Below are 72089 nucleotides of genomic sequence, written 5' to 3'. Positions count from 1 at the left end.
CTCTGCTGGGAACTGTCTGAGGCCGGCCCTGGGTTGTACGCGCTTCCCAGGTCTAAGCCGCTCAGGTTCAGGTACTTGGGTACTCCACAAAGTCGCAGACTCAGTTGGGCCTGCATTTTGTGCCCTTCCCAGGTCTGAGTGGCTCTGGTGACCAGGTGTTTGGTGAGTGCAGTAGCTGCTACTTATTTCCTCCCCCATCTCTGCCACTCAGTTTTCTGGGTGTACAACCGGCGCACCTTCTCAGGCAAATGTCGACTATCCAGAATCCTAAGAAGTCTTGGTTAGCAACAAAGTCTGCTTGCAGCTTGGTATGGGATGCTTCTCTGGGGCTGCGTTTGCCCCCTTCTGGCTCTGGCTGCCCTGGCCTTCCTGTCTCTGGCGGGGAATGGGCTGGTCTGCAGCCAGCTAGCTCTAGTCAGTCCTTTGTTCTGTGAGCAGGCCTGGCAGTGTCTTAGGTTAGGGCTTTTCACGGGGTAGCTACCCCACAGTCTGGTTTGCTATCTCAAGTTAGTTCCCTCAGATTGCCCTTGGGGATTCAGGCCTGGTCCTTACTCTAAGCAATGCAGCCCGCGCCTCCCTGCCCAGCCCCTGCTTGCTAGTGGTGGATGTGGGCGTCTGCACTGTTTCTCTGCTGGGAGTTACCGTTGGGCAAGTAATCTGTGGGTTTTAATTATTTATTTATTTTTCCTCCCAGTTATGTTGCCCTGTGAGGTTCCAAGGCTCGCCACAGACTTGGCAGTGAGAGTGTTTCCTGGTGTTTGGAAACTTCTCTCTTTTTTAAGACTCCCTTCCCAAGATAGATCTGTCCCTACCTCTTTTGTCTCTCTTTTTATCTTTTATATTTTTTCCTACTTCCTTTTGAAGACAATGGGCTGCTTTTCTGGATGCCTGATGTTCTCTGCTGGCATTCAGAAGTTGTTTTCTGGAATTTACTCAGCGTTCAAATGTTCTTTTGATGAATTTGTGGGGGAGAAAGTGGTCTCCCCGTTCTGTGAGAAAGTGGTCTCCCCGTTCTGTTCCTCCACCATCTTCAAGAATATATTCTCGAAGTCTGTCTTCTGATAATTTCACAATACCTGCACCAGACTTTTCATCTTGTATAGGAGAAATTTTTCAACCTTAGACTTCAAATCTGGATTGCAAAACATGACGATTCATGTGAAATCTTATTAGTTCCATTATGGCCTCATCCTCATAAGTCACAGGTTAACTCTGAACCAAAAGAGGATCCCTTATGAATCCCTTGTTCTACCTTCATTTAACATCTGGGACCAAAGTAGGTTAGAAAAGAAACACTTGTTAGCTACAGTGGAGTTGGCTGAGAGCTGGTGCAGGAATAAGCAGATCCAGGGTTGAGTCCTGGATATTTCACCCCCTGTACGTGGAGTGTATGCAAATCTCTGCACCTCTCTTTCTTCCTGGAAGAAAAAAACAGTCTAACTTGCACCTCTAGATGTTAAGAGAAGTTGGGAACTTCCCAAACCATTTGTTGTGAAGGATTTCAATCATTTTGAAGTAGAGCTCTTGGTAATGAAGCACAGTCCCCCAAATTTAAAGACATTTTGCCAGAGTCCAGCTCCAGCAGCCAGGGAATCAGCCTGAAGGGGTGAGTGGTGTCGGTGGACGATAATGTAACCTCTGACTTGAGGTACGGGACTACATGTTTATTTCAAGCTTCAGGTTTTCTTTTATACTTTGACAAAAGCATTAGGTCAGAGGTTTGATATTTTTAGTTTTCCCCACCTAGATTTATTGTCTCCAGAAATCATTGTTGTCCTACAAACAGAGTTCCTGCTTCAGCAATTCTCTCAGAATTGGCTTTACTATCTATTTGTGTGTCTTATACTTAACTTGTGATTACATTGTAACTCATGCCACATTCCTCAGTTTATTTCTTATCTTTCTAAATCCTGTTTGCCCCTAGCATCTTAAGATCACTATCTCCTAAAAAGGCTTCTAGCTATTATTAATTATTCCTAAACCCTAAACTCAGCAAACTACTTTTGCCATAAATATTTCCCTCACAAACAGGCCTCAGAAAACAATCCTTCCCATGGCCTCAAGCTGCGGCCTATGTGCTCATCCTGGAACATTCTTTGTAAAGATCCTTGAACAAATGTCAATGGTTATTTTATAGGTTATTTTCTGGGCACAACTGCAGAAGGCTTTGTGCTTTCTCATGATTCCCTCAAGCACCTTAACACTCTTTCCAGCCAACTCAACCGAAGAAAGGAAAGAACAAGTCAGAATCACAAGGCCTAACTCCTTCATTCCAGGACTGTGCCTGCAAGATGAGGAGAGGGGGTTGGGGCCATGCCTCCATTTTGTCAGTAATGCCTAACGCGGCTCCCAACATTTCTTGGGTTATATGGCAGAGAGAGCAAAGGCTTTCCTGTGTCATGACTCTGCAGCATAGAGTGACATGAACTCCCAAAATGTGTCTCAGTCCATAGAATAAAGTTATCTTCCCCTTCTTTTCTGACTCTCTTTCCCTCATATTTTTGAAAATCCCTGCAGAGATGTTTCAATCATTGAATGCTGCAAGTGCTATTCAGTAAAAAGTAATAGGCCCCAGAGAAACTTCATGACATACACACGAATAATCACATTGTTTCTTGTCTCTGGTCCTATGGGACAATCTGAAAAATGAACAGACTGGCAGGCACCATCCACTATTTGGAAGCCATAAGCTCACACTTTGTTTCTGTTTAAAATGGAAAGATTTATTTAGTATTGAACTGTTTTTTTTTTTTTTTTAATTCTTGGTGCTTCCTATGTGACGTCAAGGTATAGGCTCTGAAGAAGCAGAAATGAATGAGCCTCAGTCATTTCTTTACATCTATGAAAAAGATACATGCATAAACAAGAATGAAATATCCTGCCAAGAATCTAAGAAAAATATAACATCAGATCACCAGATATTTAAGTCGAATGAAATGAAAAGTAGACCTATCATTAAGAATATCTAAAATTTATCTTGCCCTTTCATTGTGTATCCATCACACACTACATAGAGGGCATCTATTATTCATTTGGTCCTTATTCACAGAGAGGTTGTATCAACAAGTAATAAATTCAGTGGACAATCCTAAGTTCATGTATACTAAGAACTTGTCCCCACATAAATGGAACAAACAGGATTCAAAATGAAGTTGTCAGTCAGAGTCCTTCACATAAAATCTCACTGTATCCAGACATTTTGAGGGCTTCCTAGGTGGCGCTAGTGGTAAAGAACCCATCTGCCAAAGCAGGAGACATAAGGGACGCTGGTTTGATCCTTGGGTCAGGAAGATCCTCTGGAGGAGGGCGTGGCAACCCTCTCCAGTATTCTTGCCTGAAGAATCCCATGGACAGAGGAACCTGGCAGGTTATCATATGGACCTGGCAGGTCCATAGAATTTCAAAGAGTCAGACACGACTGAGGTGACTTAGCATGCACACAAGCAGACATTCTGATATTTTAAAGCAAAAGTGCAGAATCTAATCACAGATACATATGAAGTACATTTAAAAAACTGTTTAAAATTTCCTGAGTAAGAATGAACTCTAAGACTGAATTTATATTATGTTTTGTGATTGAGTAGGCTGAAGGCAATGGCACCCCACTCCAGTACTCTTGCCTGGAAAATCCCATGGACAGCGGAGCCTGGTAGGCTGCAATCCATGGGGTCTCTAAGAGTCGGACATGACTGAGTGACTTCCCTTTCACTTTTCATTTTCATGCATTGGAGAAGGAAATGGCAACCCACTCCAGTGTTCTTGCCTGGAGAATCCCAGGGACAGGGGAGCCTGGTGGGCTTCCGTCTATGCAGTCACACAGAGTTGGACACGACTGAAGCCACTTAGCAGCAGCAGCAGCAGCAGCAGCAGGCTGATTATATGTGAACCGTGAACTTCCTGATGTTCAAGCTGGTTTTAGAAAAGGCAGGGGAACCAGAGATCAAATTGCCAACATCCACTGGATCATCAAAAAAGCAAGAGAGTTCCAGAAAAACATCTATTTCTGTTTTATTGACTATGCCAAAGCCTTTGACTGTGTGGATCACAATAAACTGTGGAAAATTCTGAAAGAGATGGGAATACTAGATCACCTGACCTGCCTCTTGAGAAATCTGTATGCAGGTCAGGAAGCAACAGTTAGAATTGGACATGGAACAACAGACTGGTTCCAAATAGGAAAAGGAGTACGTCAAGGCTGTATGTTGTCACCCTGCTTATTTAACTTCTATGCAGAGTACATTATGAGAAATGCTGGGCTGGAAGAAACACAAGGTGGAATCAAGATTGCCAGGAGAAATATCAATAACCTCAGATATGCAGATGACACCACCCTTATGGCAGAAAGTGAAGAGGAACTCAAAAGCCTCTTGATGAAAGTGAAAGTGGAGAGTGAAAAAGTTGGCTTAAAGCTCAACATTCAGGAAACGAAGATCATGGCATCCAGTCCCATCATTTCATGGGAAATAGATGGGGAAACAGTGGAAATAGTGTCAGACTTCATTTTTCTGGGCTCCAAAATCACTGCAGATGGTGACTGCAGCCATGAAATTAAAAGACGCTTACTCCTTGGAAGGAAAGTTATGACCAACCTAGATAGCATATTGAAAAGCAGAGACATTAGTTTGCCGACAAAGGTTCGTCTAGTCAAGGCTATGGTTTTTCCTGTGGTCATGTATGGATGTGAGAGTTGGACTGTGAAGAAGGCTGAGCGCCGAAGAATTTATGCTTTTGAACTGTGGTGTTGGAGAAGACTCTTGAGAGTCCCTTGGACTGCAAGGAGATCCAACCAGTCCATTCTGAAGGAGATCAGCCCTGGGATTTCTTTGGAAGGAATGATGCTAAAGCTGAAACTCCAGTACTTTTGCACCTCATGAGAAGAGTTGACTCATTGGAAAAGATTCTGATGCTGGGAGGGATTGAGGGCAGGAGGAGAAGGGGACGACAGAGGATGAGATGGCTGGATGGCATCACTGACTCGATGGACGTGAGTCTAGGTGAACTCCAGGAGTTGGTGATGGACAGGGAGGCCTGGCGTGTTGTGATTCATGGGGTTGCAAAGAGTCGGACACGACTGAGCAACTGAACTGAACTGAACTGAGGCTGATTATAAGCATGAAGAAGAAAGTGGACAGTGGACATTACATCTGGGAGCAGGGTTAACAGAGAATCTCCCTGAATTTCCTGTGTCTCTTTTCTTTAAGACATTGCTTGTGATCTTGGCAACCCATTTTATAATAGATGCAGTGAGTGCTGCCTACTGTCTTCCTCTGTGTCCTTCAGAAAACTCTAAAGGAAAGGGCACAGTGACCAGTGAGTCTGCCAGGACTGACAGGGAGGTGACAGGACTCTGGGTTTGTAGAAGGAGGACTGCCCATGTGTCCTGGAGTCAGTCTGCCCAGACTGATGGGCTTCAGAGTTTTCTAAATTCTACTCATGATCAGGTATAAATTACATAAAATTCTGTATGCATTTACTCTTATTAAAATAATATCTGTGCACTTATTATCAGGAGACTATGGAGAAACATGAAATCAAGCAAAAAACAAAACACATACTTTTGAGCCTGGCACGTACCCTCAATTACAAGACATTATGGTTAATGTCGGGCTTTCCAGGGAGTGCTAGTGGTAAAGGACTTGCCTGCCAATGCAAGAGGCATAAGAGACGTGGGTTCAATCCCTGGGTAGGGAAGATCCGCTGGAGGAGGGCGTGACAACCCATTCCAGTATTCTCGCCTGGAGAACCCCATGGGCAGAGGAGCCTGGTGGGCTACAGTCCATAGGGTTGCACAGAGTCAGACATGACTGAAGTGACTTAGCAGGTGGTTAATGTCATCCACCTCATCATCACTGTTTTCAGAATTCTTAAAGTTCTGAGGGGGAAGTGTACAGAGACCCATTCACTGCTGTGGTCAGGAAGATGCCAGTCACAGCCAGAACCAGCGATGGTGGAAGCAGAACTCTGAGTGAGAGTTCTCATACCCCAATCAGTAATAAGAATATAAGCTATAAGTCTCTGGCCCAAAATTTGTACATTGATACTTTCCCATCTGACTATTCCAATTGTCATGTTTGTTTTGTTGAGGAAAAAAACATCATGCTCCCAAACTCCCTTCATCCATCCCAGTCTCCCTCAGCACTTACAGGGCTGGGATGGATCTCTGCTAGTCCATGACCAAGGAGCACAGACTCCCTCTTTCTCTCCTTCTTGGTGTGTGATGAAGTCTTAGGGACCTTCCTCAGAACGGGCTAGGAAGACTGACTCAGGCTGAACCTTTGCAGGTTCCTACAAAGGATGGAGACATAGGTGTTCTAATATTCTCACAATATTAGAACAGGCAAACTAAAGAGCTGGAAGCACCGTGTATTTATAGTGATATTAACTTAGGGTTCAGTGCTGAAAGCTCATTATTAGCCAGTTGGTCCCTGTTGCCCCAATCACTGGAGACTTGTTAATATTAACAGAACAGGGAAAGGAGAAAAGTGAATATTCTGGAAAGAGTCTGTGTCCCTCTTCTCCTCAGGAGGAAATTCTCCTGTTCTCTTGCTTATTAGTTCTAACTATCTGGATATTAATATAAAATTTAGACTTCTGTCCTCAACTTGACCACTCAATGTGTGGTTTGATAGCTGCAAATCCATTGTATTAATCATGACATCTATACCGGATCAGTTCTATACAAAGGATGTGATACACTTTCCATTTTTACAGTTAATATTTGTAAGGATAGCTTTTCTCCTAATGTGAATGAATCTTTAGTTCTAAATTTTTTCTCTAAATTAATTGCATTGGAATATTAGAAAATATTGATTTTTACTTATTATTTAGTAATTTATACTTTAATTAAATGCTTCAATGGGCCTCAAAGAAGGTTTCAATCAAGGTGTCATCCAGGGCTGCAGGTATCTCAAGACTGGATCAGCAGGTGTCCACTTTTAAGCACACTCATAAAGCTATTGGAAGGACTCACCTGTTCACACAATATTGTCCAGAGAATTCCTTCAGTTCCTTGACACATGGTCTCCTGGCGGGGCAGCTGGGTTTTATCCATGTGAGCCATCAAGGATGCAAGAAAGAGGAACGAGGAAGAAAGCCAGTTTACTTAACTCTGTTCCCAGAAGTAACTTCCCAACATTTCTTCCACATTCTCATCATTGTAATCTAGTCACTACATACATCTTGAGCAGGGTGAAGGAAATACACAAAACAATGAACACTAAGATCTAGGATCATTGAGAACATTTCAGATCCTGCCCCCTCCCACCCTTCCCCCCTAACCCACGCTACAGTCCTCATCATCTATATATAATGACTTTATGCTTCATGCAATTCAAGACTCAGATCCGGTCCTTTTACTTCCCAGCATATTCCCAAATTCATCCTACCACCTCAATAAAACTTCCCTGGACACAAACTAGCATTTGAGTCGAACCTCCACCACTGGGTACTTTGCAGAGCCCACTCTACTGCTTCAGGTCATGCAGTCTCAAGTAGACTCCTGGTTTCTGATACACTAGGAGAGCCCCTCCATCACATCAGGACAACCTGAAGCCATTCCATGGCAAAATGTAACAAATGTTTCAAGTATTCTGATTTCTTATAATTAGAGAACAGCAACTAACTTCAGAATATATTCTCTTTATGTTCCTTTGTGGTCTCAGCTCTTGAAGACTTAAATAAATAAAATGTAGTTGGGCTTACCTTGTTTTTTTCCTACTGCATAAAGTGGGATGTAGGTGGAAATTGGAATGATGTAAACTTCTGTATCCCACCCATGCAGCCTTCCTGACTTAGAGACCTTTTTGCTGAGCAATATGGAGATTGGTTTATCATTGAGTGATATGAACAAAACTTTAGTTTATACCCAAGTCAAATTGGATGTGGAGGGAAGAATGTCATTTACCTCTGTGTGGCTAAGTGTCAGAGGGTATTTTTAGGAGAGAGCCCATGGCAGATATTTACAGGCACATATGAAAGGGAGAGACTGTGTGTTGAAGCACTTAAAGGAATTAGTCCAGGGCAAAAATGCATTACTAAACTGGAATTATTTCAGAGTGACTAGAAGGAGTAAGGTACTAGGGTCAATGAAAAACACGATTTCCAGGACATGGAATATGAAAACCAGTGGTAGTTGTTTGCACAGTAAAATATTTTGGTAAATGTGTCATAATATATACATGTATCAAAACATCCTATTGTACATCTTGAAAATGAAAGTGTTAGTTGCTCAGTCATGTCTGAATATTTGCAACCCATAGACTGTATCACACCAGGCTCCTCTGCCCATGGAATTTTCCAGGCAAGAATACTGGAGTGAGTTGCCATTCCCTTCTCCAGGGGATCTTCCTGACCCAGGAATTGAACCCCAGGTCTCCTGCATTGTAGTCAGATTCTTTACAGTCTGAACCCTTATACAATATTATGTCATTGATATCTCAATATAGCTAGAAAAAAACTTATTCTCTATTTTTGTTGGAAAACACGTGCATCTGCCTCCAGAAGAATGTCTATTGTTGTCTTCACACTGTTCCAGAAGATTTAATGGAATGGGATAATCGCCAGAATGAGGACAATGAAATGGATCAGTCACAAAAAGCTGTCCTATATGACAAGATGAAGTCTAAGTTATCGCATTTTCTAGTCATTTGGGAATATCTTTCAATGAAATGGGCTTCCCTGGTGGCTCAGCGGTTAAAGCGTCTGCCTAGAATGCAGGAGACCTGGGTTTGATCCCTGGGTTGGGAAGATCCCCTGGAGAAGGAAATGGCAACCCACTCTAGTATTCTTGCCTGGAGAATCCCATGGAGCGAGGAGCCTGGTAGGCTACAGTCCATGGGGTCCCAAAGAGTCGGACATGACTGAGCGATTTCACTTTCACTTTAAATGAAATAATTTTCACATTGTTTTTTAATCATTTTATTTAACCCGATTTTTTTTTTTTTTTTGGACTTTCAATTTTGTGCTGTGGTATAGCCAATGTGACAGTTTTGAGAGAGTCAATTCCTAGGCAGGTTGATAAGAAGTCTGGGGGTCCCCAAAGAGAGAGGGATCTTGAATTCTCAAGGAGGAGGAAAGATTACTGATAAAGGATGGTTACAGTCCACAAATGGACGATTACTAATTTCTGAAAATGCTCAATGGAAAAGTTTTCCAAAGCCTTCAGTTCAGTTCAGTTCAGTCGCTCAGTCATGTCCGACTCTTTGTGACCCCATGAATCGCAGCATGCCAGGCCTCCCTGTCCATCATCAACTCCCGGAGTTCACTCAGACTCACGTCCATCGAGTCAGTGATGCCATCCAGCCACCTCATCCTCTGTCGTCCCATTCTCCTCCTGCCTCCAATCCCTCCCAGCATCAGAATCTTTTCCAATGAGTCAACTCTTCGCATGAGGTGGCCATAGTACTGGTGTTTCAGCTTCAGCATCATTCCCTCCAAAGAAATCCCAGGGCTGATCTCCTTCAGAATGGACTGGTTGGATCTCCTTGCAGTCCAAGGGACTCTCAAGAGTCTTCTCCAACACCACAGTTCAAAAGCATCAATTCTTCGGCGCTCAGCCTTCTTCACAGTCCAACTCTCACATCCATACATGACCACAGGAAAAACCATAGCCTTGACTAGATGGACCTTTGTTGGCAAAGTAATGTCTCTGCTTTTGAATATGCTAAGTTGGTCATATTTTTTCCTTCCAAGGAGTAGGCGTCTTTTAATTTCATGGCTGCAGTCATCATCTGCAATGATTTTGGAGCCCCCCAAAATAAAGTCTGACACTGTTTCCACTGTTTCCCAATCTATTTCCCATGAGGTGATGGGACCGGATGCCATGATCTTCGTTTTCTGAATGTTGAGCTTTAAACCAACTTTTTCACTCTCCACTTTCACTTTCATCAAGAGGCTTTTGAGTTCCTCTTCACTTTCTGCCATAAGGGTGGTATCATCTGCATATTTGAGGTTATTGATATTTCTGCTGGCAATCTTGATTCCAGCTTGTGTGAATTAGCTAATTATGTAACTCAGCTCTCAGCTTTTCAACAGGCATTAATGGAACTTCAGGAGGTGACTCCTGACCCAGCCTCTGAGTCAAGCAAGCCTCTATTTGAACCAGGAACAGAGGTCCTGATAAAAACATTGGGATCTGGGGGCCAATCTTTTGAGCCCCTCTGGGAAGGCCCTTACCAGGTTATTCTTTCTTCTCCTACAGCTGTCAAAGTGCCAGGAATTGATTCATGGGTGCATCACATTCTTGTTAAGAGGTGGCACTCTGACCAGAACTAAGTGACATCATTTTATGTCTTTACTTTCTATGCTCTGACTTTGTACTTTTCAGGTGGGCCTGATAATCTATGTGTGCTTACTTCTGCTGACTCCAGAGGTCCTGAGTCTGCCATTTGACCCTCAAGACAATGCCTTCCTGTCCTGGGCTCACTCCTACACTGCATTCCACAATTGGTCTAACTGCTGGGTCTGCAGAGCACTCCCCTCCTCATCAAGTGGAAGACTTCCCATGGGGGGTTTCTCCACTTCAAGGAAAGGACTTTCAACTCTGTGATCACATCTAACAATCCTAAGATGGACTGATTTAACTATGGACATAATGTGATTTTTAATTTTGATTTTAACTTGGTTTAATGACTATTTTGCCTTACATCTGTAACTGTATAATGGGATTTGTTTCTAACTGTCTGAAAGCTTTTAAGTTACAAATTGTTGTCCAAACTCCTATAAGTGCCACAGCCTCCTCCAACTATTACTTGGGGCTCCTGGATCAGAGACCTTCAATATGAGGGTTAGGAGAATAGTTTGCCTCAGCAATTTAGGGACCATGCCCCTAAACAGCAGGAAGTAGTTATAGAACCAAAATGACATTCCTTTGCCTTGGCAACGTAATTCTCCTAAAAGAAAAGAGGGGAATGAGAGAGTCAATTTCTAGGCAGGTTGATAAGAAGTCCGGGGGTCCCCAAGGAGAGAGGGATCTGGATTAATTCTCAAGGAGGAGGAAAGGACAAAGTTTTTTTTCCCCCCTCTACATTCCTTAGGATTATATAACAATAATGTATCCTTCTTGAGAACAGTCTCTGGAAAAAAATTTCTGGCTAATCCTGTTATCTAAAATGTAAATTATGGGAGTGGGTTTAGTAAGGTCTTTACAATCTCCAGACATTCTTTTGATTCACTGTAATAACTAATTCTTTCTTCAACTTAAGTCTGAATTTGGCAATAAGGAGTTCATGATCTGAGCCACAGTCAGCTCTTGTTTTTGCTGACTGTATAGAGCTTCTCCATCTTTGGCTGCAAAGAATATAACCAATCTGATTTTGGTTTTGCCCATCTGGTGATGCCCATGTGTAGAGTCTTCTTTTGTGTTGTTGGAAGAGGGTGTGTGCTATGACCAGTGCATTCTCTTGGCAAAACTCTATTAGCCTGTGCCCTGCTTCATTCTGTACTCCAAGGCCAAATTTGCCTGTTACCCCAGGTGTTTCTTGACTTCCTACTTTTGCATTCCAGTCCTCTATAATGAAAAGGACATCTTTTTTGGGTGTTAGTTTTTTTTTTTAATTTTTATTTTTAAACTTTACATAATTGTATTAGTTTTGCCAACTATCAAAATGAATCCACCACAGGTATACATGTGTTCCCCATCCTGAACCCTCCTCCCTCCTCCCTCCCCATACCATCCTTCTGGGTCGTCCCAGTGCACTAGCCCCAAGCATCCAGTATGGTGCATCAAACCTGGACTGGGTGTTAGTTTTAAAAGTTCTTGTAGGTCTTCACAGAACTGTTCAACTTCAGCTCCTTCAGCGTTACTGGTTGGGGTATCGGCTTGGATTACCGTGATATTGAATGGTTTGCCTTGGAAATGAAGAGAGATCATTCTGTCCTTTTTGTGATTGCATCCATATACTGCATTTCGGACTCTTTTGTTGACCATGATGGCTACTCCATTTCTTCTAAGGGATTCCTGCCCACAGTAGTAGATATAATGGTTATCTGAGTTACATTCACCCATTCCAGTCCATTTTAGTTCACTGATTCCTAGAATGTCGACGTTCACTCTTGCCATCTCCTGTTTGACCACTTCCAATTTGCCTTGATTCATGGACCTGACATTCCAGGTTCCTATGCAATACTGCTCTATACAGCATCAGACCTTGCTTCTATCACCATTCACATTCTCAGCTGGGTATTCTTTTTGCTTTGGCTCCATCCCTTCATTCTTTCTGGAGTTATTTCTCCACTGATCTCCAGTAGCATATTGGGCACCTACTGACCTGGGGAGTTTCTCTTTCAGTACCCTATCATTTTGCCTTTTCATACTGTTCATGGGGTATCCAAGGCAAGAAAACTGAAGTGGTTTGCCATTCCTTTCTCCAGTGGACCACATTCTGTCTGACCTCTCCCCCATGACCTTCCTGTCTTGGGTGGCCCCACATGGCATAGCTTACTTTCAATGAGTTAGACAAGGCTGTGGTCCATGTGATCAGATTGGCTAGTTTTCTGTGATTATGGTTTCAGTGTGTCTGCCCTCTGATCCCCTCTCGCAATACCTACTGTCTTACTTGGGTTTCTCTTACCTTGGACGTGGAGTATCTCTTCATGGCTGCTCCAGCAAAGTGCCTCTGCTGCTCCTTACCTTGGACAAGGGTTATCTCCTCATGGCCACCCCTCCTGATCTTGAAGGTGGAGTAGCTCCTCTCGGCCCTCCTTTGCCCGTGCAGCCACTGCTCTTTGGACGTGGGGTTGCTCCTCTCAGCCGCCTCCCCTGACCTCGGATACGGGGTAGCTCCTCTCAGCTGCCGCCCCTGAACTCGGACGTGGGATAGCTCCTCTGAGCCGCTCTTGTGCTGACAGAGCCTGACACTCTCGGTCGCCGCCTCTGACCGTGGGTGAGGGGTAGCTCCTCTCAGCCATGATTCTGCGTGGTCCATCTCAGCCGGTGTGCTTGATTATATCCTTTGCAGCCAAAGATGGAGAAGCTCTATACAGTCAGCAAAAACAAGACCAGGAGCTGACTGTGGCTCAGATCATGAACTCCTTATTGCCAAATTCAGTTGAAGAAAATGGGGAAAACCACTAGACCATTCAGGTATAACTTAAATCAAATTCCTTATGATTAAACAGTGGAAGTGAGAAATAGATTTAAGGGACTAGATCTGATAGACAGAGTGCCTGATGAACTATGGATGAAGGTTTGTGACACTGTACAGGAGACGGGGATCAAGACCATCCCCATGGAAAAGAAATGCAAAAAAGCAACATGGCTCTCTGAGGAGGCTTTACAAATAGCTGTGAAAAGAAGAGAAGTGAAAAGCCAAAGAGAAAAGGAAAGATATACCCATTTGAATGCAGTGTTTCAAAGAATAGCAAGGAGAGATAAGAAAGCCTTCCTCAGTGATCAATGCAAAGAAATAGAGGAAAACAACAGAATGGGAAAGACTAGAGATCTCTTCAAGAAAATTAGAGATATCAAGGGAACATTTCATGCAAATATGGTCTCAATAAAGGACAGAAATGGTATGGGCCTAACAGAAGCAGAAGATATTAAGAAGAGGTGGCAAGAATACACAGAAGAACTGTACAAAAAAGATCTGCATGACCAAGATAATCACGATGGTGTGATCACTCACCTAGATCCAGAGATCTTGGAATGTGAAGTCAAGTGGGCCTTAGAAAGCATCACTATGAACAAAGTTAGTGGAGGTGGTGGAATTCCAGTTGAGCTATTTCAAATCCTGAAAGATGGTGCTGTGAAAGTGCTGCACTCAATATTCCAGTAAATATGGAAAACTCAGCAGTGGCCACAGGACAGGTAAAGGTCAGTTTTCATTCCAATCCCAAAGAAAGGCAATGCCAAAGAATGCTCAAACTACCGCACAACTGCACTTATCTCACACGCTAGTAAAGTAATGCTCAAAATTCTCCAAGCCAGGCTTCAGCAATATGTGAACTGTGAACTTCCAGATGTTCAAGCTGGTTTTAGAAAAGGCAGAGGAACCAGAGATCAAATTGCCAACATCCACTGGATCATCGAAAAAGCAACAGAGTTCCAGAAAAACATCTATTTCTGCTTTATTGACTATGCCAAAGCCTTCGACTGTATGGATCACAATAAACTGTGGAAAATTCTGAAAGAGATGGGACTACCAGACCACCTGACCTGCTTCTTGAGAAACCTATATGCAGGTCAGGAAGCAACAGAATTGGAAATGGAACTACAGAATGGTTTCAAATAGTAAAAGGAGTACGTCAAGGCTGTATATTGTCCCTACTTATTTAACTTATATGCAGAGTACATCTGGTCCCATCACTTCATGGGAAATAGATGGGGAAACAGTGGAAACAGTGTCAGACTTTATTTTTTTGGGCTCCAAAATCACTGCAAATGGTGACTGCAGCCATGAAATTAAAAGATGCTTACTCCTTGGAAGAAAAGTTATGACCAACCTAGATAGCATATTGAAAAGCAGAGATATTACTTTGCCAAAAAAGGTCTGTCTAGTCAAGGCTATGGTTTTTCCAGTGGTCATGTATGGATGTGTGAGTTGGACTGTGAAGAAAGCTGAGCATTGAAGAATTGATGCTTTTGAACTGTGGTGTTGGAGAAGACTCTTGAGAGTCCCTTGGACTGCAAGGAGATCCAACCAGTCCATTCTGAAGGAGATCAGCCCTGGGATTTCTTTGGAAGGAATGATGCTAAAGCTGAAACTCCAACTTTGGCCATCTCACGCGAAGAGTTGACTCATTGAAAAAGACTCTGATGCTGGGAGGGATTGGTGGCAGGAGGAGAAGGGGATGACAGAGGATGAGATGGCTGGATGGCATCACGACTTGGTGGATGTGAGTCTGAGTGAACTCCGTGAGATGGTGATGGACAGGGAGGCCTGGTGTGGTGCGATTCATGGGGTTGCAATGAGTCGGACACGACTGAGCAACTGAACTGAACTGAACTGAACTGAGAGTACATCATGAGAAACGCTGGGCTGGAAGAAGCACAAGCTGGAATCAAGATTGTTGGGAGAAATATCAATAAGCTCAGATATGCAGATGACACCACCCTTACGGCAGAAAGTGAAGAGGAACTAAAAAGCGTGTTGATGAAAGTGAAAGAGGAGAGTGAAAAGTTGGCTTAAATCTCAACGTTCAGAAAACTAAGATCATGGCATCAGGTTCCATCAGTTCATGGCAGATAGATGGGGAAACAGTGGAAACAGTGTCAGACTATTTTTTTGGGCTCCAGAATCACTGCAGATGGTGATTTCAGCCATTAAATTAAAAGACAGTTACTCCTTGGAAGTAAAGTTATGACCAACCTGGATAGCATATTGAAAAGCAGAGATGTTACTTTGCCAACAAAGGTCCGTCTAGTCAAGGCTATGGTTTTTCCAGTGGTCATGTATGGATGTGAGAGTTGGACTGTGAAGAAAGCTGAGCACTGAAGAATTGATGCTTTTGAACTGTGGTGCTGGAGAAGACTTTTGACAGTCCCTTGGGCTGCAAGGAGATCCAACCAGTCCATCCTAAAGGAGATCAGTCATGGGTGTTCATTGGAAGGACTGATGTTGAAGCTGAAACTCCAATACTTTGGCCACCTCATGCGAAGAGTTGGCTCACTGGAAAAGACCCTGATGCAGGGAGGGATTGGAGGCAGGAGGAGAAGGGGACGACAGAGGATGAGATGGCTGGATGGTATCACCGGCTTGATGGACATGAGTTTGAGTGAACTCCAGGAGTTGGTGATGTACAGGGAGGCCTGTCGTGCTACGATTCATGGGGTTGAGAAGAGTCGGACACGACTGAGCAACTGAACTGAAGTGAACTGAATAACTAATTAAAAGTATATAACTCCATTGCTAACACTAGTGAGGGGGTGCCCTTTCTGCCCCCTTTTGATGTCTATATCAGAAGCTTTCTCTATCCCTTTTATACTTTAATAAAACTCTGTTACACAAAAGCTCTGAGCGATCTTTCCTCGTCTCTGGCCCTGGATTGAATTCTTCTTCTGTGGAGGCCAAGAATCCCAAGGTCTTTCATGGTTCAGCAACAACCTTTCAGTTTCAGGTAAATAGTGAAGGGACTCAGCCATGCAAATACATGTACTATTCTCCCCCAAACTCCCCTCTCATCCAGGTTGCAACATTACATTAAGCATAGTTTTATGTAGGTCCTAGTTGGTTATCCTTTTTAAATATAGCAGTAATTTCACCCAATTTTTTCTTGCAAGTGTATTTACTCTCATCTTACCAATGGTGTACATCATGGAAAGGCATTTCATGAATGTTGTAGAAAGTTTAAGAGTAATACTCAAATGTGTATATTCTATTATAATATACTCAAATTGAAAAATTCATATGTTCACTTATCTTTAGAAATTTTAAGATGGTGCAGTCTGAAAGCAACAGCTAGAAAAATTTACAGAACGCACTTGAAATTAAACTGTATACACAGAAAAGCAACTTTTCTTTGTCCTTTTCCAAGGTTCCTTGCCTATCATTTGGCTGGGATGAATGGAGAATAAATATAATATTTTAGGACATATATTTAATATGATATTTTAAAAGTACTAGTAATTTTAATGGGCTATATCTTTTCCCACTGAATAATATGAATTCATCTTCTGTTACATGGATTCCCTTCTTTACTATTCATGTTTCTTATCAATTCAGTCGATAACAGTTTAGCCTTTGTTGGAAAATGCAAAGCAAATTAATCTAGTTATGGAAAGCTTTCAGAACACCAAGATAACTACCGCAAAAATGATGTGTGACATCTCTAAGAAGTATTGGAAACCCATCTTGTAGAAAACAAAAGGAGCCCAAAGACTGAGTTATCCTGACTGAAGACAGGGAAGCATGGTGAGGTCCTAACCAGAATACCACTGCTCAAAGGAAACACTCCCCTTTCTGACAATATGGTCCTTTGCAATCCTACAGTTACATAAAAGAAGATACATTTGTTGTAATGACTTTGGTGATTTAATAACCTTTAGGCATCATTAGAGCCATGTGTAATTGGAAAAATAATATCATCACCTATTTTCCAGGTGGTTACCCATGACTAAGACATATTCTGGATAATCACCCTTTTAATCTGTGCATGTTTTGTAATTATGTAACTGAAAGCACCATGCAATGTATTTTTGTAGACCATGGTACAATATCAGTAAAACTTCAGTCAAAAAAGCAATAGAACCAATTAGTTGTTTACAGAGGAACATTTAATATACAGAGTTGGTTAAAAAGTTATTGAAAGACTGAAAGACAAGGAAGAGAAAAGTGGTGCCATAGTGATCATAACTGAAGGAGGAAGCTACTTCACCAAGGGCTGGAGGGGTATAAAGGGACCCAGTGAACTTTTAGAGCAAAGAGACATTTACAGACCACTGTTCAATGTACATAAGATGAACAAAGATGGACATTGATGGAACATAGACTACAAGATGGAACATGATTTCAAATGCCCCACCCTAAAGCAAAGGTCAGGTGTATAACATAGAGAAGCTATGTGAAGAAATTTGTTGGAAATAATGGGGAAAATGAATTGCTTATTACCACATCAGGGTCCTCATATCTCCCCTCTTTGAACTGTGATCTCTTTTCGATCTTCAGCATTTGTCCATGAACAATGTTAGGACTCAGCGTAAACGTCACCTTTGAAAGAGAGGCTTGACTTGGATCAGTAGTTGTCAACCTTGGGCACACACTAGAACCACCTGAGTGCTTTTTAAAATTCTCATGCTTGGATCACACCCAAATTCAGTTAATCAGAAATTCTGGTGGTGAAACCCAGTGGTCAGTATTTTAAACTTCCTGGAAGATTGCAATAAAAGCCAAGGCTGAGAAGCAGTGACATGCAGCTCACATAACAGCATGTACAGATTTGAATAGTAAAATTTACTATTGAAAGTATATAAGAGCTTGGAAAATTTGTAAATTTTTGATATATTAAAGGGGAATCATTCATCTTTTGAGGATGCTTGGGCTACCAAAGATAAAATATAGAATCTCCATAGATATAATGAGATTCATTCAAGGAGTGATTTTGATACAAAAAGGCTCTTAGAACTCCCCGCTATCATGTTAAACCATGTGTGTGTTTGCACGTGCTCAGTCTTGTTTGACTCTTTGCAACTCCACAGACTGTAAATCACCAGGCTCCTCTGTCCGTGGGATTTCAAAGTCAAGAATACTAGAGTGGGTTGCCATTTCCTCCTCCAGGGATTTTCCAGACTCAGGGATTGGACCTGTGTCTCTTGTGTCTCCTGCACTTGCACAGGGGGATAAACCATAAGGAGAAGTAATATTCAGGTAGAAAGTGAGGAGAGACATGAAGGCCATAAGAGCTATAAAAATGGTGTCATGAGAGAGGTAGAATTTTTAGATCTCCAGATTTAGTTTTGTTACATTTTCTAGTATACACTCAAATGGGTTGCCAAGTCCTAAGTTGAGTTTGTGCTGCCAGGAACCTCCACAAGGCCCTTTTGACGTCTTTGTTCCTCAGGCTGTAGATGAAGGGGTTCAGCATGGGGGTGACCACAGTGTATACTACAGAGGCTGCTGCATCCTTCCTGGGAGACTGTGAGATGGCTGAGCTGAGGTACTCACCAAGGCCTGTTCCATAAAATAAGCAAACAACTGCCAGGTGAGAACCACAGGTGGCAAAGGCTTTGTACATCCCACCTGATGAGGGGACTCTCAGAATGGAGACAAGAATTTTATAGTAAGAGAAAATGATTCCTGAGATAGAGAGAAAACCAGTCAAGGCACCGATAGTATAGCTGACTATGTTATTGGTGAAAGTATCAGAACAAGCAAGGTCGAGCAGTTGAGAAGGGTCACAGAAGAAACTAGAAATTTCTACATCCTTGAAACAGGTAACTTGTAACACAATCACATTGTGCACCTGGGAGTCCAAAAGACTAACACAAAAGGACAGCAAAACTAAGGAGCAACAGAGGCGCGGGTTCATGATGACCGTGTAGTGCAGTGGGTGACAGATGGCCACAAACCTGTCATAGGCCATCACGGTAAGAAGCATACAATCCATACACGCAAAAAGGATAAAAATAGACATCTGAGTCAGGCAGCCTCCATAGGAGATGACTCTGCCGTGAGATTGGATGTCCACAATCATCTTGGGAACTGTGGTGGAGATGAAACCTATGTCAACCGAGGACAGGTTGGAGAGGAAGAAGTACATGGGGGTGTGGAGGTGGGGGTCAGAGGTGACGGTTAATATGATGAGCAGGTTCCCTAGCACGGTGACCAGGTACATGGACAGGAAGAGGACACAGAGCAAAGGCTGCAGTTTTGCATCATCTGAGAGGCCCCGGAGGAAGAATTCTGAGACACTTGTTAGATTTCCAGTTCTGTGTATCTTGGACACCTCTGGAAAAAGAAAAGAGGCCTGGAAACAAAGGAAATAAGTAAATGGGCATTGAGCAGTGTGCCCATATTTTGGATTCAAGTAACTTATTTCTAAGACTATACACTCCTGTTTCTCCAGCAATATTTCTCACTGTGACAAATTCCATTTGCTTAGAAATTTTCCTCCTTGGTTTCTCTTATACACATCTCTCTATAAGCTTTTAGATTATAAAACTTCACAGAAAATTGAAAGGGAACAAGAACATTAGAGATAATATAATAGCCAGGACATGGAAGCAACCTAGATGTCCATCAGTAGATGAATGGATAAGAAAGCTGTGGTACATATACACAATGGAGTATTACTCAGCCATTAAAAAGAATACACTTGAATCAGTTCTAATGAGGTGGATGAAACTGGAGCCTATTATACAGAGTGAAGTAAGCCAGAAGGAAAAACACCAATACAGTATACTAACGCATATATATGGAATTTAGAAAGATGGTAACAATAACCCTGTGTACGAGACAGCAAAAGAGACACTGATGTATGGAACAGTCTTATGGACTCTGTGGGAGAGGGAGAGGGTGGGAAGATTTGGGAGAATGGCATTGAAACATGTAAAATATCATGTATGAAACAAGATGCCAGTCCAGGTTCAATGCACGATACTGGATGCTTGGGGCTAGTGCACTGGGACGACCCAGAGGGATGGTATGGGGAGGGAGGAGGGAGGAGGGTTCAGGATGGGGAGCACATGTATACCTGTGATGGATTCATTTTGATATTTGGCAAAACTAATACAATTATGTAAAGTTTAAAAATAAAATAAAATTAAAAAAAAGAGATAATATATCTATGATCTCAGTTAAATACAGCCTACTTCTTTAGAAGTAATACAGAAAGAGAAATTCCCTTCCCCCTTTAAGAAAAAATATAATTCAAAGAAATTAAACATATTTGTATAAATCTTATTTTATTTAAATTAAATTCTAGTTATTTCCTTTATTTGGAGTATTTTTACATCTCTATGAAATGAAGGAATTGTTCATCTGGATTCTAAACTAAAAATGAGTGTTCACAATCAGAAAACATATTTAGGTGATATTCAGACTTTTATTATTGGTTTTCCTGTCTTCCCTCCTTCATGAAATAAGTGATTACTCAATTATCAGGGTTGCATTTTAAAAATCATTTAGTATATACTTCATTTGACTTTCGTGGACTTAAAAATTCGATCTGTATGGTTTAATTCAGTGCATGTGATCATACAGCATTAGTGACTATAATTATGGCATTAGCATACAGAGCATTGTCAATGATTAAATGATAATGAAATTTTAGAAACGTTCTTGAAATTTTTTTAATCATATACAGTGTTATTTGTTTCCATATCAACTCAGTTAAATGTCTAATGTGTGAGACCACTTTACATTTTTTGGAGTCCATTCTTTGCTGGTGAACTAATACTCCTTTATTGTTTTTCTTTTTTTCTAGCTTATTGAAGTGATTGACAAAATTGCTTATATTTGGGTTTTGTCACATGAAGGTTTTGAAAAAATGTACAAAATGATGATTTACTACAATACAAACTGTGATTACCAAAATCAAATTAATTAATGTATATGTCACCTTACATAGCTTCTATTTGTGCTTGTGTGTATGTGGTATAAATTAAACAAACCTCTCATAGTAGGTTTCAGGAACACAGTACAAAATTATTAGCTATAGTCATCAGACTGCATATTAGGTCCCCAGAATGTATTCATTTTATAGCAAAAGTTTATATCCTTTGACCAACATTTCTCTACCTTCTCCAACACTAGTCTTCACAACTACAGCTCTTTTAAAAAATTTCTTATTTTATATTGGGGTGTAGTCAGTTAACAATGTTGTGATAGTTTCAGGCAGACAGCAAAGGAATTCAGCCATACATATAAATGTACCCATTCTCCCTCAAAATCCCCTTGCCTTCACACTACCACATAACATTGAGCAGAGTTCCCTGTGCTATATAAAAAGTCCTTGTTGGTTGTACATGTGTACCTTTGGCCGATTCATGTCGATGTATGGCAAAAACCATCACAATATTTTAATTATCTTTCATTAAAATAAGTAAATTAATTAAAAACATAAATGTAACACAGAACAAAAAAATATAACAGAGGGTTCATGTTGATTCCTCTCTAACTATACCTCCCCTCATGGCTGAGTAATATCCCATTGTTTATATACACTTCACATTTTCTTTACTTTTCATCTGTCAATAGACATATATCCATATTCTATTTCAAAAAATATTGCAATGACAAGGGAATGTGTTGTGAAAAAGATTTAAATAGAATAATGCAAACACATCTGAGCAGTTTCCTTATCTATGAAATTGTGATGGTAATTGAACCTACAATAGGACCATTGCAAGAAAGTTTTAAAAAATTATTTATATTGATTAGACCAGTGATTTTCAGTTCCATTTCATCAGTTACTTACATGTGCGTATTTGAAAATGCTTAGTTACCCTGACCTCAGCCTAGAACCAATTTCAGGGTCTCTATGGGTGAGTGTCTTGGTCTCCCTTCTATGAACCAGGGCTTGATCAGCACCGCCTTAGAATGAATATTGCCCAACACATAGAAAAATCTCCATGAATATTATGATTAATACTGTCATGAATACCACACTTATTCTTAAAACATAAACATTTAATAATATTTCTTCAGATCCCACATATCATAGAAATTTGATACATTAATGATAAGATTTATGATAAATTTAACTTCTCTTGGAACCTCAGTTCAATCTCACTTCCTTGCATACACATCCCCAAAACAACCAGTGTGATGAACTTGACATATGTGTTTTCTTGTAAATGTTTTCATACTGTCAATATTCGTTTACATATCCATAATCAGCTTTTAGGGTTTCTGTAGTAGCTCAGACAGTAAAGCATCCGCCTGCAATGCAGGAGACCTGGGTTCAATCTCTGGGTCAGAAGATCCCCTGGAGAAGGAGATGGCAACCCACTCCAGTATTCTTGCCTGGAGAATCCCATGGATAGAGGAGCCTTATGGACTACAGTCCATGGGGTCGCAAAGAGTTGGACAAGATGGAGCGACTAACACACATACAACCAGCTTTTAAAAAATCTTCCCTAAATAAAATAATATCCATATTGCCTCTGAATGCACTTTGTTACCACACCAATTTGGTTAAGTCTCTACATACAACTACATCAAACAATTTCCTGACACAATATTACATAAGGAAAGACACCATTTTCTTCAGTTGGTAAATTTATGTTTATATAAATTAATCTCACTTTAACAAATTTAACACATTTAAGTGCAGTAATATATAATTTGATATATTTTATATATTAAATATTTAGTTTACATTACATATATTATTTTTATTTATATCAGTTTCTGCTTACAACAATCCCATGAAAACTCTTGTACCTTTCTCTGTTTCAGACAAATGGAAATTAGTTCATAACATGTGAGTGGTAATTAGTTAAGTTCTCACAGTGGGTGCATAACCAGTTTGGTATGTGCGTGCTCAGTTGTGTCCGACTCTATGTGACCCCATGGACTGGAGCCCACCAGGTTCCTCTGTCCATGGGATTCTCTGGGTAAGAATACTGGAGTGGGTTGCCACTTCCTTCTGCAGGGGATCTTCCCAACCCAGGGATCAAACTTGGGCTTCCTGCATCACAGGTATATTCTTTGTTGTCTGAGCCACCAGGGAAGATAATTCCCTGTACTCATTTTAGTGCAAAAATAATATTCTGTCAACTGCATCCATGCCATTTTCACCTTGTATAGGAAATCTTCTCAACCTTAAATTTCAAAGCTAGACTGCAATTTGCATGACTATTCATTGAAAACTTTATAGTCATCCATGTTAGTGCCATTATGACCTCTGTAAACTGCAACCTCAGTCCCATGATTCACAGATTCTCACTGAACCAAAAGAGGATGAACTAACTACCTACCTTCCTTTCACCTATGGGAGCCAAGTAGGTTTGAAAAGAAACACATTAGCTACAGTGGAGATGACTGAGAGCTGGTGCAGGAAAAAGCAAATCAGTGATTGAGTCCTGGGTCTTTCATTCTTGTAAGTGAAATATGTGCAATTATCTCAAGGTCTCTGTGCTTCTCTTCTTGGACATGAAGATCTAACACCCACTCTAGAATACATGTAGCACCAGAGGGAAATTGGAAACTTAATAAATATTTGGTAATTTGTATAAGGAATTTTAATCATTATTGGGATAATGTGTTTATTAATAGGGCTTCCCAGGAGGCGCTAGTGGTAAAAATCCTGCCTGCCAATGCAAGAGACATAAGAGATGCAGGTTCAGTTCCTGGGTCAGAAAGATTCCCTGGATGAGGGCTTGACAACCCACTCCAGTATACTTGCCTGGAAAACTCCATTGACAGAGGGGCCTGGTGGGCGACAGTCCATGGAGTTGCAAATAGCTGGACACAACTGAAGTGACTTAGTAGACATGCGTGTTTATTATGGCAGAGAGATCAAAGGCTTTCTTATCTCAGAGGTGGAGCACAGATAACATCAAATCCTAAAATATGGCTAGGCACATGAATTAAAATGTGCATGTTCTCTTCTTTTTAAACTCTTTTCTCCCCATATTCATCAAAATTTCTTCAATGACTTCTCAATGATTGAATGCTGCTGCTGCTGCTAAGTTGCTTCAGTCGTGTCTGACTTTGTGCAACCCCACAGATGGCAGCCAATCAGGTTCCCCTGTCCCTGGGGTTCTCCGGGCAAGAACACTGGAGTGGGTTGCCATTTCCTTCTCCAATGCATGAAAGTGAAAAGTGAAAGTGAAGTCGCTCAGTCGTGTCCGACTCTTGGTGACCCCATGGACTGCAGCCTACCAGGCTCCGCTGTCCATGGGATTTTCTAGGCAAGAGTACTGGAGTGGGGTGCTATTGCCTTCTCTGTTGAATGCTGCAGATGCTATTAAATGGAAAATAACAAGTCTCAAAGAAAGTCCATGAAATAGACAGAAATAACCAGTGTTTTAACTTTTCTCTGGTCCTGTGGGACTTTCTGAAAAGGATGAAAACACTGACATAAATGGTCCACCGTGTGGACCATATTGCTCACATGTTGTTTCTATGAAAAAAAGAAGAGTTTATTCAACACTTAACTGAGTATTTTTATCCTTGGTGTCTCCCCTGCGCCAACAAGATATAGGTTTTGGGGAATCAGAAATAAATGAGCCTCACTCACTTCTTTTAGTCTAGGAAGAATGTACTTGTAGAAAAAAAAAAAATGTACTGTCAGGGATGTAAGGAAACCACAACATCAGATCTAGAGATATTTAAACCTGATGATATGACAAATAACCTTATCATTATTAGTAACAAAATCACATATGTATTTTTCCATTTCTTTGTGCATCCATCACATAGTTATTGCATCGAGGGTGAGCCTATTTGCTTAGTCCCAATCCACAGGTTCTGTATTAGTGAGGAATCCGTCAGTGGATAATCCTAAATCTCAAAGATTCTAAGAAATTACCCCACAATACACTTAAGAATGAGTGAAGCAAACAGGATTCAAAACTAAATGTTTTTCTTCTCTGAGTCCCATGCCCTAAATTTCATTGTTTATAGACTTTCTGAAAGTTTTCAGCAGAGGTAGAGAGGTATAACTATGGGTACATCTCGAGTATATTATTTTAAATGTTTTCATTTTCCTTAATAGGACTGGACCCCAAGACTGATTTTGTGTCTCCTTCATGATTGACTTAGCTCATTCTAACTATAGAGGAGAAAGTGGACAGGTGAAGTGAAGTCAAAGAACAGCATAAACAGAGATCTACCCTGAAGTATCAGGTGCCAGTTATTTCTATGGCTTCATCTGTGATCTCAGACATTCTTCCTATAGTATATGTGGCAAGTGATACCTGCCCAACACTGTGCCCTCCAGACAACTCCAAGGGGAAGGGCACAGTAAGCAGGGAGTCTCTGCCAGGAAGTGACAGGACTGTTTGGGTGAAAAGGGGAAGACTGCCCTGATGCTCTGTGTCTGGAGTCAGTCTGCCCAGACTGACAGGATTCAGACTTGGCTTTAACACTTTAACATGAACTGGTAGATATGACGTAAAATGCCCTGCTTCTTTCCTCTTATTAAAATAATAATAATATGTGCACTAATAATTTGGGGGAGATTATGCAGACAGAATCAAGCAAGAGACATAAAACGTACCTCAGAGCCTGATACTTAGGAAGCCTTGAATAACAGTACATGATGTTATGATTAGTTTTATCCTCCTCATTTTCATCATCTATTCATCACCATTTCATTTTCTTTAAATGTGTGAAAGAAAGTTTACAGAGACCCATTTGGTGCTCTGATGGGAAGGATGCCAGCCAGAACCAGAACCAGTAAGGCGTATGCAGAACTCTGAATGAGAGTTCTCATATGCCAACCAGAACCAAATACATAAATTTCAAAAGTCATTATTCCCAAACCACATAGATGGGTGCTTTTCTACCTTTCTATGAAAACTATCATGTTTGTTGCTCTTGAGGAGGAAATAATGCTGAATAGTCCTGGTGTCAACCACTGTCTCCCTCTGCACTTACTGGGCTAGGCTGCATTTCTGCTGGAGCATGACCAGGGAGAAAAGACTTACTGCCCCTCTCCTGCCTGGTGTGTGATGAAGTCTCAGGGTCCTTCCTCAGGATGGGCAGGAAGACACACTCAGACTGAACCTTCTGATGCAGGTTCCTACAAAGGATGGAGACATAGGTGTGGATTCACAATATTAGAACAGGCAAACTAAACAGCTGGAAGCACTAGCCAATTATTTTTAATGGTATGACCTTAGGGCTCAATGCCCAAAGCTCATCATTAGTCAGTTGGTCCATGTTATCCCAATCTCTAGAGACTTGTTAATCCTAACAGAAAGGAAAAGGAGAAAAGTGAATGTCCTGGGAATGTCCCGCCTCTCCTCAGGTGGTTGTTCACCTCTCCTCTTTACGTCTTACCTCCAAGTTGCAGGAGGATAACATAAAATTCAGACTTTTTTCTCAATTTAATCACACAACGTGTGATTTTGATATTTGTAAGTCTCTTTATTTATCATGAAATCTAGGCATATTAGGACTTTTTACCAGGATGTGATATACTTTCCATTTTCTCAGTTAGTTGCCTCTAGGTATAAATTCTTGTTTTCATTGCCTTACTCCTTGCTTAGAATGACATTTTATATCATGAAGATTTACATTTTTATCTCTAATTTGAATGAGTCTTTGTTTCTGAGTTTTTCTCTAATGGAATTACATTGCCATATTAGAAAACCTTATTTAAAAATTTATTGGAATACAGTTGATTTACTGGTATGTTAGTTTCAGATGTACAAGAAAGTGAATCAGTTATACATCATACATATCCACTGTTTTTTAGGTTTTTCCCAAATTAGTCTCACAGAATGAGTTCCCTATGCTATACAGTTCAGTTCAGTCGTGTCCAACTCTTTGCAACCCCATGGACTGCAGCGTGCCAGGCCTCCCTGTCCATCACCAACTCCTGGAGTTTACTCAGACCCATGTCCATTGAGTTGGTGATTCCATCCAACCATCTCATCCTCTGTCGTCTCCTTCTTCTTCCACCTTCAGTCTTTCCTAGCATCAGGGTCTTTTCTAATGAGTCATCTCTTTGCATCACATGGTCAAAGTTTTGGAGTTTCAGCTTCAGCATCAGTTCTTCCAATGAACACTCAGGACTGATCTCCTTTAGGATGGACTGGTTGGATCTCCTTGGAGTCCAGGGGACTCTCAAGAGTCTTCTTCAACACCACAGTTCAAAAGCATCAATTCTTTGGCAATTAGCTTGCTTGATAGTCCAACTCTCACATCCATACATGACTACTGGAAAAACCACAGCCTTGACTAGACGGACCTTTGTTGGCAAAGTAATGTCTCTGCTTTTGAATATGCTGTCTAGGTTGGTCTTAGCTTTTCTTCCAAGGAGCAAGCATCTTTTAATTTCATGGCTGCAGTCACTATCTGCAGTGATTTTGGAGCCCCCCCAAATAAAGTGTGTCACAGTTTCAATTGTTTCCCCATCTATTTGCCATGAAGTCATGGGACTGGATGCCATGATCTTTGTTTTCTGAATGTTGAGTTTTAAGCCCACTTTTTCACTCTCCTCTTTCACTTTCATCAAGAGGCTCTTTAGTTCTTCTTCACTTTCTGCCATAAGGGTGGTGTCATCTGCATATCTGAGCTTATTGATATTTCTCCCAGCAATCTTGATTCCAGTTTGTGCTTCATCCAGCCCAGCGTTTCTCATGATGTACTCTGCATGGAAGTTAAATAAGTAGGGTGATAATATACAGCCTTAACGTACTCCTTTTCCTATTTGGAACCAGTCTATTGTTCCGAGTCCAGTTCTAACTGTTTCTTCCTGGCCTGCATACAGGTTTCTCAAGAGGAAGGTCAGGTGGTCTGGTATTCCCATCTCTTGAAGAATTTCCCACAGTTTGTTGTCATCCACACAGTCAAAGGCTTTGGTGTAGTCAACAAAGCAGAAGTAGATATTTTTCTGGAACTCTCTTGCTTTTTCCATGATCCAGCGGATGTTGGCAATTTGATCTCTGGTTCTTCTGCCTTTTCTAAGTCCAGCTTGAACATCTGGAAGTTCACGGTTCATGTACTGTTGAAGCCTGGTTTGGAGAATTTTGAGCATTATTTTGCCAGCGTGAGATGAGTGCAACTGTGCAGTAGTTTGAGTTTTCTTTGTCATTGCCTTTCTTTGGGATTGGAATGAAAACTGACCTTTTCCAGTCCTGTGGCCACTGCTGAGTTTTCCAAATTTGCTGGCATATTGAGTACAGTGCTTTCACAGCATCATCTTTTAGGATTTGAAATAGCTCAATTGGAATTCCATCACTTCTACTAGCTTTGTAGTGATGCTTCCTAAGGCCCATTTGACTTCACATTTCAGGATGTCTGGCTCTAGATGAGTGATTATATCATCTGGGTCATGAAGATTATCTGGGTCATGATTATTTGGGTGATTATCTGGGTGATTATCTGATTATCTGGGTCATGAAGATCTTTTTTGTATAGTCCTGTGTTTTCTTGCCACCTCATCTTATATTTTCTGCTTCTGTTAGGTCCATACCATTTTTGTCCTTTATTAATTATCTGTCAATGATAATAAAATTTAAGAACTCTCTTGAAATTTTGACTCATGGTGATGTTTGGCAAAAACCATCACAACATTGTAAAGTAATTATCCTCTAATTATAGTAAATGAATTAAAAAAATAGGCATAATATTCTCCAGGTCATTCCATGTTGTCAGAAATCGCAGGATGTCCTTCTTTTTATGGATGAGTAATATCCCATTGTTTATATATACACCCAACATCTTTTACCTATTCATCTTCAATAGACACATTTTCACTATTCAAGTAATACGATGATTACAAGGGAATGCAAATATCTCTTAGAGGTTCTGATTTCATTTCTTTGGCACCTACCCTGAAATGGGTTGCTAGATCCTATGGTAGTTCTATTTCAATTAGTTGCAGCTTTTAACTTTTTAAAGGAACCTCCATTCTGTTTTCTGTAATGGCTGTATCATTATTCATTCCCACCAACCAAGTACAAGTGTTCTTGTAACAGTGAGCAGGGAGCAGAGAGTCTCTGCCAGGACTGACCAGGAAGTGAATGACATGATGGTTTGGGGTGGCATAGGTATTGTCCACATACCTTGCATCTGGAATCAGTCTGTCCAAAATGACTGACTTCAAACATGATTTTATCATTCTTTAACACATGATGTGGTTGCTGTTGTTTAGTCCCTAAGTTGTGTCTGACTCTTTGTGACACCAAGGACTGTAGCCTGCTAGCCTCCTCTGTCCATGTGATTTCCCAGGCATGAACACTGGAGTCAGTTGCCATTTCCTTCTTCAGGGGATCTTCATGACCCAGGACTTGAACCTGAGCCTCCTGCATTGGCAGGCAGATCCTTTTACCACTGAGCCACCAGGAAAGCCCCATGAACTGGTACATGTTACATAAAATATTTCGCTTCTTTCCTCTTATTCAAATAATAGTAATGTGTGTACACATAATTGGAGAGAAATTATGCAGATATACTCAAGAAGGAAATATAAAACTTATACTTCAGAGCCCCACACCTAGGAAGCCTTCAATAACAGGACAGGACGGTATGGTTCATGTCATCCTCATCATGCTCGTCCTCATCCCCATCACTGATCCTGTAATGAACTGAAGTGTTAGTGGGAAGGGGGACAGAGGATGAGTTGGTTGGATGGCATCATCGACTTAATGGACATGAGTTTGAGCAAAGTCTGGGAGATGGTGAAGGACAGGGAAGCCTGGCGTGCTGCAGTCCACAGGGTTGCAAAGAGTCAGACACAACTGAGTGGCTGAACCACAAATGAACAAGGGGAAAGTTTACAGAGGTGCACTTGCTTCTCTAGTGGGAGGGATGCCAGCCAGAACCAGGCCATTGAGGGTTAAAGCAGATCTCTGAATGAGAGTTCTCACATCTCAACCAGAACTAAGAATATGAACTTCAAAGTGCTTTATTCCAAACCTGCATAGATTGCTCCCAACATTCCCTTCACCATCCTTTTCTCCCTAGCACTTACTGGGCTGGGCTGCATCTCTGCTGGAGCATGACCAAGGAGCACAGACTCACTGCCCCTCTCCTGCCTCGTGTATGATGAAGTTTCAGAGTCACTCCTCAGGTTGAGCAGGGAGACAGACTCAGACTGGACCTTCTGATGCATATTTCTATAAAGGATGGACACATAGGTGTGGATTCACGGTATCAAAACTGGCAAACTAAAGAGCTCTAGGCACTGGCCAATTATTTACAATAGTATGACCTTAGAGCTCAATGCCCAAAGCTCATCATTAGCTCATCATTAGGTCCATGTTGTCCTCATCTCTGGGGACTTGTTAATATTAACAGAACAGGAAAAGGAGAAGAGTGAATGTCCTTGGAAAGGTCTGGTTCCCTCTTCTCAGGAGGTAATTCCATGTACTCTTGTTCCTTACTTCAAAGTTGCAGGATCATAACATAAAATTATACACTTTTCCCCTCAATTTTGCCACTCAAAGTGTGGTTTTGATAGCTGCAAATCCATTGTATCAATCATGAAATCTATGTGGCAAGAGATCTAAACCAATGATGTGATACACTTTCCATTTTCAGAGTTAATAATTGTCTCTACAGATAACGTACTTTCATCTCCTTACTATAGCTCACAGTTGATGGGAGGAAATACACAATGGAATGAAAACCAGGAGTTGAGATCAGTGAAAGCATCTCAGGTCCTGCTCACCACACAGACCTCATCCTCTATAAGGACTTTGTGCTCCAAACCCTTCAATAGTCATGTCTTGCCCATCTGCTTTACACCATATTCCTAGATTCACGGCACCAACATGATCTCAGCAAAAATTCCCTGGAAACAAACTAGAAATGGGTTGACCTTCCTCTCCACTGGGTACTTCTGCAGACCCCACTCTACAGTTTCAGGTCATGCAGTTTCAAGTAGACTGCTGGTTTATGATATACTAGGAGAGCCCCCTCCATCAGCATCAGGACAACCTGTAGCTGCTCCATGAACAGATGTAACAAGTTTCCACATGACATGTTCCACATGTTTCTGATTTCTGCTAATTCAAATGATATCCACTCAAACCTGGGTATGTTTTCCCTTGGTTTCCTTGTGGTCTCAGCTCTTGAAGACTTTAATAAAATGTGGATTTGGCTTACACACTTTTGCTAGTGGATAAAGTGGGATGTGTGTGGAGAGTGGTGGGATGTAACCTTTTCAGTCCTGTCCATGCAGTCTTCCTGACAGAGAGTGCTTTCCTGATGAATGCAGAGGTTGATTTGTCATTAAGTGATATGAAAAAACTTTAAACCAAGTCAAATTGGATATGGAGAGAAGAATGTTATTTAACTGTATGTGAATAAGTGACAGGGTATTTTTAAGAGAGAGCACAGAGCAGATATGCACAGGTGGATATGAGAGGAAGAGACTGGGTGATGGGGCATTTAAACAATTTGTGGTTATTGTTGTTTAATCACTAAGTCATGTCCAACTCTGCAACACCATGGGCTTTCCGTAGGATTTCCAGGGCAAGAATACTGGAGTGGGTTGCCATTCCCTTCTCCAGGGGATCTTCTCAACCCAGAAATCAAACCTTTGTCTCCTGCATTGGCAGGCGAATTTCTTATCACTGAACCATTAGGGAAGCCCATCTTTTTAAAATTAATTATATTTATTTATTTTTAATTGCTTGATGATTGCTTTACAATATTGTTTTGATTTCTGCTGTACATCTACTTGAATTAGCCATAGGTGTACATATATCCCGCCCATTGTGAACCTCCATCCCACCTCCCATCCTTTTCCACCCCTCTAGGTTGTTATAGGGCCCCAGTTTGAGTTCCCTGAGTCATACAGCACATTTCCATTAGGGATCTATATTGCATATGGTAGTGTATCTGCTTCCATGCTACTCTCTCCAAGGCCATCTTTTAAACTAGAGTACTTTGGAAAGCATAGGAATTTGTTTGTTTTTTGCTGGTTCACAAGCTAATGACTTCCAGGAGCTGACGCTTCAGATGAAATATACTACCTGAAAAACCTTTTAGCTGAAACACCATACTGGCCTATTAACAAGGTGAATATGATAGTGTACACTTCTTGATCCACTACTGTGTCCAAACACTGTTCTGATAAGTACTTGTGATTGCCTCATCTCGACCACTCTCTCAGTTAAGAAATTTTGTTGAAACTCTCCTGCAGATGAGGAAGTTGAAAATACGTTTTGTATCACACGCACAGTCACAGATTGTAATATGAGGCAACACGTGAGTTGCAAGATGCTCACATGAATTTTGGAGTAGGAAATGGCAACCCACTCCAGTATTCTTGCCTGGAGAATCCCATGGATAGGGGAGCATGGTGGGCTACAGTTCAAGGGGTCGCAAATAGTCAGACATGACTGAGCACACGCACACATGCATAAATTTAAATACATTGCTAGGAGGAGGTGAAGATGGGGGAATAAGAGGACACTGAGATCAGCTCCCTGCAGGAAAACAACACAAATTCATCTACATGGGGAGTCATTCTCACTGAAAACAACTGGAAGCTGTCAGAAAGACTCTTTTACCAAGACTGTAAAGAGTGAACCACATGTTAAAAAATTTAGAAAGGAATGTGTATGTGTGTATAACTGAGTCACTTTGCTGTACAGCAGAGATTTGCACAACATTATAAATCAACTATACTTCAATAATTTTTAAAGAAAAATTAAAAGAAGACAGAATGATCCACATGAAATTGGGTAGGAAAAGAGAGTGACTTGATGCCCTCAGGAGGGGACACAGAAGAGGAGGGAGTACAATGGGCTAGGTTAACTTCTATGAGAAGTAAGGATGAGAGATTTACACCGTATATTGGATACCACAGCCTGAGGTCCAACAGTAGGAAGACAAATCTCCACCTCACACCTGTTAGACTGCTTATTATTAAAAAGACAAGAAGTAACAAATGCTGGCAAAAATGTGTAGAAAACGGAATCCTCATGCACTGCTGATGGGATTGTATAAGCACTATGGATAATAGTGTGGAGGTTCCTAAAAAATGTTAAATAGAATTGCCATATGCTACAATGGTCCCACTTCTGGGTGTGTCCATAGGACATGACATAACTCTATCAAAGAGATGACTGCATGGCCGTGTTCATTCCAGCATCAGTCACAAGAGCAAAAGATGAAACCAGCCTAGTGTCCATGGATGAATAAGGGATAAAGAAAATGTGATATACATTCAGTACATACAACGGAATATTATTCAGTTATGAGAAAGAAGCAAAGCCTGTCACTTGGTACAATATGGGTGGAATTTGAGGGCATCATGGTAACAAATAAGTCATACTGTGAAAGACATACAATGTATTATATCTGTTATATATGGAATATAAATTATTGGTCTCATAGAAACAGAATGTATTTTCTCGCCTTTGACCAATTGTGTATATTGTGAAAAAATATTTCATGAATGTTGCAGAACATCTAGGTTTAGTGTCCAGGTGTGTGCTTTCTATTATAATAACTCTGGGCTTAAAATTTCCTTTTGCTGTGAGAATTTAATACGATTTAATAAGAAAATGGGGCTTCTGAGGCTCTGGTGGTAAATAACCTGCCTGCCAAAATAGGAGACATAAGAGATGTGGGTTCGATCTCTGGGTGAGGAAGATCCCCTGGAGAAGGGCATGACAACCCACTTCAGTATTCTTGCCTGGAAAATCCCATGGACAGAGGAGCTTGGTGGGCTACAGTCCATGGGGTTGCAAAGATCCAGACACAACTGAGGAGACTTAGCATGCATGCATGCTATTTGTGGCAGATTCATTTTGATATTTGGCAAAACTAATATAATTATGTAAAGTTTAAAAATAAAATAAAATTAAAAAAAAAGAAATATAAATTCAAAAACAAAAAAACAAAAAACAAACAAACAAACAAAGAAGAAAATAGGCGGTGTAAATTTAACAGAACATGAACTGGAAATCAAACTACCCAACCACACACACACACAAAAGCAACAATCCTTTGCCTCTTTCCAATATTATTTCACTATCACTTAGGTTTGCCTAAATGGATATGCAGATATAGCATTCAAGTAATTTTCATGAATTTTACTGGGTGATATCTCTTTCTCCAAACTAATTAAAATTTAGTATGTGTCAAGTGTTTTCTTTTCTTTAATATAAAAGTTTCTCAACAATAGAGTTAGTGATTTTCCTAAGTGGCAAAATGCAAAATAAATTAAACTAGTTTTGCATAGCTTTCAGATGGCCAAGATTACTACCACAAAAACCAGGTGTGACACATCTGAGACGCGATGGATACTAATCTTGTAGAACACAATAGGAACCCTAGGATGTAGTTACTGTGACAGAAGACAGGAAAACATAGTAATGAAGTCCTAATCAGGCTATTTCTAGTAAAGGGGAAAATCTCCTCTTTGTTGACAATACAGTTCTTTGCAATCCTAAAATTATGTGAAAAGAAATAAATTAAGTGCGAAAACTTGGGTGACAATGTACCTCAGGCATCGTTAGAGACACACAGCAACTGGACTAGGACATAACTGCCTATTTTTCAGGTGCATATTCTAAACTAAGACATACCCTTGACATACGCTTTATTCCCTGGGCACATTTTGCAATCTTCCAATTGGAGGTACCTCACAGCATATTTCGGAGAAGGCAATGGCACCCCACTCCAGTACTCTTGCCTGGAAAATCCCATGGACGGAGGAGCCTGGTAAGCTGCAGTCCATGGGGTTGCTGAGGGTTGGACACGACTGAGCGACTTCACTTTCACTTTTCACTGTCGTGCATTGGAGAAGGAAATGGCAACCCACTCCAGTGTTCTTGCCTGGAGAATCCCAGGGACGGGGCAGCCTGGTGGGCTGCCATCTGTGGGGTTGCACAGAGTCGGACACGGCTGAAGTGACTTAGCAGCAGCAGCAGCACAGCGTACATTTATGTCTCTTGCTACAGTATTAGCTGAGATTCAGCCAAGAAAGGAGAAACTAGTCATTTTAATTAAGACAACTTAAACTGGGAGTTCACTATGAACAAAGCTAGTGGAGGTGATGAAATTCCAGTTGAGCTATTTCAAATCCTAAAAGATGATGCCATGAAAGTGCTGCACTCAATATGCTGGAAAACTCAGCAGTGGCCACAGGACTGGAAAAAGTCAGTTTTCATTTCAATCCCAAAGAAAGGCAATGCCAAAGAATGCTCAAGCTACTGCACAATTGCACTCATCTCACACGCTAGTAAAGGAATGCTCAAAATTCTCCAAGCCAGGCTTCAGCAGTACGTGAACTGCGAACTTCCAGATGTTCAAGCTGGTTTTAGAAAAGGCAGAGGAACCAGAGATCAAATTGCCAACATCTGTTGGACCATCATAAAAGCAAAAGTGTTCCAGAAAAACATCTACTACTCCTTTATTGACTATGCCAAAGCTTTTGACTGTGTGGATGATAACAAACTGTGGAAAATTCTTAGACAGATGGGGATACTAGACACCTGACCTGCCTCCTGAGAAATCTGTATGCAGATCAAGAAGCAAGAGTTAGAACTGGACATGGAACAACGGACAGGTTTCAAATTGGGAAAGGAGTATGTTAAGGCTGTATATTGCCACCCAGCTTATTTAAGTTCTATGCAGAGTATACCATGTGAAATGCTGGGCTGGATGAAGCACAAGCTGGAATCAAGATTGCTGAGAGGTGTATCAATAACCTCAGATATACAAATGACACTGCTCTTAGAGCAGAAAGTGAAGAGGAACTAAAGAGCCTCTTGATGAAAATGACAAAGGAGAGTGAAGAGGCTGGCTTAAAACTCAACATTCAAAAAACGAAGATCATGGCATCTCGTCCCATCACTTCATGGCAAATAGATGGGGAAACAATGGAAACAGTGATAGGCTTTATTTTATTGGACTCCAAAATCACTGCAGATGGTGACTGCAGCCATGAAATTAAAAGATGCTTGCTCTTTGAAAGAAAAGCTGTGACAAACCTAGACAGAATATTAAAAAGTAGAGACATACTTTGCTGACAAAGGTCCATATAGTCCAAAAGCTATGGTTTTTCCAGTAGCCATATATGGATGTGAGAGTTTGATCATAAAGAAAGCTGAGTGCCAAAGAATTGATGCTTTTTTTTCCCCCATCAAATATAGCCCTTTTATTTTATTTTTTAAATTTAAATTTATTTATTTTAATTGGAGGCTAATTACTTTACAATATTGTGTTGGTTTTGCCATACATCAACATGAATCCACCATGGGTGTACACGTGTTCCCAATCCTCAACCCCCTCCTACCTCCCTCCCTGTACCATCCCTCTGGGTCATCCCAGTGCACCAGCCCCAAGCATCCTGTATCATGCATCGAACCTGGACTGGTGATTCGTTCCTTATATGGTATTATACATGTTTCAATGCCAAATGTGGTGTTGGAGAAGATTCTTGAGAGTCCCTTGGACAGCAAGGGTATCAAACCAGTCAATCCTAAAGGAAATCAGTCTTAACTATTCATTGGAAGGATTGATGCTGAAGCTGTAACTCCAATACTTGGCCACCTGATGTGAAGAACTGACTTATTGAAAAAGACCCTGATGCTGGGAAAGATTGAAGGCAGGAGGAGAAGGGGATGGCAGAGGATGAGATGGTTGGATGGCATCACTGACTTGATGGACATGAGTTTGAGCAAACTCTGGATGTTGGTGATGGGCAGGGAATCCTGGCGTGCTGCAGTCCATGGGGTTGCAAAGAGTCAGACATGACTGAGTAACTGAACTAAACAGAACTGAAGCTGGTAGTTGATTTAAAAGATACTGAAAGACTGCTGCTGCTGCTGCTAAGTCGCTTCAGTCATGTCTGACTCTGTGCGACCCCATAGACGGCAGCCCACGAGGCTCCCCCATCCCTGGGATTCTCCAGGCAAGAACACTGGAGTGGGTTGCCATTTCCTTCTCCAATGGATGAAAGTGAAAATTGAAAGTGAAGTCACTCAGTCGTGTCTGACTCTTAGCGACCCCATGGACTACAGCTCACCAGGCCCTCCGTCCATGGGATTTTCCAGGCAAGAGTACTGGAGTGGGGTGCCATTGCCTTCTCCGAGGCAAAAAAAGAACAAAGCAATAACATAGCATTCATGGGTGAAGAAAGATTGTTCTCCACCAAGGGCTTGAGGAATATGAAAGGAACAGTTGAGCGTTTAGGGCAAAGAGAATTTTACTGACCACTATGGAATGTATGTAAGATGAACACAAGACAGAAAATAGAGCGGTTATTTCCAGAGTCACACTCCAAAGCAACGTATACAAGTATGAGTTTGGAGCAGAGATAATAACTTCATAAACAGCACATAAGCCATAGAGACCAAACTCTATGGTGTAGAGAGGCTATATGTGAGGAATCATTATCAACAATAGTGGGGAAACCACGTTGCCTGTTTGGCTTCTCAAGTTGTGCAGTGGTAAAGAATCTGCCTTCCAATTCAGAAGATGTGGGTTCCATCCTTGGGTTGGGAAGATCCCCTGGAGAAGGAAAGGGCAACTCCAGTATTCTTGCCTGAAAAATATCATGGACAGAATAGCCTGGCAGGCTACAGTCCACGGGATCACTAAAGAGTCAGGTGCAACTTACCGACTGAATATGCACATAGGCACGTTGCCTATTACTACAGCAGGCTCTTTATATCTTCCCCCATGAGCTCAGATCTCTTTAGGATCTGGGACATTTGTCCAAGAGCAGTTAGGACTCATGACATAAAGGTCACATTTGACTGAAAGATCTGACTTAGATCAGAAGTTCTCAACCTTGGCTACATGGTAGAACCAGCCTCAGTGTGTTTAAAAATCCTCATGCTGGGACTTCCCTGGTGCTCCAGAGGCTTAGATTCTGCCTTTGAATGCAGGAGGCATGAATTCAATCCCTGGTCTTGGAATTAAGACCCCACAAGCTGCAAGTTATGACCAAAAAGAAACAAAAATAAGTAATTTTAAAAAATCCTTAGTTCAGGACAACCTAAGTCTAACATTGTGAAGTATTTATCCTCCTTTGAAATAAGTAATACATTTAAAAATAAATAAATAAGAATAGAATAAATAGACTCTTTTGCAGTGAGTCTCAGTTGACAGTCTTTCTTAAAATTTATTTTAGTGTAGGATAGTTGAATTACAATGTTGCAAAATAGTCAGTATTTGTAAGCACCCCCCCCCTCAGATTATTTTGTTAAAAGCCAAGGCTGAGAAGCCATGACATGTATCCTCACACATAGACTGCATACATAGACTTAAAACATAGTAATTAGCTGGAAAATAGATAACAGCTTGAGAAAAAAATATTATTTAAATCTGTAAAAAATGGAGTTGTTCATCTTTCTAGTGTGTGGGTCACCACAATAATGAATAACAATAATAATAATAATAATAAACTAGAGACTCCTCCTTGGGTATAATAAGATTTAGTCACAGTAGTTCTGACATCTGTAGAATCCCAGAAGACCCTCCCAGCCCCATCAAAAACATATCCAAAGAAGCAATATTCAGGTGTAAAACAAGGAGAGGCAAGAAGGCCCTAAGAGCTACAACTAATGTCATGAGGGAGGTAGAATTTTCAGATCTAGATGTTAATTTTGCTACATTTTCCAATCTACACTCCAAATGGAGGTTAGATTGTTTTGTTGAGGAACCTGCAAAAGGCCCTTTTGAAGTCTCTGTTCCTCAGGCTGTAGATGAAGGGGTTCAGCATGGGGGTGATGACAGTGTACACCACTGAAGCTACTGCATCCTTCCTGGGAGATTGTGAGATGGCTGAGCTGAGGTACACACCAAGGCCTGTTCCATAAAATAAGCAAACAACTGCCAGGTGAGAGCCACAGGTGGATAAGGCTTTATACCTCCCACCTGATGACCGGACTCTCAAAACGGAGGAAAGAATTTTATAGTAAGAGTAAAAGATTCCTGAGAAAGGGAGAAAAGCAAAAATGGCACCAATAAAATATATGACAATATTTTTGGTGAAAATGTCAGAACAGGCAAGCTTGAGGAGCAGAGAAGGGTCACAGAAGAAATTAGAAATTTCTACATCTTTAAAGCAGGTAAGTTGCAGCATAATCAGATTGTGTACCTGGGAGTCCATAAGGCTACCAAAAAAAGACACCAAAACTAAGAAGCAACAGAGGTGTGGGTTCATGATGACCGTGTAGTGCAGTGGGTGACAGATGGCCACAAACCTGTCATAGGACATCACAGACAGCAGCATACCATCCATACATCCAAAAAGGATAAAAATAGACATCTGTGTCAGGCAGCCTGCATAGGAGATGACTCTGCCGTGAGTTTGGATGTTCACAATCATCTTGGGGACCGTGGTGGAGATGAAGCCAATGTCAGCCAAGGAGAGGTTGGAGAGGAAGAAGTACATGGGGGTGTGGAGGTGGGGGTCAGAGGTGACGGCCAGGATGATGAGCAAGTTCCCCAGCATGGTGACCAGGTACATGGACAGGAAGAGGGTAAAGAGCAAAGGCTGCAGTTCTGGATCATCTGAGAGGCCCTGGAGGAAGAATTCTGAGACACTTGTTAGATTTCCAGTTCTGTGTAGCTTGGACACCTTTGGAAGAAGGAAAGAGGACTGGAAAAATATAAATACATAAATGGTCATGCAGTACTGTGTCCATATTTTGGACTCAAGCAATTCATTTCTCAGATTATACATCCCAGTTCCTTCAGCAATATTTCTCAGTGTGACATATTCTTAGAATTGTTTCCTGTTGGCTTCTGTGTTATTCACTTCTGTCTATAGTCTCCTATGTTCATTATAAAGCTTCATGAAAAGTGAAAGGGAGGAAGGATATTAGAGGTAATACATCCATGGTCTCAGTTAAAGACAGCCCACTTGTTCTAAATTAAAGGTGAATGTTCATAATCAGAACTCATTTTACATGATACTCAGAGTTTTATCATCCTTTGTTTTTCTGTCTTCTCTCTCCTTTATGAAATAGGGGATTATTCAAGTATCAGAGTTTTTTTTTAAAAGTCATTTAGTATATATATTTTTCATATATTTGACTTTGGTGGACTTCAAATCTCGATCAATATTGTTTAAGTGTACATGATCTAATGTGTTGTTGACTACAAAGATGGTGTTCATGTACACAGCACTGCTAAAGATTACACAATAATGAAATTTAAGAAATCCTCTTGAAATTTTTTTCTGAATATCTTAAATAGGGTTACTTGTTTCAATACCATCTCATTTAAATGTTCAATGGATGAGACCCTTTACCTTTGGGGACTCTACTGGCAGAAAAATAATACTTCACTGATTTTATTTTCTTCAGTTTACTGAAGTGATTAACAAAATTTCATATATTTGGATTGTGCCACATGGAGATCATAAAAAAGATGTACAAAATGATTATTTAATACAATACACATTGGGAATGATTACCACAGTCAAGTTAAATAATGTATGTGGCACCTCACATAGCTTCTGTGAGTGTGTGTGTGTGTGTGTAGTAACAGTTAAGCAGATCTCTCTTAGCAGATTTCAAGAACACAACCAGAATTATTAGCTATAGTTACCAGGCTGCATATTAGATCCCCAAACTTATTCATTTTGTAACAAAAGTTTGTACATTTTGACCACCATTTCCTCACTTTTTCTACCACCAATCCTCACAACAAGAGTTTGATTTTCTTAGCTTCTACACAGAACTGAGATCATAGTGGATTTGACTTTCTGTGACTGGTATATATAATTTAATAGGCATAGTATTGTTCAGGTCCATCCATGTTGTCAAAAATGGCAGGATTTTCTCCTTTCTGTGGCTAGATAATATCCCATTGTTTATATATACACGTCTCATTTTCTTTACCTATTCATCTGTCAACAGATACGTATCCATATTTTCACTATTTCAAATAATATTGCAAAGACAAGGGAATGCAAATATCCACTTTTGAGGTTCTGATTTTATTTCTTTAGCCAATACTCTGAAGTGGGGTTGCTGGTTTCTAGTTCTATTTCAATTTGTTGCAGTTTAAAAATTTTTAAAGAACATCCATTCTGTTTTCTCTAATGAAGTTACCAATATTCATTCCTACCAACCATGTACAACAGTTCTTATCTCCACTTCCTCACCAGCATTTGTTTTCTTTTTATTGTTTTTAATAGCCATCCTGACAGTCATGAGGTGATCTTTGATCTAGGTTTGGACCTGGGTTTCCTATATTAACTGATGTTGAGTACCTTTTTATATACCTGTTAGTCTTGTTCTCCTGGTTGTAAACACTTCAGAGCCAGATATCTATGATATTATGATGTTACGGTTGATACCACATTCTTCATCCTTGTCCTCATCTTCATCCTCATCACTACTCTCATAATGAATTGAAGTGTTCAGGGGAAGGTTACTGAGTCCATTAGCTGCTCTGGTGGGAGGGATGCCAGCCAGAGTCAGAACCAGTGGTGGTGGAAGCAGAACTCTGAATGAGAGTTCTCACAGCCCAGTCAGATCCTAGAATGTAGATTTTAAGTGCACTATTTGAAAACTGAGCAGATCAGGTGCCCCCCAGATTTCTCTACCAAATAAAACATCATGTTTGTTCCTCTTGTGGAGGGAATAATGCTCCGAATAGTTCGTCCTTCAATCACTGTCTCCCTGAGTACTTACGGGGCTGGGCTGCATCTCTGCTGGAGCATGACCAAGGAACACAGACTCACTGCCCTTCTCCTGCCTGGTGTGTAATAAAGTCTCAGGGTCTCTCCTCAGGTTGAGCAGGAAGACAGACTCAGGCTGGACCTTGTGATGCAGATTCCTATGAAGGATGGAGACACAGGAGTGGACTCACAGTATTAGAACAGGCAAATTAATTAGCTAGAGGCACTGGCCAATTATTTACAATGGTATGACCTTAGGGTTCAATGCTCAAAACTCATTGTTAGCAAGCTGGTCCACATTATCCCAATCTCTGGAGACTTGATAATATTAACAGAACAGGAAAGGAGAAAAATGAATGTCCTAGGAATGATCTGGGCCCCTCTTCTCCTCAGGAGGAAATTCACCTTGTACTTTTACTTATTGGTTCTAACTTGCAGGTACTTAAATTAAATTCAGACTCCCTCTCCCTCAATTTAGCCACTCAATGTGATATCTACAAATCAATAGTATCAATCATGAAATCTATGTAGCATTAGGTCTATACCAAGAATGTGATATACTTTCCATTTGCACAGTTAATATTCGTCTCTAAGGATAGCTTCTCTTTTTTTGGCTAATTTTAACGAATCTTCACATGGGGTCACAAGAGTCAGACATGATTTAGCAACTAAACCACCGCCAAATCAATGAGTCTTCAGTTTTAAGTTTTTTTCTCTATTGACATTGGCATATTAGAAAGCTATTTATCTTTACTTACAATTTAATCATTGATACTTTAAATATTTCAGTGGATCTCCCAGAAAGTTGCAATCAAGATGTCAGTCAGGCTGCAGATATCACAAAGTTAGACCAACAGATGTCCACTCTCAAGCTCACTCATGAGGTTGTCAGTAGGATTCACTTGTTCATGGAATATTGTCCAGAGAATTCCTTCAGTTCTTTGACATGTGGCCTCCTGGTGAGGCAGTTGGGTTTTATCAATGCAAGCCACCAAGAATGCCAGAGAGAAGCACCAAGAAGAGAGCCAGATTATTTTGTTCTCTTCCCAGAAGTGACTTCCCAACATTTCTTCCACATTCTTGTTGTTGGAAGTGGGTCTTTATGTCCATCTTACACTCAATGGCAGGGAAATACACAGGGGTAGGAAAACCAGGAGTTTGGGAGAGTGAGAAAATCTCAGATACTGCCCACCACACAGAAACCTCATCCTTTATGAGAGGAAGACACTGGATTTTGGGTCATCAAAAATAATTCATCCACAGCAAAATGTATAACTGTGCATGTGTGCTAAGCCACTTCAGTCGTGTTCGACTCTTATCAACCATTTAGACTGTAGCCCGCCAGGCTCCTCTGTCCATGGGATTCCCTAGGCAAGAGTACTGGAGTGGGTTTCCATGCCCTCCTTCAGGAGATCTTCCAGACTCAGGGATTGAACCCGAGTCTCTTATGTCTCCTGCATTAGCAGGCAGGTTCTTTACCACTAGCACCACCCAGGAAGCCCAAAAACGTATTACTAAACTGGAGTTATTTCATAGTAAGTAGAAGAGATAAGATTATAGGATAAATGACAAAGATGAATCTATAGAACATGGGACATGAAAACCAAGGTTCATTATGCTTATACCATAAATGTGACATGTGCTGCTTCTTTTCCCAATTCCCCCTTTTATGATGAGTATCCTGGTGCTAAACTGTGCTTAGTCACTCAGTCATGTCAGACTCTTTGTGACTCTATGAATCATAGCCCACCAGGCTCTCCTGTACATGTGGATTCTCCAAGCAAGAACACTGGAGTGGGTTGCCATGCCCTTCTCCAGGGGATCTTCCCAACCCAGGGATCAAACCAGGTCTCCCACATTGCAGGCAGATTCTTTACCGTCTGAGCCACCAGGGAAGCCCAAGAATACTGGAGTGGGTAGCCTATCCTTTCTCCAGGGGATCTTCCCAACCCAGGAATGGAACTGGAGTCTCCTGCATTGCAGGCAGATTCTTTACCAGCTGAGCTACCCAGGAAGCCTTGAGTATCCTTGATCAGATGGCAACTGAGTAGGGTTAATTATAGAAAGATAAGGAGAGTATTGGGCCTCTTTAAAATATGTGGGCAATGGTAAAAGTGTTAAACTGAAGTCATAGCGTTGTGGGGAGAAGGGATCAGGCATTAGAGTCAGTGCTAAGGATGAATGTAGAAGACATGGTGTATATAAAAGATAGATATTGGTTTTTATGTAGTAAATTAGCAATTTGCTTTGTGCTTGACTCAGTTTTCTTTACATGGTGAGTATCTGTAAAGAAAACAAGAATCTTCTCACATTCAGTATTTGATGCATCACTGAGAAATTTCTGTCCTCACTTTTTATCCCTTTATTCTGTGCAGATCAGATCAGATCAGATCAGTCACTCAGTCGTGTCTGACTCTTTGCGACCCCATGAATCGCAGCATGCCAGGCCTCCCTATCCATCACCAACTCCCAGAGTTCACTCAGACTCATGTCCATCGTGTCAGTGATGCCATCCAGCCATCTCATCCTCTGTCATCCCCTTCTCCTCTTGCCCCCAATCCCTCCCAGCATCAGAGTCTTTTCCAATGAGTCAACTCTTCCCATGAGGTGGCCAAAGTACTGGAGTTTCAGCTTTAGCATCATTCCTTCCAAAGAAATCCCAGGGCTGATCTCCTTCAGAATGGACTGGTTGGATCTCCTTGCAGTCCAAGGGACTCTCAAGAGTCTTCTCCAACACCACAGTTATTCTGTGCAGAAATATTCAAATCCCATACTTTGGTCTATGAGTCCCAATCTTGCAGTTACCATTAGAGAAAAAATAGATCCTATTGAATGTCCTGATAATAAACCCAAACCATATTTTTAAAAATTAAAATTATTTTTTATTGAAGGATAATTGCTTTACACAATTTTGTTGTTTTCTGTCAAACCTCAACATAAGTCAGCCATAGGTATACATATATCATCTCTCTTTTGAACCTCCCTCCCATCTCCTTCCCCATCCCACCCCTCTACATTGATACAAAGCTCGTCTTTGGATTTCCTGAGATATACAAAAAATTCCTATTGGCTATCTATTTTACATATGGTAATGTAAGTTTTCATGTTACTCTCTCCATACATCTCACCCTCTCCTCCCCTCTCCCCATGTCCATAAATCTATTCTCTATGTCTGCTTCTCTATTGCTGCCCTGCAAATAACTTCTTCAATACCATTATTCTAGATTCCACATATATCCATTAGAATATGATATTTGTCTTCCTCTTTCTGACTCACTTCACTCTGTATAATAGATTCTAGGTTCATCCACCTCATTAGAACTGACTCAAATGTGCTCCTTCTATGGCTGAGTAATAGTCTATTGTGTATACGTAAAACAACTTTTATATCCATTCATCCATTGATGAACATCTAGATTGTTTCCATGTTGTAGCTATTGTAAATAGTGCTGCAATGAACAATGGGATACATGTGTCTTTTTCAATTTTGATTTCCTCAGGGTATGTGGCTAGGAATGAGATTTCTGGGTCATATGGTAGCTTTATTCCTAGTTTTTTAAGGAATCTCCATACCATCTTCCATAGTGGCTGTATCAATTTAGATTCCCACCAACAATGCAAGAGCATTCCCTTTTCTCCACACCCTCTCCAGCATTTATTGTTTGTAGACATTTTTAATGATGGTCATTCTAAGTGGTGTGAGGTGATATCTCATTATAGTTTTGATTTGCATCTTTAATAATGAGCGATTTGAGCATCTTTTTATGTGTTTGTTAGCCATCTGTATTTCTTCTTTGGAGAAATGCCTGTTTAGGTTTTTCCCACCTTTTGATTGTTTTTTTTTTTTTTTTCTGGCATTGAGTCATATAAGCTGCTTGTATATTTTGGAAATTAATCCTTTGTCAGTTGCTTCATTTGCTATTATTTTCTCCCATTCTGAGGGTTGTCTTTTCACCTTGCTAAAGCCTTTGCTGTGCAAAAGATTTTAAGTTTAATCAGGTCTCATTTGTTTATTTTTGTTTTTATTTCCATTACTCTAGGAGGTGGATCATAGAGGATCTTGCTTTGATTTATGTCATCGAGTGTTCTGCCTATGTTTTCCTCTAAGAGTTTTATAATTTCTTATCTTACATTGAGGTCTTTAATCCATTTTGAGTTTATCTTTGTGTATGGTGTTAGGAAGTGTTCTAATTTCATTCATTTACATGTAGCTGTCCAGTTTTCCCAGCACCATTTATTGAAGAGGCTGTCTTTGCCTTATTGTATATTCTTGCCTCTTTTGTCAAAAATAAGTTACCCATAGGTGCATGGGTTTATTTTTGGGCTTTCTATCTTGTTCCATTGGTCTATACTTCTGTTTTTGTGCCAGTACCATACTGTCTTGATGACTGTAGCTTTGTAGTATAATCTGAAGTCAGGAAGGTTGATTTCTCCAGCTCCATTCTTCTTTCTCAAGACTGTTTTGCTATTCGGGGTCCCTGTTTTTCCATATGAATTGTGACTTCTTTGGTCCTAGTTCTGTGAAAAATGTCATTGGTAGTTTGATAGGGATCACATTGAATCTGTAGATTCCATTTGGTAGTATAGTCATTTTCACAATATTGATTCTTCCTATCCAGAAACATGGAATATCTCCATCTGTTTCTGTCATCTTTGATTTCTTTCATCAGTGTCTTATAATTTTCTGTGTACAGTTCTTTTGTTTCCTTTCAGTTCAGTTCAGTCACTCAGTTGTGTCCGACTCTTTGCGACCCCATGAATCGCAGCATGCCAGGCCTCCCTGTCCATCACCAACTCCCGGAGTTCACTCAGACTCATGTCCATCGTGTCAGTGATGCCATCCAGCCATCTCATCCTCTGTCATCCCCTTCTCCTCCTGCCCCCAATCCCTCCCAGCATCAGAGTCTTTTCCAATGAGTCAACTCTTCGCATGAGGTGGCCAAAGTACTGGAGTTTCAGCTTTAGCATTATTCCCTCCAAAGAAATCCCAGGACTGATCTCATTCAGAATGGACTGGTTGGATCTCCTTGCAGTCCAAGGGACTCTCAAGAGTCTTCTCCAACACCACAGTTCAAAAGCATCAATTCTTCAGCTCTCTGCTTTCTTCACAGTCCAACTCTCACATCCATACATGACTACTGGAAAAACCATAGCCTTGACTAGACGGACCTTTGTTGGCAAAGTAATGTCTCTGCTTTTCAATATGCTATCTAGGTTGGTCATAACTTTCCTTCCAAGGAGTAAGGGTCTTAATTTCATGGATGCAGTCACCATCTGCAGTGATTTTGGAGCCCCAAAGAATAAAGTCTGACACTGTTTCCACTCTTTCCCCATCTATTTCTCATGAAGTGACAGGACCAGATGCCATGATCTTAGTTTTCTGAATGTTGAGCTTTAAGCCAACTTTTTCACTCTCCACTTTCACTTTCCTCCAGCCCAGAGTTTCTCATGATGTACTCTGCATATAAGTTAAATAAGCAGGGTGACAATATACAACCTTGACGTACTCCTTTTCCTATTTGGAACCAGTCTGTCGTTCCATGTCCAGTTCTAACTGTTGCTTCCTGACCTGCATACAGATTTCTCAAGAGGCAAGTCAAGTGGTCTGGTATTCCCATCTCTTTCAAAATTTTCCAGTTTATTGTGATCCACACAGTCAAAGGCTTTGGCATAGTCAATAAAGCAGAAATAGATGTTTTTATGGAACTCTCTTGCTTTTTCCATGATCCAGCGGAGGTTAGCAATTTGACCTCTGGTTCCTCTGCCTTTTCTAAAACCAGCTTGAACATCTGGAAGTTCATGGTTCACATATTGCTGAAGCCTGGCTTGGAGAATTTTGAGCATTACTTTACTAGCGTGTGAGATGAGTGCAATTGTGCGGTAGTTTGAGCATTCTTTGGCATTGCCTTTCTTTGGGATTGGAATGAAAACTGACCTTTTCCAGTCCTGTGGCCACTGCTGAGTTTTCCAAGTTTGCTGGCATATTGAGTGCAGCACTTTCACAGCATCATCTTTCAGGATTTGCAATAGCTCAACTGGAATTCCATCACCTCCACTAGCTTTGTTTGTAGTGATGCTTTCTAAGGTCCACTTGACTTCACGTTCCAGGATGTCTGGCTCTAGGTGAGTGATCACACCATCGTGATTATCTTGGTCATGCAGATCTTTTTTGTACAGTTTTTCTGTGCATTTCTGCCACCTTTTCTTAATATCTTCTGCTTCTGTTAGGTCCATACCATTTCTGTCCTTCATTGAGCCCATCTTTGCATGAAATGTGCCCTGTGTATCTCTAATTTTCTTGAAGAGATCTCTAGTCTTTCCCATTCTGTTGTTTTCCTCTATTTCTTTGCATTGATTGCTGAGGAAGGCTTTCTTATCTCTCCTTGCTATTCTTTGGAACTCTGCATTTAGATGCTTATATCTTTCCTTTTCTCCTTTGCCTTTTGCTTCTCTTCTTTTCACAGCTATTTGTAAGGCCTCCCCAGACAGCCATTTTGCTTTTTTGTTTCTTTTCCATGGTGATGGTCTTAGGTAAGCTTATTCCTAGATATTTAATTCTTTTTGTTCCAGTGTTGAATGGGATCGATTCCTTAATTTCTCTTTCTGATTTTTCATTGTTCCTATATAGAAATGCAAGTGATTTCTGTGTATTGATTATGTATCCTGCAACTTTGCTAAATTCACTGATTAGTTCCAGTAATTTTCTAGTACTATCTTTAGGGTTTTTTGTGTACAGTATCATGTCACCTGCAAACAGTGAGAGTTTAACATCTTTTCCAATCTGAATTTCTTTTATTTCTTTTTCTTCTCTATTTGCTGTAGCTAGGACTTCCCGAACTATGTTGAATAATAGTGGTGAAAGTGGACACCCTTGTCTTGTTCCTGATCTTAGGGGGAATGCTTTCAGGTTTTCACCATTGAGAATAATGTTTGCTGTAGGTGCATTATATATGGTCTTTACTATGTTGAGGTATGTTCTTTCTATGTCCATTTTTTTGAGGAGTTTTAATCATAAATGGGTGCTGAATTTTGTCAAAGGCTTTTTCTGCATGTATCAAGATTATCATATGCAGTTACCATATTTTTATGATTTTAAAGCAAATCATATTTTTTTCCTCTCCTTCACAAGTGTTCTTAGGGACATTGATAGAAGAGTTATAGGACAGAAAAAAAATACTGGATGTATAAATATTAAATTGTCTTTACTCTTTCTTATGAGGTAGTGGGGTAGTTTATTCAATGTTGTACAAAGTAGAGCTGTGCCTAATCTCTGCCCTCTCTGTGCTACATTAGAGTACAAATAGATGAATTTCAGTTTCTGTCTTCAACCTGGTCAAAGTTTCATTGTGTCAGCAGAAAAATGTAATGGTCTGAGGCATCCCGGATTAAACACTGATGGTATTCAATTCATTTATTTGAATGGTATGGGGAGGGGGGAGGGAGGAGCGTTCAGGATGGGGAACACATGTATACCTGTGGCGGATTCATTTTGATATTTGGCAAAACTAATACAATTATGTAAAGTTTAAAAATAAAATAAAATTTAAAAAAAAGGAGATAAAAGCAACAGGGAACCTGTTTTTAAATAAAATAATTTCTTTTTTTAAAAAAGAAATATATCAACCTCAGAAGAGCTGACAAGAATGATAACTACATTTAGTGTTTTCTTTCTATATGTACACAGTATCTTTTAAATCTTTGAGTGCTTTTAGAGGTAGAGAACAAACGTATTGATACCAAGGGGGGAAGGGAAGTGGGATGAATTGGTAGATTGGGATTGACATATATACACTATAGACACTATGTATAAAATACATAACTAATGAGAAACTACTCCATAGAACAGGGAACACTACTCAGTGTTCTGTGGTGACCTGAATGGGGAGGATATCCGAAAAAGAATGGATATATGCATATATAAAACTGATTCACTTTGCTGTACAGCAGAAACTAACACAACAGTGTAAAGCAAATATACTCCAACAAAAATTAATTTACAAAAATCTTAGAGTGCTTTAAGCTCTGTGTGGTTAACAAAGGAAAATTAGAATGCATGAGAAATTTTTTAAAACATTTTTTTAGGTAGTATACTCATTTTCACTATCGATTCTTCTGATCCATTAACATGGTATATATTTCTCCATCTATTTGTGTCATCTTTGATTTCTTTCATCAGTGTTTTATAGTTTTCTATATATAGGTCTTTTGCTTCTTTAGGTAGATTCATTCCTAAGTATTTTATTCTTTTCATCGCAATGGTGAATGGAATTTTTTCCTTAATTTCTCCTTCTGTTTTCTCATTGTTAGTGTATAGGAATGCAAGGGATTTCTCTGTGTTAATTTTATATCCTGCAACTTTACTATATTCATTGATTAGCTCTAGTAATTTTCTAGTGGAGTCTTTCAGGTTTTCTATGTAGAAGATCATGTCATCTGCAAACAGTGAGAGTTTTACTTCTTCTTTTCCAATCTGGATTCCTTTTATTTCTTTTTCTGCTCTGATTGCTGTGGCAAAAACTTCCAAAACTATGTTGAATAGTAGCAGTGAGAGTGGGTACCCTTGTGTTGTTCCTGACTTTAGGGGAAACGCTTTTAATTTTTCACCGTTGAGGATAATGTTTGCTGTGGGTTTATCATATACAGCTTTTATTATGTTGAGGTATGTGCCTTCTATGCCTGCTTTCTGGAGGATTTTTCTTTATCATAAATGGATGTTGAATTTTGTTAAAGGCTTTCTCTGCATCTATTGAGATAATCATATGATTTTTATCTTTCAGTTTGTTAATGTGGTGTATCACATTTATTGATTTGCAAATATTGAAGAATCCTTGCATCCCTGGGATAAAGCCCACTTGGTCATGACATATGATCCTTTTAATATGTTGTTGGATTCTGTTTGCTAGAATTTTGTAAAAGATTTTTTCATCTATGTTCATCATTGATATTGGCCTATAGTTTTTCTTTGTGGCATCTTTGTCTGGTTTTGGTATTAGGGTGATGGTGGCCTCATAGAATGTGTTTGGAAGTTTACCTTCCTCTGCAATTTTCTGGAAGAGTTTGAGTAGGACAGGTGTTAGCTCTTCTCTAAATTTTTGGTAGAATTCAGTTGTGAAGCTGTCTGGACCTGGGCTTTTGTTTGTTGGAAAATTTTTGATTATAGTTTTGATTTCTGTGCTTGTGATGGGTCTGTCAAGATTTTCTATTTCTTCCTGGTTCAGTTTTGGAAAGTTATGCTTTTCTAAGAATTTGTCCATTTCTTCCAAGTTGTCCATTTTATTGGCATATAGTTGCTCTGATAGTAGTCTCTTATGATCCTTTGTATTTCTGTGTTTTCTGTTGTGATTTCTCCATTTTCATTTCCAATTTTGTTGATTTGATTCTTCTCCCTTTTTTTCTTGATGAGTCTGGCTAATGGTTTGTTTATTTTATTTGTCTTCTCAAAGAACCAGCTTTTAGTTTTGTTGATTTTTGCTATAGTCTCCTTGTTTCTTTTTAATTTATTTCTGCCCTAATTTTTATGTTTCTTTCCTTCCACTAACCTTGGTGTTCTTCATTTCTTCTTTTTCTAGTTGCTTTATGTGTAAAGTTAGGTTATTTATTTAATTTTTCTCTTGTTTCTTGAGGTCAAATGAGTATATTACCCAAAGCAATGTATAGATTCAATGCAATCCCTATCAAGTTACCAATGGTATTTCTCAAAGAACTAGAACCAATAATTTCACAATTAGTATGGAAACACAAATAACCTTGAATAGCCAAAGCAATCTAGAGAAAGAAGAATGAAACTGAAGGAATCAGTCTGCCTATCTTCAGTCTATACCAGAAAGCAACAGTCATCAAGACAGTATGGTATTGGCACAAAGACATAGATCAATGGAACAAAATAGAAAGCCCAGAGATAAATCCACGCACCTTTGGACACCTTATCTTTGACAAAAGAGGCAAGAATATATAATGGAGAAAGGACAATCTCTTTCACAAGTGGTACTGGGAAAACTGGTCAATCACTTGTAAAAGAATGAAACTAGAACACTTTCTAACACCATACACAAAGATAAACTCAAAATGGATTAAAGATCTAAATATAAGACTAGAAACTATAAAACTCCTAGAGGAAAACATAGGCAAAGCACCGTCCAACATAAATCACAGCAGGATCCTCTATGACCCACCTCCAAGAATGTTGGAAATAAAAGCAAAAATAAACAAATGGGACCTAATTCAATTTAAAAGCTTTTTTACAATGAAGAAAACTATAATCAAGGTGAAAAGACAGCCTTCAGAATGGGTGAAAATAATAGCAAATGAAGCAACTGACAAAGAATTAATCTCAAAAGTATACAAGCAACTCCTGCAGCTCAATTCCAGAAAAGTAAATGACACAATAAAAAAATGGGCCAAAGAACTAAACAGACATTTCTCCACAGAAGACATACAGATGGCTAACAAGCTCATGAAAAGATGTTCAACATCACTCATTATCAGAGAAATGCAAATCAAAACCACAATGTGGTACCATCTAAAGCCAGTCAGAATGGCTGCTATCCAGAAGTCTACAAGCAATAAATGCTGGAGAGGGTGTGGAGAAAAGGGAACCCTCTTACACTGTTGGTGGGAATGCAAACTAGTACAGCCTCTATGGAGAACAGTGTGGAGATTCCTTAAAATACTGGAAATAGAACTGCCATTCGACCCAGCAATCCAATTGCAATCCAATTGCTGGGTGTACTCACTGAGGAAACCAGAATTGAAAGAGACACGTGTACCCCAATGTTCATCGCAACACTGTTTATAATAGCCAGGGCATGGAAGCCACCTAGATGTCCATCAGCAGATGAATGGATAAGAAAGCTGTGGTACATATACACAATGGAATATTACTCAGCTATTAAAAAGAATGCATTTGAATCAATTCTAATGAGGCGGATAAAACTGGAGCCTATTAAACAGAGAGAAGTAACTCAGGAAAAAAAAAAAAAAAAAACCCCAAACCCAAGACAGTATATTAACACATATATATGGAATTTAGAAAGATGGTAACAATGACCCTATATGTGAGACTGTGAAAGAGACACAGATGTAAAGAACAGACTTTTGAACTCTGTGGGAGGAGGCGAGGGTGGGATGATTTGAGAGAATAACATTGAAACATGTATATTATCATATGTGAAATAGATCGCCAGTCCAGGTTCAATGCATGAGAAAGGGTGCTCACGGCCAGTGCACTGGGATGACCCCGAGGGATGGGATGGGGAGAGAAGCGGGAGGGGGGCTCAGAATGGGGGTCACATGTACACCCATGGCTGATTCATGTCAAGGTATGGAAGAAAGCACTACAATATTGTAAAGTAATTAGCCTCCAATTAAAATAAATAAATTAATTTAAAAATATAGATTTGTATTCTATATCCCATCCACTAAAAAAACCCAAAACAAAACAGTTTTTAGAAACAGATTGTTTTGCTGACAAACCTCCACATGACCCTTTTGACATATCTGTTCTTCACGTTGTAGATGAAGGGGTTCAGCATGGGGGTGACCACAGTGTACATCACTGAGGCTGCTGTATCCTTCCTGCAAGATTGTGAGATAGCTAAGCTGAGGTACACACCAAGACCTATTTCATAAAATAAGCAAACAACTGCCAGGTGAGAGCCACAGGTGGAGAAAGATTTATTCCCCCCACCTGATGAAGGGACCCTTAGAATAGAGGAAACAGTTTTATAATAAGAGAAAAAGATGCCTGAGATAGGCAGAAAACCAGAGATGGCACCAAAATACACAACTGTGTTATTGGTGAGTGTCAGAACATGCAAAGTCGAAGAGTTGAGAAGGGTCACAGAAGAAATGAGAAATTTCCACATCTGAAGTAGGTGAGTTTTAACACCATTGAATTGTGCATCTGGGAAACCAAGAGACTAATGAAAAGTGATACCAAACCAATGAGCCACGGAGACGTGTGTTCATAATGACCAAGTAATGCAGAGGGTGACAGATGGCTACAAACTGGTCATAGGCCATCACAGTCAGGGGGAGACTATCCAAACACCTTTAAAAGCATAAAAAAGGACATCTGTGTCAGGCATCCTGCATAGGACATGACCCTGCAGTGAGTCTGAATGTCCGGAATCATTTTTGGGATTGTGGTGGAGGTGAAACTGATGTCAGCCAAGGATAGGTTGGAGAGGAAGAAGTCATGGGAGTGTGGAGGTGGGGCTCAGAGATGACAGCCAGGAAGAGGAGCAGGTTCCCAAGCATGGTCACAAGGTACATTGATAAGGAAGAGGATAAAGAACAAAGGCTGCTGTTCTTTTCATCTGAGAGTCCCATGAGGAAGAATTCTGAGTCATTTGTTAGGTTCTGTGGGTCCATATAGCTTTGACACCTTTTGAAAAAGAAGAGAAGATTGAAAGAAAGGAAACAAACAAATGGGCATGCAACACTGTGTGCATATTTTGGATTCTAGCAATTCACAAACAAAATATTCACATTTGATCCAAAAGTCTGTTCTTTACATTTGTGTCTCCTTTGCTGACCTTCATGTAGAATCATCAGTACCATCTTTCTAAATTTCATATAGATGCATTAATATACAGTATTTGTCTTTCCCTTGCTTTACCTCTGTATGATAGACTTCAGGTTCATCAACGTCATTAGAAATGACCCAGATGTGTAAGGTGAGTCAGATCAAAAGAGAGCTAGCTGGGTATTTAGGCAGAAAGAGATTTATTATAGGAAGAAAGAAAGTGACTGGCTTTAGAGAGAACCAGTGCTCTCCCTTTACAGCCAACACTTCTTACACCCTATCGATAGGAAATTGTGCCCTGAAGGGAGGGGGTCCTTAGTTTATCTTTAGCATGCAGCTGGGGTCTTGTGTTCACATAGTTAGAGGGGTCTTATGGTTGGGTGGTCATGTAGTCTTGAGAAACTGGCACCAGCAGGGAAAAACAGGATCTTGTCTTAAGGAAAAAACAGGGTGTCACCAGGGCAATGTAGCCACTGTGACTTCATCCTTTGCTTGCCAGGTCACCACAATGGGCCATTTTTAAACAATACACTATCAGCCCCTTGTGGACCCTAACAATGTGTCCCATTTTATAGCTGAGTATTGGGGTCATAGGCCCTGGTACCTTCAGCAATATTTCTGAGTGTCTCAAATCCAGTTTTTTTGTTTGTTCATCTTTGTTTTTATACTGTTTTTTCCCACTGGTTTCTATGTTACTTACCTTTTTCATTACACTGGTCTGAAGAATGTTAGGAGAGCAAGGAACTTTTGGGATGACAATCTATGATCACAGAAAAATGGGCTTCTCTGGTGGCTCAGATGGTAAAGAATCCACCTGAAATGTGGGAGACGTGGATTTGATCCCTGGGTCAGGAAGATCCCCTGGAGAAGAGCATGGCAACCTACTCCAGTATTCTTGCCTGGAGAATCCCCAAGGGCAAAGAAGCCTGGTGGGCTGTAGTCCATGGGGTTGCAAAGAGTTGGACATGACTGAGTGACTAAACACAAACATTCAATGAAATATATTGAATAAGAAATAGATTTCCCCATGTGTAATGAAAATATCTCCTGCCATATCAATAAATAAGAAATGTCACAGCCATCAGTGATTTCAGTACCCCAAATGTGAATGTTGTTGTTTAGTCTCTAAATTGTGTCTGACTCTTTGTAACCTCATGGAGTGTAGCCTGCCAGGCCCCTCTGTTCATGGGATTTCCCAGGCAAGAATACTGGATTGGGTTGCCATTTCCTTCTCCAGGGGATCTTCCTGACTGGGGGACTGAACCTATGTCTTCTGTGGCTCCTGCACTGGTAGGTGAATTCTTTACCACTGAGCCACCTGGGATGCCCCCAAAAGGCTTCCCGGACCAGGAATTGAACTCGGGCTGTGGTGGTGAAAGTGCCAAATCCTAGCACTAGACCAGCAGGGAACCTCACAAATGTGAATGAGGGCTCCCAAAACTGTGATATGCCACCTCCCACAGTGATTGCTGAGGAGCTGGGAGGGGTACTGTGCTGTGCTTAGTCACTCAGTCCATTTAGTCACAAAGGTTCATCTAGTCAAAGCTATGGTTTTTCCAGTAGTCATGTTGGATGTGAGAGTTGGGCCATAAAGAAAGCTGTGTACTGAAGAATTGATGCTTTTGAACTGTGGTATTGGGGAGGACTCTTGAGAGTCCCTTGGACTGCAAGGATATCCAACTAGTCAATCCTAAAGGAAATCAGTCCTGAATATTCCGTGGAAGAACTGATGCTGAAGCTGAAACTCCAATACTTTGGCCACCTGATGTAAAGAAGAACTGACTCATTGGAAAAGACCCTGATGCTAGGAAAGATTGAAGGCAGGAGGAGAAGGGGACAACGGAGGATTGAGATGGTTGGATAGCATCACTGACTCAATGGACATGAGTTTGAGCAGGCTCCGGGTGTTGGTAATGAACAGGAAAGCCTGGTGTGCTGCAGTCCTTGAGGTTGCAAAGTGTCAGAAAAGACTGTGTGACTGAACTGAACTGATTGCATAGTCATGCATTTTTTAGTCCAGTTTTGAATCTAAGTTTGATAATATTTCCTATACAAGAGAAAAATGCCATGTGAAGCTACTATGAAATGAAAATCAGACAGACATAAAGGATTTTTAAAAATTGTACTTAATAAAACAGGATGCAGTTGACAGAAATGATTTTTGTATTAAAACAAATACGCTGTGCTGCTTTACTTAGTTGCATAGTTGTGTCCGACCCTTTGGAACTCCATGAACTGTAGCCTGCCAGGCTCCTATTCCATGGGATTCTCCAGGCAAGAAAACTGGAGTGGGTTGCCATGCTCTTCTCCAGGGTATCTTCCCAACCCAGGGGTCGAACACAGGTCTCTCACATTGCAGGCAGATTCTTTTACCGTCTGAGCCACCAGGAAAGCCCTGATACAAATATAAGCTAACACTAATATTAATTAGCGAAACTAATTGTTAGAACTCGAACAACAATTCCCACTTACATATTATATGCAAATTCCCATTTGTGTAATAGAGAGGTCCAAGAATTTTCATAGGATTGTTGTAAGCAGAAATTGGTTTGAATAATAATATAATATATATAATGTAAGTTAAATATTTGTTTAATATATAAACTGTAACATGCATTTTGGCCTTTGAATATGGAATGAAGCAGGGCAAAGTCTATTAGTCTAATAGAGTTTTGCCAAGAGAACACACTGGTCATAGCAAACACCCTCTTCCAACAACACAAGAGAAGACTCTACACATGGACATCACCAGATGGGCAACACGGAAATCAGATTGTTTATATTATTTGCAGCCAAAGATGGAGAAGCTCTATACAGTCAGCAGAAACAAGACCAGGAGCTGACTGTGGCTCAGACCATGAACTCCTTATTGCCAAATTCAGACTTAAATTGAAGAAAGTAGGGAAAACCACTAGACCATTCAGGTATGACCTAAATCAAATCCCTGATGATTATACAGTGGAAGTGAGAAATAGATTTAAGGGACTAGATCTGATAGATAGAGTGGCTGATGAACTATGGACGGAGGTTTGTGACATTGAACAGGAGACAGGGATCAAGACCATCCCCATGGAAAAAAAATGCAAAAAAGCAAAATGGCTGTCTGGGGAGGCCTTACAAATAGCTGTGAAAAGAAGAGAAGCGAAAAGCAAAGGAGAAAAGGAAAGATATAAGCATCTGAATGCAGAGTTCCAAAGAATAGCAAGGAGAGATAAGAAAGCCTTCTTCAGCGATCAATGCAAAGAAATGGAGGAAAACAACAGAATGGGAAAGACTAGAGATCTCTTCAAGAAAATTAGAGATACCAAGGGAATATTTCATGCAAAGATGGGCTCGATAAAGGACAGAAATGGTATGTACCTAACAGAAGCAGAAGATATTAAGAAAAGGTGGCAGGAATACAAAGAAGAACTGTACAAAAAAGATCTTTACGACCCAGATAATCACGATGGTGTGATCACTGACCTAGAGCCAGACATCCTGGAATGTGAAGTCAAGTGGGCCTTAGAAAGCATCACTACAAACAAAGCTAGTGGAGGTGATGGAATTCCAGTTGAGCTATTCCAAATCCTGAAAGATGATGCTGTGAAAGTGCTGCACTCACTATGCCAGCAAATTTGGAAAACTCAGCAGTGGCCACAGGACTGGAAAAGGTCAGTTTTCATTCCAATCCCAAAGAAAGGCAATGCCAAAGAATGCTCAAACTACCGCACAATTGCACTCATCTCGCACGCTAGTAAAGTAATGCTCAAAAATCTCCAAGCCAGGCTTCAGCAATACGTGAACCGTGAACTTCCTGATGTTCAAGCTGGACTTAGAAAAGGCAGAGGAACCAGAGATCAAATTGCCAACATCTGCTGGATCATGGAAAAAGCAAGAGAGTTCCAGAAAAACATCTCTTTCTGCTTTATTGACTATGCCAAAGCCTTTGACTGTGTGGATCACAATAAACTGTGGAAAATTCTGAAAGAGATGGGAATACCAGACCACCTGATCTGTCTCTTGAGAAATTTGTATGCAGGTCAGGAAGCAACAGTTAGAACTGGACATGGAACAACAGACTGGTTCCAAATAGGAAAAGGAGTACGTCAAGGCTGTATATTGTCACCCTGCTTATTTAACGTCTATGCAGAGTACATCATGAGAAATTCTGGGCTGGAAGAAGCACAAGCTGGAATCAAGACTGCCAGGAGAAATATCAATAACCTCAGATATGCAGATGACACCACCTTGTTGTCAGAAAGTGAAGAGGAACTCAAAAGCCTCTTGATGAAAGTGAAAGAGGAGAGTGAAAAAGTTGGCTTAAAGCTCAACATTCAGAAAACTAAGAAAATGGCATCTGGTCCCATCACTTCATGGGTAATAGATGGGGAAAGAGTGGAAACAGTTTCAGACTTCATTTTCTGGACTCCAAAATCACTGCAGATGGTGATTGCAACCATGAAATTAAAAGATGCTTACTCCTTGGAAAGAAAGTTATGACCAAACTTCATAGCATATTGAAAAGCAGAGACATTACTTTGCCAACAAAGGTCTGTCTAGTCAAGGCTATGGTTTTCCCAGTGGTCATGTATGGATGTGAGAGTTGGACTGTGAAGAAAGCTGAGCACCAAAGAACTGATGCTTCTGAACTGTGGTGTTGGAGAAGACTCTTGAGAGTCCCTTGGACTGCAAGGAGATCCAACCAGTCCATTCTGAAGATCAGTCCTGGGTGTTCTTTGGAAGGAATGATGCTGAAGGTGAAACTCCAGTACTTTGGCCACCTCATACGAAGAGTTGACTCATTGGAAAAGACTCTGATGCTGGGAGGGATTGGGGGCCAGAGTAGAAGGGGACAACAGAGGATGAGATGGCTGGATAGCATCACTGACTCGTTAGACGTGAGTCTGAGTGAATTCTGGGAGTTGGTGATGCACAGAGAGGCCTCTCACGCTGTGATTCATGGGGTGGTAAAGAGTCGGACAAGACTGAGCAACTGAACTGGACTGAACTGAAAGTATATATTATTGCATTTAAAATACATATGAAAGATACATTTTTTTCCATTTTTATGATTTATTTGCACAAACAATTCCACAGTTTCTCATACTCGTTTATTGTCTTAGACACTCAGCGATGCCCCTCTCCCCAGAACGTGTTGTTCCCTCTGTTCTCATGATGTTTCTACCAGTTTTTTTTAAATTTTATTTTATTTTTAAACTTTACAATATTGTATTAGTTTTGCCAAATATCAAAATGAATCTGCCACAGGTATACCTGCGTTCCCCATCCTGAACCCTCCTCCCTCCTCCCTCCCCATACCCTCCCTCTGGGTCGTCCCAGTGCACCAGCCCCAAGCATCCAGTATCGTGCATTGAACCTGGACTGGTGACTCGTTTCATACATGATATTATACATGTTTCAATGCCATTCTCCCAAATCTCCCCACCCTCTCCCTCTCCCACAGAGTCCATAAGACTGATCTATACATCAGTGTCTCTTTTGCTGTCTCGTATACAGGGTGTAATTTTTATAAAGTAAATCTATGAACTGCTGCAAATGTTGTCTTTTCTTATGTAATAAAGTGTGTCAGGAAAACGTTTGACGTAGTTAAATGTTCTTTGCCAAGAGACTTGACCATAATATTGTGGTAAACAAGTCTATTTCAGGGGCAATATAGACAATATTCTGTTTAGAGAAAATTTTACAAAAGCTAGTTATGGATACATAAATGAATACTGATATGAAAACTTGACAAGGAAACATACCCATCAACTCCATGACACTGGTTGCTTTTGGGGATGTGTATGCTCAAGAAAGAGATGGAGCTGAGATTCCAAGAAAAGTTAAATTTTATTGTTAAATTTTCTAGTCTCTATGAAATATGAAATCTGAATCAAATATTATTAAATGTTTGTATTTTAGAAATAGGTAGGGCTTATTGATGATAGCATTAATTCATAATACTGATGGAGCTTTTACTAAGTGTTGGGCTATGATCTTTTTTTTTTTTTTTTTATGGATAGATATTAATTTTATCAAAGAAATTTAAGCAGACTGTACATTTCAAATGTGATTCAGATCACAGGTATCTTTTGGTGTATCCATCCATTGCATAAAGTGAAGTTGAGTTATAAATAAATTTCTAACTTGAGGTCAGCATTTTATTTTTCAAATATTTATAATATGTGATAGATTTTTCTTCAAATAAAAATTGTTTATCAAGCTCAGCTTCACATTAGGGTGACGGGTTAACTCACATGTAGATCCTGAAATTGGTTCTAGGCTGAGGCTGGGGTAACTGAGTATTTTTAAAAAGGCACACAAATTTGGAGAAGGAAAAGGCAACCCACTCCAGTATTATTGCCTGGAAAACCCCATGGACTAAGGAGCCTTGCAGGCTACAGACCATGGGGTTGCAAAGAGTGGGGGCTGGCTTAGTGACTGAACAATAACAAAAACAACACATAAATTATCGATGAACTGGAACTGAAAACCACTTCTTTAAGAAGTATAAATGATTTTTAAGACTTTCTTTCAATAATCCTATTAGGAAGATTCAATTATTATCACAATTTTAGAGATCAGAAAATAGCCCAGAGGTGTTTACATTATACTCTTTAGAAATTTTTCTTAGTTAAATTAGAATCAGATCAGATCAGATCATTCACTCAGCCATGTCCGACTCTTTGCGACCCCATGAATTGCAGCACGCCAGGCCTCCTTGTCCATCACCAACTCCCGGAGTTCACTCAGACTCACCTGGACTGGTGACCATTTCATATATGATATTATACATATTTCAATGCCATTCTTCCAAATCATCCCACCCTGTCCCTCTCCCACAGAGTCCAAAAGACTGTTCTATAAATCAGTGTCTCTTTTGCTGTCTCGTATACAGGGTTATTGTTACCATCTTTCTAAATTCCATATATATGCGTTGGTATACTGTATTGGTGTTTTTCTTTCTGGCTTACTTCACTCTGTATAATAGGCTCCAGTTGCATCCATCTCATTAGAACTGATTCAAATGTATCCTTTTTAATGGCTCAGTAATACTCCATTGTGTATACGTACCACAACTTTCTTATCCATTCATCTGCTGATGGACATCTAGGTTGCTTCCCTGTCCTGGCTATTATAAACAGTGCCGCGATGAACATTGGGGTACACGTGTCTCTTTCAATTCTGGTTTCCTTGGTGTGTATGCCCAGCAGTGGGATTGCTGGGTCATAAGGCAGTTCTATTTCCAGTATTTTAAGGAATCTCCACACTGTTCTCCATAGTAGCTGTACTAGTTTGCATTCCCACCAACAGTGTAAGAAGGTTCCCTTTTCTCCACACCCTCTCCAGCATTTATTGCTTGTGAACTTTTGGATCACAGCCATTCTGACTGGCGTGACCTACAGCCCAGATTATTGTACCCAGCAAGGATCTCATTCAAATATGAAGGAGAAATCAAAAGCTTTACAGACAAGCAAAAGCTGAGAGAATTCAGCACCACCAAACCAGCTCTCCAACAAATACTAAAGGATACTCTCTAGACAGGAAACACAAAAAGGGTGTATAAATTTGAACCCCAAACAATAAAGTAAATGGCAACGGGATCATACTTATCAATAATTACCTTAAACGTTAATGGGTTGAATGCCCCAACCAAAAGACAAAGACTGGCTGAATGGATACAAAAGTAAGACCCGTTCGTATATTGTCTACAAGAGACCCACCTCAAAACAGGGGACACATACAGACTGAAAGTGAAAGGCTGGAAAAAGATTTTCCATGCAAATAGGGACCAAAAGAAGGCAGGAGTAGCAATACTCATATCAGATAAAATAGACTTTAAAACAAAGGCTGTGAAAAGAGACAAAGAAGGTCACTATATAATGATCAAAGGATCAATCCAAGAAGAAGATATAACAATTATAAATATATATGCACCCAACACGGGAGCACTGCAATATGTAAGACAAATGCTAACAAGTATGAAAGGAGAAATTAACAATAACACAATAATAGCTGGAGACTTTAATACCCCACTCACACCTATGGATAGATCAACTAAACAGAAAATTAACAAGGAAACACAAACTTTAAATGATACAATAGTCCAGTTAGACCTAATTGATATCTATAGGACATTTCATCCCAAAACAATGAATTTCACCTTTTTCTCAAGTGCACACGGAACCTTCTCCAGGATGGATCACATCCTGGGCCATAAATCTAACCTTGGTAAATTCAAAAAAATTGAAATCATTCCAAGCATCTTCTCTGACCACAATGCAGTAAGATTAGATCTCAATTACAGGAGAAAAACTATTAAAAATTCCACTTTCACTTTCATCAAGAGGCTTTTTAGTTCCTCTTCACTTTCTGCCATAAGGGTGGTGTCATCTGTATATCTGAGGTTATTGATATTTCTCCTGGCAATCTTGATTCCAGCTTGTGTTTTTTCCAGTCCAGCGTTTCTCATGATGTACTCTGCATATAAGTTAAATAAGCAGGGTGACAATATACAGCCTTGACGTACTCCTTTTCCTATTTGGAACCAGTCTGTTGTTCCATGTCCAGTTCTAACTGTTGCTTCCTGACCTGCATACAAATTTCTCAAGAGGCAGGTCAGGTGGTCTGGTATTCCCATCTCTTTCAGAATTTTCCACAGTTTATTGTGATCCACACAGTCAAAGGCTTTGGCATAGTCAATAAAGCAGAAAGAGATGTTTTTCTGGAACTCTCTTGCTTTTTCCATGATCCAGCAGATGTTGGCAATTTGATCTCTGGTTCCTCTGCCTTTTCTAAAACCAGCTTGAACATCAGGAAGTTCACGGTTCACATATTGCTGAATCCTGGCTTGGAGAATTTTGAGCATTACTTTACTAGCATGTGAGATGAGTGCAATTGTGCGGTAGTTTGAGCATTCTTTGGCATTGCCTTTCTTTGGGATTGGAATGAAAACTGACCTTTTCCAGTCCTGTGGTCACTGCTGAGTTTTCCAAATTTGCTGGCATAGTGAGTGCAGCACTTTCACAGCATCATCTTTCAGGATTTGGAATAGCTCAACTGGAATTCTATCACCTCCACTAGCTTTGTTCGTAGTGATGCTTTCTAAGGCCCACTTGACTTCACATTCCAGGATGTCTGGCTCTAGGTCAGTGATCACACCATCGTGATCATCTGGGTCATGAAGATCTTTTTTGTGCAGTTCTTCTGTGTATTCTTGCCATCTCTTAATATCTTCTGCTTCTGTTAGATCCATACCATTTCTGTCCTTTATCGAGCCCATCTTTGCATGAAATGTTCCTTTGGAATCTCTGATTTTCTGGAAGAGATCTCTAGTCTTTCCTATTCTGTTGTTTTCCTCCATTTCTTTGCATTGATCGCTGAAGAAGGCTTTCTTATCTCTCCTTGCTATTCTTTGGAACTCTGCTCTCAGATGCTTATATCTTTCCTTTCCTCCTTTGCTTTTTGCTTCTCTTCTTTTCACAGCTATTTGTAAGGCCTCCCCAGACAGCCATTTTGCTTTTTTGCATTTTTTTCCCATGGGGATGGTCTTGATCCCTGTCTCCTGTTCAATGTCACAAACCTCCGTCCATAGTTCATCAGCCACTCTATCTATCAGATCTAGCCCCTTAAATCTATTTCTCACTTCCACTGTATAATCATCAGGGATTTGATTTAGGTCATACCTGAATGGTCTAGTGGTTTTCCCTACTTTCTTCAATTTAAGTCTGAATTTGGCAATAAGGAGTTCATGGTCTGAGCCACAGTCAGCTCCTGGTCTTGTTTCTGCTGACTGTATAGAGCTTTTCCATCTTTGGCTCAAAGAATATAATCAATCTGATTTTGGTGTTGCCCATCTGGTGATGTCCATGTATAGAGTCTTCTCTTGTGTTGTTGGAAGAGGGTGTTTGTTATGACCAGTGCATTTTCTTGGCAAAACTCTATTAGTCTTTGCCCTGTTTCATTCCGTATTCCAAGGCCAAGTTTGCCTGTTACTCCAGGTGTTTCTTAACTTCCTACTTTTGCATTTGAGTACCCTATAATGAAAAGGACATCTTTTTTGGGTGTTAGTTTTAAAAGGTCTTGTAGGTCTTTATAGAACTGTTCAACCTCAGCTTCTTCAGCATTACTGGTTGGGGCATAGACTTGGATTACTGTGATATTGAATGGTCTGCCTTGGAAACGAACAGAGATCATTCTGTCGTTTTTGAGATTGCATCCAAGTACTGCATTTTGGACTCTTTTGTTGACCATGATGGCTACTCCATTTCTTCTAAGGGATTCCTGCCCACAGTAGTAGATATAATGGTCATCTGAGTTAAATTCACCCATTCCAGTCCATTTCAGTTCGCTGATTCTTAGAATGTCGACATTCACTCTTGCCATCTCTTGTTTGACCACTTTCAATTTGCCTTGATTCATGGACCTGACTTTCCAGGTTCCTATGCAATATTGGTCTTTACAGCATCGGACCTTGCTTCTATCACCAGTCACATCCACAGCTGGGTATTGTTTTTGCTTTGGCTCCATCCTTTCATTCTTTCTGGAGTTATTTCTCTACTAATCTCCAGTAGCATACTGGGCACCTACTGACCTGGGGAGTTTCTCTTTCAGTATCCTATCATTTTGCCTTTTCATACTGTTCATGGGGTTCTCAAGGCAAGAATACTGAAGTGGTTTGCCATTCCCTTCTCCAGCAGACCACATTCTGTCAGAATGTGACCTGCTAAATAATTCTAGAACAAATAGTTTCACAATTTGTATGGAAATACAAAAAATCTCGAATAGCCAAAGCAATCTTGAGAAAGAAGAATGGAACTGGAGGAATCAACCTGCCTGACTTCAGGCTCTACTACAAAACCAGAGTCATCAAGACAGTATGGTACTGGCACAAACACAGAAATATAGATCAATGGAACAAAATAGAAAGCCCAGAGATAAATCCACGCACCTATGGACACCTTACCTTTGACAAAGGAGGCAAGAATATACAATGGATTAAAGACAATCTCTTTAACAAGTGGTGCTGGGGAAACTGGGCAACCACTTGTAAAAGAATGAAACTAGAACACTTTCTAACACCATACACAAAAATAAACTCAAAATAGATTAAAGATCTAAACGTAAGACCAGAAACTATAAAACTCCTAGAGGAAAACATAGGCAAAACACTCTCCGACATACATCACAGCAGGATTCTCTATGACCCACCTCCCAGAATACTGGAAATAAAAGCAAAAATAAACAAATGGGACCTAATTAAACTTAAAAGCTTCTGCACAACAAAGGAAACTATTAGCAAGGTGAAAAGGCAGCCTTCAGAATGGGAGAAAATAATAGCAAATGAAACAACTGACAAACAACTAATCTCAAAAATATACAAGCAACTCCTACAGCTCAACTCCAGAAAAATAAATGACCCAATCAAAAAATGGGCCAAAGAACTAAATAGACATTTCTCCAAAGAAGACATACAGATGGCTAACAAACACATGAAAAGATGCTCAACATCACTCATTATCAGAGAAATGCAAATCAAAACCACTATGAGGTACCATTTCACGCCAGTCAGAATGGCTGCGATCCTAAAGTCTACAAGCAATAAATGCTGCAGAGGGTGTGGAGAAAAGGGAACCCTCTTACACTGCTGGTGGGAATGCAAACTAGTACAGCCACTATGGAGAACAGTGTGGAGATTCCTTAAAAAACTGGAAATAAAACTACCTTATGATTCAGCAATCCCACTGCTGGGCATACACACCAAGGAAACCAGAAGGGAAAGAGACACATGTACCCCACTGTTCATCGCAGCACTGTTTATAATATCCAGGACATGGAAGCAACCTAGATGTCCATCAGCAGATGAATGGATAAGAAAGCAGTGGTACATATACACAATGGAGTATTACTCAGCCATTAAAAAGAATACATTTGAATCAGTTCTAATGAGGTGGATGAAACTGGAGCCTATTATACAGAGTGAAGCAAGCCAGAAAGAAAAACACCAATACAGTATACTAACGCATATATATGGAATTTAGAAAGATGGTAACAATAACCCTGTATATGAGACAGCAAAAGAGACACTGATGTATAGAAGAGTCTTATGGACTCTGTGGGAGAGGCACAGGGTGGGAAGATTTGGGAGAATAGCATTGAAGCATGTATAATATCATGTATGAAAAGAGTCACCAGTCCAGGTTTGATACACGATACTGGATGCTTGGGGCTGGTGCACTGGGATGACCCAGAGGGATGGTATGGGGAGGAAGGAGGGAGGAGGGTTCAGGATGGCGAACACATGTATACCTGTGGTGGATTCATTTCGATATTTGGCAAAACTAACACAATATTGTAAAGTTTAAAAATAAAATAAAATGAATCCATTTTGATATTTGGCAAAACTAATACAATTATGTAAAGTTTAAAAATAAAATAAAATTAAAAAAAAAAGAAAAAAAATAAAATTAAATTAAAAAAATAATGAAGCTGAGTTACTTTCAGGCAGCAGAATTAGAGAATTGTGATTCCTTTACCAGGAAGGGTTCAGATGAAAATCTGTTAACTCGATCTAAGAAGGCTGGGTCCTGACCTCACTGTGGGACCTTCCTTGCTGCTGAACTCCTCATCTGCAAATAGGTGGGTTTATGATCAGGAGAACCAGACCATCAGGTATACCAAAAGGCACACAACAGGAGTTAATATTGCAAACGCAAGTCCATAGCTAAATTAAAGTTCAACTCACATCTCTTTGGATGACTTTTTAAAGAAAAAGCTTAAAAGAAAACAAATGTTGGTGAGGATGTGGAAGTGAGGGAAAACTTATACCTGATCTGTGATAATGAATATTGGTACAGTCATTACAGAAAACAGAATGGAGGTTTCTTAAAAATTAAAAATTGAAACTAATTGAAATAGATCTACCATAGGCTCCAGCAACCCCACTTCAAGGTAGATGCCAACAAGATAAATCAGAACCTCAAAGAGCTATGTGCATTTCCTTGTCATTGTGCTGTCATTTGAAATCGTGAAAATACAGATAAGTGTCTATTGATAGATGAATGAGTTTAAAAAAAAAACAGCTAAAAATTCTGGATGTTTTCTTAAAATCTGCTAAGAGAGATCTACTTAACTGCTTCTATACACACAAATAGGAACTCTGTGAGGTGACAGGTATGCTAATTAACTTGACTGTAATCATCCCCAAGGTCTCTCTGTATTAAATCATCACTTTGTACACCTTTAGAAAATCTTCATGTGGCAAAACTCAAATATATGCAATTTTGTCAATCACTTCAGTAAACTGATGAAAAGACAATGAAGTTGTATTATCCGCCAGCACAGAATAAAGTCCAAAAATAGTACATTGGTTTCTCACATCAAACATTTAACTGAGACAGTAGTGAAACAAATAATCCTATATATAATTTAAAAACTTAAAGAAGGATTATTAAATTTTGTTATTGTGTAAAAATTGACAGTGTTCTGTACACTAACACCGCATTTGTAGTCACCAATGCTGTATGATCATGAGTGCTTAGTTAAACCATGCTGATCAAAATCTGAAGCCCATCAAAGTCAAAGATGGTGTTTCCCAGCTGGCATTAGTGGTAAAAGAACCTGCCTGCCAATACAGGAAGCATAAGAGACATGTGTCCGATCCCTGGGTCAGGAAGATCCTCTGGAGGGCAGCATGGCAACCCACTCCAGTACTCTTGCCTGGAGAATCCTATGGACAGGGAAGCCTGGTGGGCTACAGTCCATAGGGTCACAAAGAGTCAGACACAACTGAAGTGACTTAGCTTCAAAGTCAAAGGTATGAAGTCTATACTAAATGACTTTTAGGAAAACAACCCTGGGGACTTCCCTAGTGTTCCAGTGGCTAAGACTCTGCAATCTTAATGCAGGGTGCACTGGTTCAATCCCTGCTCCAGGAACTAGATCCCACATCCCCCAAATAAAGATCCCTTATCTGCAAGGGAGATCAAAGATCCTGTGTGCCCACAACTAAGACCTGGCACAAATAAGTAAATAAATAAAGAATATTAAAAAAAGATAATCCTGATATTTGAGTAATCACTTATTTCATGAAGTAAGGAAGACAGAAGAAACAAAGGATTATCTAAAACCCTGAGTGTCATATTAGAGTGTGTCCTGGTTGGGAACATTCATTTTTAATTTAAAATTCAGATTATACAGTCCTGCATTTCATAGAGATTTGTAAATATTATAAATGAAGGAAATATCTAGAATTGTATTTGAATAAAATAAATATATATATCTTAAATTCTTTAATTTTGAATCATATATTTTCTTCGAGGGGAAAGAGAATTTCTCATTCTATATTATCTCTAAAGAGGTAGGTCGTATTTTACCGAGATCATGGATGTATTACCTCTAACATTCTTGCTCCTTTACAATTTTCTGTGAAGTTTTATAAAGTAAGAGTGTATAGACACAGGTGAATAACACAGAAACCATTGAGGGAACAATTCTAAACAGACAGAATTTGTTACAATGAGAAATATTGGTGAAGGAAGTGGGGTGTACAATCTTAGAAATGAATTGCTTCAATACAAAATATGGACACAGTGCTCAACACTCATTTACTTATTTCCTTTGTTTCCAGCTCTATCTTTTTCCAAAGGTGTCCAAGCAGCACAGATATGTAAATCTAACAAGTATCTCAGAATTATTCCTCCTGGGTCTCTCAGATGATCTAGAACTTCAGTCTTTTCTCTCTTTTTTTTTTTTTTCTGAGAATATCTTTTATTTATTTATTTTTTTTGCCTGCCAGGTACTTCTTTTTTTTTTTTTTTTTTTCAATTTTATTTTATTTTTAAACTTTACATAATTGTATTAGTTTTGCCAAATATCAAAATGAATCCGCCACAGGTATACATGTGTTCCCCATCCCGAACCCTCCTCCCTCCTCCCTCCCCATACCATCCCTCTGGGCCGTCCCAGTGCACCAGCCCCAAGCATCCAGCATCGTGCATCGAACCTGGACTGGCAACTCGTTTCCTACATGATATTTTACATGTTTCATTGCCATTCTCCCAAATCTTCCCACCCTCTCCCTCTCCCACAGAGTCCATAAGACTGTTCTATACATCAGTGTCTCTTTTGCTGTCTCGTACACCGGGTTATTGTTACCATCTTTCTAAATTCCATATATGTGCGTTAGTATACTGTATTTATGTTTTTCCTTCTGGCTTACTTCACTCTGTATAATAGGCTCCAGTTTCATCCACCTCATTAGAACTGATTCAAATGTATTCTTTTTAATGGCTGAGTAATACTCCATTGTGTATATGTACCACAGCTTTCTTATCCATTCATCTGCTGATGGACATCTAGGTTGCTTCCATGTCTTGGCTATTATAAACAGTGCTGCGATGAACATTGGGGTACACGTGTCTCTTTCCCTTCTGGTTTCCTCAGTGTGTATGCCCAGCAGTGGGATTGCTGGATCATAAGGCAGTTCTATTTCCAGTTTTTTAAGGAATCTCCACACTGTTCTCCATAGTGGCTGTACTAGTTTGCATTCCCACCAACAGTGTAAGAGGGTTCCCTTTTCTCCACACCCTCTCCAGCATTTATTATTTGTAGACTTTTGGATCGCAGCCATTCTGACTGGTGTGAAATGGTACCTCATAGTGGTTTTGATTTGCATTTCTCTGATAATGAGTGATGTTGAGCATCTTTTCATGTGTTTGTTAGCCATCTGTATGTCTTTTTTGGAGAAATGTCTATTTAGTTCTTTGGCCCATTTTTTGATTGGGTCGTTTATTGTTCTGGAGTTGAGCTGTAGGAGTTGCTTGTATATTTTTGAGATTAGTTGTTTGTCGGTTGCTTCATTTGCTATTATTTTCTCCCATTCTGAAGGCTGTCTTTTCACCTTGCTAATAGTTTCCTTTGTTGTGCAGAAGCTTTTAAGGTTAATTAGGTCCCATTTGTTTATTTTTGCTTTTATTTCCAATATTCTGGGAGGTGGGTCATAGAGGATCCTGCTGTGATGTATGTCGGAGAGTGTTTTGCCTATGTTCTCCTCTAGGAGTTTTATAGTTTCTGGTCTTACGTTTAGATCTTTAATCCATATTGAGTTTATTTTTGTGTATGGTGTTAGAAAGTGGTCCAGTTTCATTCTTTTACAAGTGGTTGACCAGATTTCCCAGCACCACTTGTTAAAGAGATTGTCTTTAATCCATTGTATATTCTTGCCTCCTTTGTCGAAGATAAGGTGTCCATATGTGCGTGGATTTATCTCTGGGCTTTCTATTTTATTCCATTGATCAATATTTCTGTCTTTGTGCCAGTACCATACTGTCTTGATAACTGTGGCTTTGTAGTAGAGCCTGAAGTCAGGTAGGTTGATTCCTCCAGTTCCATTCTTCTTTCTCAAGATCGCTTTGGCTATTCGAGGTTTTTTGTATTTCCATACAAATTGTGAAATTATTTGTTCTAGCTCTGTGAAGAATACTGTTGGTAGCTTGATAGGGATTGCGTTGAATCTATAAATTGCTTTGGGTAGTATACTCATTTTCACTATATTGATTCTTCCAATCCATGAACATGGTATATTTCTCCATCTATTATGGTCCTCTTTGATTTCTTTCACCAGTGTTTTATAGTTTTCTATATATAGGTCTTTAGTTTCTTTAGGTAGATATATTCCTAAGTATTTTATTCTTTCTGTTGCAATGGTGAATGGAATTGTTTCTTTAATTTCTCTTTCTGTTTTCTCATTATTAGTGTATAGGAATGCCAGGGATTTCTGTGTGTTGATTTTATATCCTGCAACTTTACTGTAGTCATTGATTATTTCACCCTAATACCAAAACCTGACAAAGATCCCACAAAAAAAGAAAACTACAGGCCAATATCACTGATGAACATAGATGCAAAAATCCTTAACAAAATTCTAGCAATCAGAATCCAACAATACATTAAAAAGATCATACACCATGATCAAGTGGGCTTTATCCCAGGGATGCAAGGATTCTTCAATATCCGCAAATCAATCAATGTAATACACCACATTAACAAATTGAAAAATAAAAACCATATGATTATCTCAATAGATGCAGAGAAAGCCTTTGACAAAATTCAACATCCATTTATGATAAAAACTCTCCAGAAAGCAGGAATAGAAGGAACATACCTCAACATAATAAAAGCTATATATGACAAACCCACTGCAAACATTATCCTCAATGGTGAAAAATTGAAAGCATTTCCTCTAAAGTCAGGAACAAGACAAGGGTGCCCACTTTCACCATTACTATTCAACATAGTTTTGGAAGTTTTGGCCACAGCAATCAGAGCAGAAAAAGAAATAAAAGGAATCCAAATTGGAAAAGAAGAAGTAAAACTCTCACTATTTGCAGATGACATGATCCTCTACATAGAAAACCCTAAAGACTCCACCAGTCTTTTCTCTTTATCCTCTTCCTGTCCATGTACCAACTGAGCTATCAGGGAAGCCCCTTTTCAGAAAACTAAGATCATGGCATCCGGTCCCATCACTTCATGGCAAATAGATGAAGAAGCAATGGAAACAGTGACAGACTTTATTTTCTAGAGCTCCAAAATCACTGCAGATGGTGACTGCAGACATGAGATTAAAAGACTCTTGCTCCTTGGAAGGAAAGTTATGACCAACCTAGACAGCATATTAAAAAGCAGAGACCGTACTTTGCCAACAAAGGTCTGTCTAGTCAAAGCTGTGGTTTTCAGAGTAGTCATCTATGGATGTGAGAGTTGGACTATAAAGAAAGCTGAGTGCCGAGGAACTGATGCTTTTGAACTGTGGTGTTGGAGAAGACTCTTGAGAGTCCCTTGGACTGCAAGGAGATCCAACCAGTCCATCCTAAAGGAAATCAGTTCTAAATATTCATTGCAAGGACTGATGTTGAAGCTGAAA

At 40.1% G+C, this 72089-nt stretch overlaps 2 protein-coding genes, 1 non-coding gene and 1 pseudogene across 3 annotated transcripts; 1 reads left to right on the top strand and 3 right to left on the bottom strand.

Moving 5' to 3' along the window:
• The first annotated feature begins 8673 nt into the window (after positions 1-8673).
• TRNAS-AGA (transfer RNA serine (anticodon AGA)) lies at positions 8674-8745 on the top strand. Its single transcript has one exon. It is a non-coding gene; the product is annotated as a tRNA-Ser (tRNA).
• Positions 8746-18411: 9666 nt separating this feature from the next.
• Positions 18412-19345, bottom strand: LOC147368531 (olfactory receptor 7E178-like). The gene has a single exon (XM_086413571.1). It carries the CDS (start codon positions 19264-19266, stop codon positions 18412-18414), a length of 855 nt encoding a protein of 284 aa, XP_086269697.1. The 5' UTR covers positions 19267-19345.
• A 19316-nt stretch (positions 19346-38661) lies between these two features.
• On the bottom strand, positions 38662-39603 carry LOC147368530 (olfactory receptor 7E24-like). The gene has a single exon (XM_086413467.1). The coding sequence runs from the start codon at positions 39490-39492 to the stop codon at positions 38662-38664; it is 831 nt and encodes a 276-aa protein (XP_086269593.1). The 5' UTR covers positions 39493-39603.
• Positions 39604-53099: 13496 nt separating this feature from the next.
• Positions 53100-54027, bottom strand: LOC147368529 (putative gustatory receptor PTE01 pseudogene; annotated as a pseudogene).
• Positions 54028-72089: the final 18062 nt, after the last annotated feature.

This window comes from Bos grunniens, chromosome 7 (assembly GCF_055505025.1).
Source record: "Bos grunniens cultivar Pamir isolate PY7600 chromosome 7, Bosgru_T2T1.0, whole genome shotgun sequence".
Classification (NCBI taxonomy): Eukaryota; Metazoa; Chordata; class Mammalia; order Artiodactyla; family Bovidae; genus Bos; species Bos grunniens.
Note: the sequence above shows the minus strand (reverse complement) of the source record. Positions and strands in the feature narration are given on the sequence as shown.

What these genes read in the sequence shown, in the direction of transcription:
- LOC147368530 (XM_086413467.1), bottom strand. Translation starts at nt 39,492, where the DNA reads ATGTACCTGGTCACCATGCTGGGGAACTTGCTCATCATCCTGGCCGTC.
- LOC147368531 (XM_086413571.1), bottom strand. Translation starts at nt 19,266, where the DNA reads ATGTACCTGGTCACCGTGCTAGGGAACCTGCTCATCATATTAACCGTC.